This window comes from Styela clava, chromosome 10, assembly GCF_964204865.1.
Source record: "Styela clava chromosome 10, kaStyClav1.hap1.2, whole genome shotgun sequence".
In the NCBI taxonomy this organism is placed as follows: domain Eukaryota; kingdom Metazoa; phylum Chordata; class Ascidiacea; order Stolidobranchia; family Styelidae; genus Styela; species Styela clava.
In genome coordinates this window covers 8,451,437-8,523,525 of record NC_135259.1, presented here as the reverse complement: position 1 = coordinate 8,523,525, position 72,089 = coordinate 8,451,437, and the positions used below count along the sequence as shown (strand labels likewise).

At 35.9% G+C, this 72,089-nt stretch overlaps 6 protein-coding genes across 6 annotated transcripts in view; 1 reads left to right on the top strand and 5 right to left on the bottom strand.

The window, feature by feature from the left end:
* The window catches only part of LOC120337529 (uncharacterized), a 5,871-nt gene extending 5,282 nt beyond the window's left edge, over nucleotides 1-589 (bottom strand). Inside the window, exon 1 of the mRNA XM_039405341.2 lies at nucleotides 351-589. Within this exon, the coding sequence (XP_039261275.2) occupies nucleotides 351-547 (197 nt within the window). The 5' untranslated portion in view covers nucleotides 548-589. The remainder of the gene's footprint in view (nucleotides 1-350) is intronic.
* Nucleotides 590-29,450: 28,861 nt separating this feature from the next.
* On the top strand, nucleotides 29,451-32,120 carry LOC120338396 (kynurenine 3-monooxygenase-like). The gene is made up of 3 exons (XM_039406381.2): nucleotides 29,451-30,134; nucleotides 30,610-30,712; nucleotides 30,940-32,120. Exons 1-3 carry the CDS (start codon nucleotides 29,993-29,995, stop codon nucleotides 32,036-32,038), a joined length of 1,344 nt encoding a protein of 447 aa, XP_039262315.2. The 5' UTR covers nucleotides 29,451-29,992; the 3' UTR covers nucleotides 32,039-32,120.
* Nucleotides 32,121-34,903: 2,783 nt separating this feature from the next.
* LOC120337918 (transcription factor BTF3 homolog 4-like) lies at nucleotides 34,904-38,958 on the bottom strand. Its single transcript, XM_039405824.2, has 6 exons — nucleotides 38,799-38,958; nucleotides 38,054-38,167; nucleotides 37,270-37,378; nucleotides 36,569-36,606; nucleotides 36,147-36,249; nucleotides 34,904-35,948 (listed from the first exon to the last, which is right to left on the bottom strand). The coding sequence occupies exons 1-6, from the start codon at nucleotides 38,850-38,852 to the stop codon at nucleotides 35,902-35,904; spliced, it is 465 nt and encodes a 154-aa protein (XP_039261758.1). The 5' UTR covers nucleotides 38,853-38,958; the 3' UTR covers nucleotides 34,904-35,901.
* A 1,393-nt stretch (nucleotides 38,959-40,351) lies between these two features.
* On the bottom strand, nucleotides 40,352-47,069 carry LOC120337794 (uncharacterized). The gene is made up of 5 exons (XM_039405682.2): nucleotides 46,409-47,069; nucleotides 42,734-42,941; nucleotides 42,198-42,327; nucleotides 41,964-42,100; nucleotides 40,352-41,283 (listed from the first exon to the last, which is right to left on the bottom strand). The coding sequence occupies exons 1-5, from the start codon at nucleotides 46,951-46,953 to the stop codon at nucleotides 41,248-41,250; spliced, it is 1,056 nt and encodes a 351-aa protein (XP_039261616.2). The 5' UTR covers nucleotides 46,954-47,069; the 3' UTR covers nucleotides 40,352-41,247.
* A 5,820-nt stretch (nucleotides 47,070-52,889) lies between these two features.
* Nucleotides 52,890-56,555, bottom strand: LOC144428240 (bone morphogenetic protein 1-like). The gene is made up of 4 exons (XM_078117189.1): nucleotides 56,537-56,555; nucleotides 55,488-55,637; nucleotides 55,206-55,333; nucleotides 52,890-53,141 (listed from the first exon to the last, which is right to left on the bottom strand). Exons 1-4 carry the CDS (start codon nucleotides 56,553-56,555, stop codon nucleotides 52,890-52,892), a joined length of 549 nt encoding a protein of 182 aa, XP_077973315.1.
* Nucleotides 56,556-57,850: 1,295 nt separating this feature from the next.
* LOC144428150 (uncharacterized) lies at nucleotides 57,851-66,741 on the bottom strand. Its single transcript, XM_078116933.1, is given in 32 exon segments — nucleotides 57,851-57,992; nucleotides 58,076-58,411; nucleotides 58,505-58,675; nucleotides 58,757-59,086; nucleotides 59,162-59,354; nucleotides 59,434-59,570; nucleotides 59,652-59,921; nucleotides 60,012-60,195; nucleotides 60,275-60,590; nucleotides 60,758-60,884; nucleotides 60,966-61,211; nucleotides 61,287-61,667; nucleotides 61,759-61,935; nucleotides 62,030-62,272; nucleotides 62,345-62,600; nucleotides 62,893-63,029; nucleotides 63,110-63,410; nucleotides 63,496-63,734; nucleotides 63,808-63,981; nucleotides 64,065-64,235; nucleotides 64,313-64,581; nucleotides 64,663-64,801; nucleotides 64,888-64,991; nucleotides 65,124-65,222; nucleotides 65,302-65,365; nucleotides 65,441-65,533; nucleotides 65,618-65,717; nucleotides 65,797-65,824; nucleotides 65,911-66,067; nucleotides 66,161-66,304; nucleotides 66,391-66,497; nucleotides 66,580-66,741. Coding segments are annotated over 31 exon segments (5,784 nt in total). The 5' UTR covers nucleotides 66,677-66,741; the 3' UTR covers nucleotides 57,851-57,992; nucleotides 58,076-58,081.
* Nucleotides 66,742-72,089: the final 5,348 nt, after the last annotated feature.

Here is a 72,089-nt window from a genome sequence, read left to right as displayed (position 1 = left end):
AATAAACAATTGTGCTGATATAGGGTTAAAAATATACAAAAAAGCAATGTTTCCTTTTCAATCCATCAAATTTTTCATCCATATCCCCAGCCGAGAGTGTAATACACCACACAATGTTGTTCATGAGTTGCTTATCATTTACAATTCAGTATACACAGCACCAATGAACACCAATCTAGAATACAGATGTATGTTCTCCATTCATGCTTTAATTGGTATTGCCTTTGACATACAGTATTCATAATGCTCGCAGCAGACATTTGTGTTGAGAAGGATTTACCGATACACACATTTTATAAGCAGACTCATAGAAATATCAGAATAAAAATATTTGACTCAGTTTCACATACTTTCCTTCGTTTAAATGACATTCACCGCCTTTACATATATCCCATTGAGTCCAAGTTGCCCAATTATCGTCTTTGCATTCACCCTTACAATCCGGTAATTCATTTTGGGCTTGATTGATCGTGACGGGTACCACACTGTTTGCATTACAATACACGACATTTGCACACAACCACATTATAATTGACTTCTTATCCATTTTGAGTCTATTTCTAAGTAATATTAACAATTGTAAAGATTTAAATTGACTAACATACATTTAACAATGGTATACATTAGACACGATGAAGCTACATTACCTGCTAAGGCGACAAAGGGAATGTCAATCAATAGGAAATAAATAAAATGGTGATGCGAGGGACGTATATTCTACCAGGAATCTCACTCCAACTACTTACTCTAGGTTTCAAAGATGTAAATATTTTCTAAGCTGGGACATCGTACTGAAACCCATAAACCTCAGATCATGATGCTTCGAACCGGACGTTTGAGAGCAAAGTTTATTTTTAAAAAACACTGCTAGCGATGTAGAAAAATACATGGGTCATATGACTTTACCAGAATGTAAAACATACACACAGAATTAAATAATGCAGGCAGCCGCCAATAATCCAGAACAAGCGTATACACCAAACCGATTTGCCACATTATTTGCTATACACGTCGTGTTCAATTTAAAGGGGTGTACGATCCAAATGAGCATTGTCGACATGAGCAGATCAATTAGTTTAATACTACAAAGGTTGCAAAAATTATAATTTTTTTTCCATTTTCACGTCATATTCGACTTGAGTAATACTGCTGGTACTGTTTTCCAGGAAATGGTAGCACAGGAAAAGATAGTGCCAATAAATGCTTAAAACGTAACTACAGGATATCATAAAAAATCCTTTTCAAAGTTCGTAAGTTAGTAGATCCCACTCACACTATAATGCCCTCATATACAGGTCTCCATACTTGACAAAGTTGGAGTCAGTAGTAGCGAGACAGCGATTGCCGTCATCACAGCAGAGTGAAATGACTTGTGTTTCCACCATGAATCGAATTTACGTAATACATTTGGTCACGAACGATTATTCATGCAAAAATAAACAAGCTGTCTACAAATGACATGGTTATTATGCTACTGCTGCGATGTAAGTTTATCTGTCTATGTTTTGAGTTCCTTATTTTTGGAAATAATTAGCGAAAAAATACCCTTTCATTCAAAAAGTTCATTCCGCCGATTATTTAATAAATCTCGCATCGTACTGTTTCGACAGTGCATATGTGCGTAGCCCAATATTAACATCATATATCGTAGATAAAAAAAATCAATATCACTAATTGAATTTTACTTTAACAATCCTTCAACCGATTCATTGCTTCTTAAGAAATAACAATGATCACTGCATGGCATGCAATTTGCATTCACTTACATTGCGAAACTACATTCGCGTATTTTCAGTAACAAAAGTATTTCAACAAAAAATTTTTTTTTCTTTTGGTTTGGCAACTGATCGACGAAAATCTTACAATATGATTATATATATAAATCGTACTTATTGCTAATGATCGACCATCTATGCATTATATAAACGCCGATGGAGAAATTTATGCTCCGCGCAATTAACACGTATGTAAACTATCAGAAATACAAGCTACCCAATCTTTTACGCAAATTGTTACAAAAAAATGGAGGTTCCTAGTGGCTACCATTACCTCCTGTGTTTGATAGAAAGTATACGAATAGCGTACGGGTAACATGCTAAATTGACATATGTTTGATGGAATACACAAGAAAAAGAGGTTTACAACATGCACGTTTTCTTGAAGTTGTAGGAGGTTGATTTTCATACCTGTTTGTCCTGACTTTACATTAATATCAATACGATGCCTGACTACGAAAAGAACCTAATTGAATAAATTTTTCGAAATAAATTGCCTCATCTCTATAATCCACTAAACGACTTATACTATGCTTTCATACACGATCCTTATTTCCCAAAGCTTGCACTTTGTACCGGTACATAAAGTCACTGTTCAATAAAGCTACAGAGGCGTAATAAAAAGCCGGCGGTTAAATCACAAGGCAGTCGGTTACACCGGAAGACCGCATCCAATTACAGTGCTATAAGAATACAAAGAGGTTTCCCTGTAATATAGCGTCATCTCAGTTCTTTAAACCGAGGGTCAGAATAAGCGTAATTTCTTACAGATATAATATGGTTTGAAAGGAGCAAGTGTCAATATTCACAGCAGGATATTTTTGCGACTTACCATCTGCTTTGTATTATATCATTTGTATTAGGCAGTTTCCTTCGGTAAGTGATTTTGTCTCAGGGCTACTCGATAGCGCTACCTACCAACATTAGACAAAATTCTCTGTCTTTCCGAGTAAGTAAAGTGTATGTTTGCTCGCTGAATAATTTCAGAGCATATTCTGTTTTGGTAATCAGATCGACTGAAAATACAGCATAATAGAATATGAAAATGTTTGATATTAAAAAGAAGAGACAAAAATATTTTTTTTGGTCATTTTGCTACTGTAAAATATAAATGTAGAATCTGCATTTTTAAAGTATTTAGATGTGTCTGAGGTATAACAGAATAGTATGTATTCAATAGTCCAACCTCATAAGGCCACGTGAATGTATCTTACACTGATATTAACGCTTTAGTCTAGGGGTGGGCAGGGTTTTTGGACCAGGGGCCAAAAATTTGGCCCACCTTGACTGGCGGGCCATGTAAGTGTGACGTAAAAGTTACATTTTATGAACAATATTACAGTTTCACAAAAGCAAAAGTGGAAAACAATAAGCCTCGTGCCAAAACTAAATTTAATCGCAATCTCAACAAATTCCTTGAGCTATTTTTAGCTAAATCATCAAAATTTGGTTTCAGTTTGGTTGAAGCAGCACTAGACGGGCCAGATTGCGTACCCAGCCACGCTCTAATCACATACTTCGCGCCGCCTTTCTTCTGTTCACTTTGTGTTTTGTTTATAGTACTTTCTGCATCTGTAACAAAAGAAAATTGGCGCCATGTCTAAACATTGTTTTATCCCCGGATGCAACACTATCGCAAGCACCTCAAGCTTGTGTGCGGTTCCAGCGAAACGGTTTACACAGGTGAAAAGAATCATTTTGGGCATCAGAGATGATTCTTTCATCAAAGATCTTTACAAACGCGATAGCGTTAAAATTTGTTTGGAAAATTTTACAGATGGCGACAAAGTTAGTATTTTGAGTGTTTGCACTTTAACATCGAAATTTCTCCTTAAAAGAAGGCGTGATACAGAACAACAAAATGCTTTTGTAATGCTATTGAAAATATTAAATATCCAGTTTGTCATATGTAACATTGCAAGTATATAGTACTTCATAGCAAGGTTTGTACTTAAATTTATGAAATTGATTTAGTAGCCTACTTATCGTATTAGTAATATTTAAAAAATTATTTCAAAAATTTAAAATTATTTTTATTCTGGTATTGTTTTAAATTAGGAGATTGTAGGACTGAATTAAAATTAGGAATGCCAATTAAACTTGGAAACTCGTGCAATTAGACATCCGCAAAAACGGAAATTCAAAAGCACAATATATATACCATGAAGGCATTGAAGATTTGAAGAAAAGCGCGATGCAATATTTACTTTGCCACCAGGATTCTGAAACTCAGAATAATAGATTTTGTTTTTTTTTCTAAAACTGAATCCAGGACTGATACTCCTACACTCTTCTCTCTCAATGTTTGCAACATATTATGCCTGGACCACATTATCTGGGAAACATTTGAGAAAGTTGATGTGGCAACAATGACTCATTCCAACATTTTAAACGTTTTTACAAATAGTAAAATCTGCCAAGACATATTAACCAACTACGATGATTTAACATGCACCAAAAGGTTATTTGTTCACAACCTGATGAAGAAAATCCTATATGTGGTTCGCCAGTGATGCAAAAATTAGCTCTTCGGTAAGTAGTTATTCAATTGTTTCTTAAGACTTTTTAATTCAGATTTATCGTATATTGCGTTTGAAATTATCTTCAAATTCATTTCCATTTGCAGATCGACAACGTGTGATATATTCATTTCATCGGGAAGCAAGTGTGAACAATGTTTACAGGAAGAAAGGCGAATTCGAAGTGTGAATATAAGACAAAAAATTCTACACAGAAAAGTTCGCGAATTACCATCAAAATATGTGAAATCTGATACCTTGGTTTGTTGTAACAAAGTCACAATAAAACTTTATTTCATTTGAAGCACATGCCATCTACTTTTATCGTTTTATTTTTAAGTTTTTTTTTTTTTATAACTGGCTGAACCCTCATTTTGACAGAGTGATAAACATTTTCTTCTTGTTTTTTTTCTCAGAGTTTTTGTATCAGACTGACATTGAAATTCAGTCATGGAAAACATTGTGTACAATTCTTTATTGGATAAGATACTGGGATTCGTTGATAGGGGTGATTCTAGAAATGCAAAAGAAAAAATACCAGCTGATCATGCATTGCAAATATACGCAAAAGGTCTTGTCAGTCCTTTCTCAAAACCTCTGGCTTTTTTGACGCCAAAGCTGTTCACTCATTTCAGCTGACTAGTATTTTTTTGGAATGGGTTGGTGAATTACAGGATTGTCGAGTTCGGGTAGCTGCATTCGTGTGTGATGAATTAAGCGCAAATCGGAAAATGTTGTATGAACTTAACAAATTGGACCTTAAATTTTTATACAAATGCATTAACATTTTCGACCCTTATACTTCATTTATTTAAAATTCGATCCATCACACCTGCTCAAAACTGTCAAGAATAATTTGCTGAGCAGTCAAAACGTAGGGATAAAACTATTGAAAATGGAGATAAGATGGGAGCATTTCAAGCCCAGCGAACTGAGATGCCGTAAACTCACAAACGCTCATTTCGTTTTGCGAAGCTATTCCAAAATGCGGGTCAGTCAGCACAAGTGCTTTCGAACAATTTATCAAATTTATTAGGCAGAAAGGGTGGTTCTGATATGGAGAAAATTGCATAATTTTCTGGATTTTTTAACAAGTGGTTCGAACTGATGAACACCCGATTCGATTACGGGTACAACCTAAACTAGGATCAGTACCGATCACCTGATGATGCTCGTTAAGTTTGGCTCGAGCAAGTTTTTTTATGAGACTTGCATGATTGGAAACAATCTGTTTCGCCTTCTTCCGATTTTAGAAGAAACAAACAGTTTTTGAGCTGCGGAACGTTTGAGGGATTTGAAATAACGACCTCAGCGATAGTGGATTTGGTCGGGACAACACCAACTCATCTCCCGGCGAATTGTTTTATCGTCACAAAACGTGTTAATCAGGTTCTTTTAGAACAGGGGTCGGCAAACTTTTGCCCCTTGCGGGCCAAAATTAAAAGTTACAAGTCATTGGCGGGTCGCACATATTTTTAGAAAGTTCAAAACCGAGAGAACGACCAATGAATCGCATTTTTTCACACAGATTTCAGTTAAATTTCGAGCAGCGCGCGAAGACTGATCATTTGAATATTTTCTGCGCCATTAAACCATTTGCATTCAGCGTCACCTTATTTACGTTCTGTTGCCATTTGTCTAATTAGGTGACAGCACATTTGAACCTACGTACATTTGAACCCGTACATCTGAACCCGTAATTTGAACCCAGGACAATTGCACCTGTATACTATTGCACCTATGGACATTTGCACCTACGGACATTTGAACCCATACATTTTCACCCGTGGATTTTAGCACCCGCATATAGATTGAACCCGCGGACATTTGAACCCGTGTACGTTTGCACCCGCGTACATTTGAACCCATGTACATTTGCACCCGCGGACATTTGAACCCGTCTACGTTTGCACCCGCTTACATTTGAACCCATGTACATTTGCACCCGCGAACATTTGATCCCATGTACATTTGAACCCACGAACATTTGCACCCGCGGACATTTGAACCCATGTACATTTGCACCCGCGGACATTTGAACCTACATACATTTACACCCGCGTACTTTTACACCCGCGTACAATTGTACCCACAGACATTTGCACCCATGAACATCTACACCCATGGGCATTTGCATTTACGGATATTAGCGTCTTCACATATACACCCTTATCCTTCCATGCTATATACTATAGTATATAGCAGGGGTGGCCAACTTGCTTTCGTTCGCGATCGACTAAAAATCTTCAAAATACTTCGCGATCGACTAATCGGTAATAAGGTCATAAACAAAAATGAATGAATACTAAATACGCAGATAACCGCACACACGCATACAAAAATTCCACCGCTGCTCGGTAATAATAAGCTTGGTTCTGCGGGCGCATTCTCAATGAAATTGCCACAAAAATTTGCATTTTATATATTCCATTCAATTTGTTAATTTGAATATATAATTGTACCCGGAGTAAATGTTTCATTATTTATTTTAGATTTATTCAAATCATACAATTCAGATATAGGGCCTGTCTAATTTTTAGTCGTAAGAGTTTTCAATTCCTCAAAAAACCTTGAAAAATATCCATGTATTATTATCACATGACTGCTAAAACTTCAGTATCTAATTTACAATTTTCTACAAATCCACTTTTTTGCTTGCTTAGAATTAGAAAAAAATTTGGCATTTTGATGCCACTGCTACCGTTGCAAATAAAATTTATCACACATACTCTTTGGAGTGAGACAATAACTTTCGCATAGTGCAGAAATTATTGTAGGATTGTTTGCCAGTCGAGACACACGATATTCTGCAAGTTCATTTCTAAAACTTGGCAGCAGTGAAACTTGCATTTATTACATAATGATTTGCTCTATCGGGCTTGTCCATACCAAATTACTGCATGTGTATATCGTATTTTGCGCATGTACAGTACTATATTCTTCCTGTTTAAAACACACAACAGGCGCTGTATTAAACCGGTTCAAGGCCATTTTTTTGGGTATGTTATTAAATTCACTCAACATCAGACGCGATCGACTACTCGAAACGTGGCGATCGCGATCGACTTGTTAGCCACCCCTGGTATATAGGATTGGAAGGTACACTTAGGATTCTTTCTCCAAATCATACGTTGCAAAAACAATCAATATTACCACGGAATTCTCGATTATATACTCGAAGGCTTTATTACAACTATTTTCTATATATTTAAATTATATTATATATTTATATTATACTCCATCTGTCATTGTCATCGCAATTGTCGATATCATAAGACTTAATGGACAAAATGTTCCGCTGTAGAATGCGAGCCAAAATTGGGGAGTATGATTTGTGCTTTGAACGGTCGACGACTCTTGAAGAGCGCGAGCAAGGATTTAAATTGATGTGTTAGTTCGATCCCGCGCAAAGTTTTTCCTCGCATCAATGCCCTTTTCCCCTCGCAGACAATTCCAAACTGTTTCTTCATGACGTTGCAGCTGCGAAGATGACAAGTCCCTTTGCGAAAATAAGTTGGAAACATGGCGCCTACATTTTCCAAGACCACAAGAGGAAACGACTTACTGATTTACAAAACCCACGAATATTGTAAGCGAAATGATCGGGTTTCAGATGCTACTCATTGGCGCTGCCGTCAGTTCAGGAAATTACGATGTAAATCGACTGTTGTTACGATCGGTGAAAATGTAATAAAAGAACTAGGATATCACAGTCATTCTGGCGACAGCATTAAGACTGAAGTTGGGATCATCCGTGCAACATTAAAAGAAGCAGCATCAACACCATCAAATACATCGACAAAATATATTTTAGATGAAGTATTGAATAATAGATCAACAAATGTATTAATGCGCTTGTCAGATAAGTCGACTCTGGAGGCCAATATACGCAGAGTAAGGCGACAGAAAAATTGTTCACGTACGAATCCTACAAGTGCAAGCTTCGATATTCCGAGCGAATATTTAGATATCATTTTGCATGACACTGGCCCGGAGTATCGTCATCGGATAATGGCCATTGGAGATCGATCACTACTGGCACATCTAGATAGTGACACATATCTTGGCGACGGTACATTTGATGTGGTGCCCGATATTTTCTTCCAGTTGTATACAATTCACTGTAAAGTGGGCGCATCCTATCCACCATGCGTATATTTCCTATTACGAGACAAGCGACAAGAAGCATACGTTCAGATGTTGGAAGTGTTGAAAATCATTTTCCCAAATGCTAACCCCCCCCAAAATCATTGTTGATTTTGAAATAGCAGCTATCAATACATTCCATGCACAATTTCCTCTGGCCGATATTAAAGGATGTTATTTTCACCTGTCACAAGCTATAATTCGAAAAGTTGGTTCTATCGGATTAAAAGAGAAGTTTGAATGTTTACCCTCTTTCAATCTGAAAATTAGAAGTTTGGCAGCTCTGGCTTTTGTTCCCATTAACGAGGTTGCCGAAGTCTTCACCTTGCCTTGCGACACCTTCGAAGATTCGCCCGAATGGAATCAACTTTTGCAATATTTTGAATCTACCCAAATTCGTGGACCTCAAGTGGGTTCACGTCCAGGAGAAGCAAGATTTCTCCTCGATTGTGGAACTATGCCAAAAAGATTGAAATGATGCCTTCGGCCCCAAGAACAACAAACGCTGTAGAAGGATTTCACAACGCCTTACAAGGAATGTTCCGATGCAAGCATCCGAGTATATGGGGTTTGCTGAATGGCCTACGAAAAGACATTGCGGTCCACAAACTGACTGCGGCAAATGCTCATGTAGGAGTTACGGCCCACCAAAGATCAAAGTATGTACAACTTGCTGTTAGGTTGTCAGTTAAAGTTTTTTCATATGGAACTGAAACCGACAAGCTGAGGTATCTCCACTCAATAGCTCAAATGCAGTCTATTTGATTTTGACTTTGATCGTGATATCGTAAAACTTCGTTTATCTTCATTATTTTGATTTGTTGTTTAACTATTGTATCATAATTGATAAATTCCTATTTTGTAAAACGTCCATAGCTACTCTATCTCAAAATTGATCGCCCATTCGACACAAATTTGTGAGTGATAACTTTATTGAGATATTAAAATAAATGTAATCCGTAACCTATGACGTCGTTTGTAAATTGCAATATCATATTTAACAGACCTTATATGCTGAATATGTTCGATTTACTCTAAATAGTGTGAACAGCAAAAAACATTTTTGGCCACGATAATGGTTTTAAAACTTCTTCACTTTTGAATATACAACATATTTACATGACTTACGATTTCTATGTATAGTTTTGTTCTGACATTCTAATGAAACAATACTTCAATAAAACTGGCATTTGGCTATGAACATGTTGTTACAAAAATGGCATAGTTTCATTATCTTAATATCATATTTTCTTAGAAACGAAGAATCTGTGCGTTTATTTATTTATATACAGACAATAGTATTCAATTTATAGATTGATTTTAAGAAAAATGGCAAAACCTGATTTGAGACAACACTTATTTTTAACAGTAAAGCGTGGTCGTGTGTATGCATACATATAACAGTTTTGTAAACATGCTAGCAAGAAAACATGAAGTGGCCACAGAGCTCCCAAATCTCATGCTGGGCGGGATATCATAGTAGGCGTTTTCGGTGCAATAATTTCAGAACAAACTTATAGGAGTTGACCACTAAAAATATTACTGTAAAGCTAGTTTTAGTAAGCCCTCATTTAAGACTTCATTGGTCTGTGAGATATTTGTTCCGTATTAGCCCTGGTTTCAGGTATTTCAACGAAATACCGCTTTCTAGGTCATCGTCTGTTTTGGAGATCGCGACTAACGAATGAGATAAGGATTTACAAATGTCAATGTAAAAAAAACAGCAAAAGAAAAAAGACCTTGGCAGAACAATGTTGTTTATATCGTTAAGAGACGTTTATCCCTCGGACTACAATGACACTCAAAAATGCTTGCTTCGTAGAAGCGGGTAAATGCATATACACCAAAACTAACTACAAGTGAAACAGTGTTGAAATTTAGAATATTGAGCTTGCGCCTGTAACATGAAAATTATTTGCGACTGGAAATTGCCGTTGGGGCAAACATTTTTTGTGAAAATGTACGTGGGTTCAAATGTACGCGAGTTCAAATATAATAATATACGTTGGTTCAAATATACGCGAGTTCAAATGTCCGTGGGTTCAAATGTACGCGGGTTCAAATATACGTGGGTTCAAATGTCTGTGGGTGGAAATATACATGGATTCAAATGTCCGCGGGTGCAAATGTTCGTGGGTTCAAATGTACATGGGTTCAAATGTCCGCAGGTGCAAATGTTCGTGGGTTCAAATATACATGGGTTCAAATGTCCGCAGGTGCAAATGTACATGGGTTCAAATGTACGCGGGTGCAAACGTACACGGGTTTAAATGTCCGCGGGTGCAAATGTACATGGGTTCAAATGTACGCGGGTGCAAACGTACACGGGTTTAAATGTCCGCGGGTGCAAATGTACATGGGTTCAAATGTCCGCGGGTGCAAACGTACACGATTTCAAATGTCCGCGGGTTCAATCTATATGCGGGTGCTTAAATTCATGGGTGGAAATGTATGGGTTCAAATGTCCGTAGGTGCAAATGTCCATAGGTGCAATAGTATACAGGTGCAATTGTTCTGGGTTCAAATTACGGGTTCAGATGTACGGGTTCAAATGTACGCGGGTTCAAAGATAATGGAACCGTCTAATTATAATCAATTTCTAGGCTCATTAAACGAGTGATTGTGAATTATATACTTGTTAGGTTATATTGTAATTTAGTGTCTCAAAACAAATCCTGTTACGTAAAGAATATAATCGTCAATACAGTTGTTTTGTTAATATAATTCAGTGAAGCGTCGTGGGCCGGATTATAATGTTCCGCGGGCCGTAGTTTGCCGACCCCTGCTTTAAAAGCACTTTTTGGTCATGTAAGAAAAATCAAAAACCATACTCTATGGTCAGTTCCATCAGATAATTTCGGCTAGAAGGGGGTTGAGGGCGATGAAGGGATGCCAATGTCGATTGGAAAACGACTATACTGTCTGGTGAGAAACTTCGCAAACGTCCCGCTAAGTCTGACTCGCAGTCGCTTCTGGCCTCCAGCAAATCTGTGTAATATATAGACTGAACCTTGCTCAATGTTATCTCAATATTATTAAATTTGTTATCAATACTTTAAAATTTAGATCATATTACAATAAATGAGTTTGAACTTTGTTTTTGACAAATTCTTCCGGTACTTTTTTCTTTTCAATACTACGAGCTGAGATAACAAACAAGTCATTAGTCATTGGTCTACCGTGCCGGTACCCCAACAAAAAACTTCCGCATAACACGAGATCTACTGACATACAATCTTGAAACCGCTACAATTATTTCTAGTTTTGATGACGCAAAACTTAGGGAGTGAAAAAAAAACGAATCTCAAAGAACCCACAGAAATATTTGGAATAAATAAAGTTAGGCCAATAGCCTTTGTTACTGCAGCGGTTTGCAGCAGTGTATTTGAGTTGATTGACCATGACTGACAAACCTATGATGTCACAGTTATCGTGATTTCGTAGAGAAAGTTCCAGAGTGTAAGGTAGGTGTAACGTACGGAAGGAGTCTCAAACTGCGCTACGTTTACACCCAACCACTGTCAAGTACAACGTCCCGGTTCTCCTACAATTTGCAATGCAAACTCGTAACATTCAGTCCCCACTCACAGTCTTGAACCACTGAACTTTTGAACCCCAACACCTCAGAAGATCACACCAACTGAAAGAACTTTGTTGTAATATTTCACTTGAAACTCGACAGAACAGTACGGCAATAGCACTCACAGATGCACACAGAGTTTGTAGACAATACTGCGTTTGTGGCTCAACTAAATATTATTTTGCCATCACAGCTCGTCTCGCTCACGCAAGCAGAGAGCAATACAAGAGTCGTCGTTGGTCGATTGCCGCAGCCAATAGCGTGCAAGGTAAACACATACTGTATTGCGATATAGCTAATCTCACTATCTCGAATACGATAAAGAAGAACTCCCAAAATGCGACAGGTTCCTGTTTCTAGTTTGCGATAGCTTATGGGTTTTGTCCGGTGATGCTGTCCCCCAACGACCAACATACCTCTGTGCATGGATAGGTTTGCCTTTATTCAGTATCGTATTCGTTATTTTGAATTAGTCTAATGTAGAAATAATTATGAGTTTGGGATATGTAAAGAGAGTTGTATAATCTCATGATGAAAATGTAGTCAATTGTGATGTTCGCGTTTAAACAGTTTATTTTACTGAATTGATGTAATAATCTGCCAATGAAGCACCGCATTCAATATCGATTATCACTTTAATAGTACCCCCCCCCCCCCCCCCCGAGTCTAGATTGTGATATATTAACTAACAGTTTGCTGCAACGACGGCCAAGTCGTGCATTTCACATTGTTGCGTCACAATCGCAACAACCTAAGATCAAGGGAAATGTACGCTGAGTTTCGATTGGTACTTATTTTCCTCCTGTAGTTACTTTCTTTGTTAAAGGACATTAAAAAAAAGAAACACACGAAAACTCGACTGTCATCCAAGTACCCCTGAAAATCTTCTCGTGAATCTCTGGGGGTTCGCGAACCCAAGGTTGAGAACCCCTGGGCCTAACGGCATTCAAATAAAAAATGGAGTTGCATGCTCCTCAAGCGATTATTTCACAGCAATTTAACGAAACGATCCACTTCGTGTCTGATAACAAATGATTGCAGTGGTGGAAAAATTGCAACAATGCACACACCCACCGTATGTTGATGCAAATTTCTAAATTTAAACTGACTTGGCCAAAAGCCTATTTATTACAATGATTCATGTCATAGTGTTTGTAGTTGAATATGGCCTTTTAACATAGACACCATGAAAATGGCTCTACTATGGACTACTTTCACATAGACGAGTCGCGAAACACCGCTACTTGCGTTACGGAAAAGGGACACTGTTTTTTTTTAGCAAAACTTTGAGATGCTCCCTGTCTCAAAATATTAACGCCAACTAACTACTTTTTCTCATTTCACTAGACTACTAGAGAATAATATATTCCAGTTGTAAAACTACCTAAAATTTGGTTAAAAACTTCCATCCGAATAATAAAACTTTTAGTAGATTACGTTACAATCATGGTCCAATTTTTGTTTTAATGGCAAGTTTGACATTTATTCAATATTTAACATTTTTAAATTATCAATCCATAACTACAAAATAAATTCTGAAAATAAAATACCAAGAACAATACCATGAAAAATAAAACAAAAAATGAATGAAACTGACAAACGGTCAAATGTGATTCATTAGATTTTTTTACTGTATGCTTTGTTTTTATTTATATTACCAAAAAGAGGTATAGACTTAACATTTCACAGTTCTTTTATGTGTAGTGACATTAAAACAAAATCTATTTTATGAAATTGCAAAGTCGAAATACTGTAAAATAGCGTTTACCCTACTCTCAAGTTCATCGAAGTTGACAATAACATAGTGCCCATATATTTTACACTGGAGACTCGTGTTTGTTTTTTAGCTTCGTCCACATTTATATCTCTTGTTAAAAACGATGTGAGAAGTCGAACATTTTTTACCTCAGTGTGTGAATCTTACTTATACCATGTACAAATGAGGCTTCAGCAAAAAAATTTTCTAGATCCAGTTTATAGCTTATATCTTTAATTTGCTCGAGCGTAATTTCCATATATATATTTTCATTGTCATGGAAGCTTCTGTTAAAGATTTTACATTGATAACATGTTTTCTGCATCGGACTTGATTCCATACATATCTTTCAATAACCGAACCACCGATACCGACTGAACCTTTACCGTGTGCTGTAGCAAAAAAAATCCAGGGTATTAATGTATTATGCAATTTTTCCAAGGCCGGCAAAGACGTTAAAATATATTTGTTTTTAATTTGGCAGCTGGGGCCATTTGACCACATTTTGACAGATGTGATATATATAACTAGTATAATAGTGACAAAATTTGGCTTAAAAGTGGAATCGCTGCTTCTTTTGAATGACTAAGATAATCTGATACCACAACAGCTGGATGAAATCATTTCCCCATACCACACTGCAGCTATAAAAACACTAATTTGCTGTTGCTGCCAATGTATACTCTATATCTCATACTGGTTGACACAAGTATAATTTCCAGCAAAATCAATGCTTCGTTATCATTGTAGAAGTTGATAAAGTATTATATCGATCAAACTTGTATCACATAGACTGCTGGCTTATAATATAGGAGTGTTCCAAAAACTGTGGTAAAATTTGATATACCGTACATGCTCCAGAAGATCATTCACATCCCCCTCCTCCTAGACCTTTCTTAATCTAGAATTACTGACACTATTCTACCACACACACCAGCTCACCAACTTGTTTTCTACCAGCTCACCTACATTGTTTTCTTGCCGTACTGCTCCCCAACTCATTTTATATCCTATACCATCCATGCATTGCATACATTCATTTTTTTAGCATTCTAAATTTGGACTAGCACAGACAAATGTGTTTACAATATTTGTGGTATACAATGGGAATTCCGGTATAACTTTATGCAAAGAATTAATTACATAAATAAAATTATAGTGATATTTGCAAAGTCAAACATTATGAGGCAATCTGGAACTCAAAAACACATTTTTTGGTCTAAGTTCTACTTACTACGTCCTCTTATATTATATCACGAACAATTTGATATATTTCTGCGATACTAGATGTTAAATGGCGTATTTGTAGCTTTTAACTAAACCGATTTTTTTCTCTCGATATAACATTTATTTTACCAGGCGCAATACATATTCTTTCTGTTTTACCAAAATATCAATATAAGTAAATTGCCAAGTATGAGTATTATACAAAATTGATTGTTTCCTGGGAATGATGATAGAACTCTAGCATAACAAATAATTCATGTTCATTCGTGTTTGAATTATTTATGTTAAAACTTGAGTTTTGTGTTAATGGTTCATGATGCGAGAAAATGAGGTCAGTGTCCCACCTAATTTCCACGGGCTTCATTTTTTTATATTAGTGTCTATAGTTGTGAAAAGTTAACAGCACTCCAAGATATATTCCATGATATTACGGGTTGTTTATTCAGGATTGAGTACTTTATTTTGTCCATTGTTCCATGGATTTGCCCAACTTCAAAGTGGAAAATTATTGAAATAAAGAAAAGCAATAGCTTCCTAGCAACAACAACAATCTTTAGCCACCGAAAATTTTCAAGCAATTGTTCCAGAAGTAAGTAGCCAAGAAGAATACTAACAACAACAATTTAACAAAACGATCCATAGGTTCACTTCGTTTCCAAAATAATCGATATGACCGTTTTTTTCATCTGTCATGTTAAGCGGAAGTGGTTTAAGTCCTGTATTACTCGGTATCTATTCAATATATCAATATGGCCCATAAACGATTGCGACTTTCTATCTATCGGTAATATATATAGTTTTAACAGATTTATTGTTATTTTTACCTACGCAAATAGGTGGCAACTGCCACTTTAGAAAACGACATCATATAAAAACATATTTTAAAATCATGCATACACAACACACCTAACTATTACGTTCACATCATATTTTTAAATATGTTTTCATTCGTATGTTCACAGTTGCCCATTTGGCGTTTACGGTAACCTTTCATTCCTTGGCAACCCTTTCGTTTGGTCACAACGGTAATACAAAATTACATCACAATAAATTAGCTGGGTTGCCAAGAATACTTATGACCAATCAGTCATCAGTATTTGATGATTGCTTTGACAAATAAGTAAGCAGTTAGGGAACTCGAATTCGATTACATTTTTGTAATTTACGTCTGTATTTATATATTTTAATCTACTGGTACATTGGTGCCGGATTTGGCTTTTCAGTTGAATAGTAGAACTATTTTTTGTTGATACACAATTCTGAAATTTCAGTTATATTACCGTTTTGTGGCCAATATATTTAATATATGATCGACTAACATATGAATATGGGTTCCAATTGCTGTAAATTTTGAAGAGGAACTATTCTAGAGGAAAACTCTGATAGCAATGAATCACTTCATAGAAATAAAAGAAAGTTGAGATTGCGAAAGAGAAAGAAAGCGTCAGAGAAACAGAACAGCACAGAAAACAACAAAACTTTAGAAATATATTTGCACATAGATTCCGCAACGCAAAATAGATAGTGGAATAATAATGTAACAACAAACCATCTCGCCCTTTTGTGAGTAATTTGAGTGTTTTAGTAACACAGGTATATTAATATGGTATCGACACTGTTGATTGGGTAAGGAGGCAATAATATATCCTTTCTTTGAATAAATATTAAATTATCTGTTTCCGCACTGGTATCTTTGATATCCGTTTATGTTTGAGGTAGGATGTTCTTCGGTTCAGAATATTTTGAATATGGTACTTAGTCTGCTATTCGATTTTTTGTAGTTGTTAGAATAGTATGGTGTGTACAATTTATATCAAACTAATAGCTTACAGAAAATTGTAGATAACTTATGTTTGCAAAAGTCGAAATTATAATTGTGATAACATCTCTTACTGCTGTTTACATGACATATTCAATATTTTTCTAATTTATCATAAATTTTACCCGAAATCATGCCAACTCATGAAACATCTCCTTTGTACATATATATATATACGTCCATGCGCCCTGTGCAGATTTTTTGTTCGGATATCGAGTCTAATGCAATTGACTCGGAATATCCAAGCTTAGGGACATCAAAGTGCAACAGCGATGTCACTTTCGGTACTAACGTGACTGAAAGTCACACGGTCAACTAATTATATATATACATGATGTGAGGTTCCTGCCACATTGACTGCTGGACCTGTCGCGTAGGTCGTCCAAGAATTATATCAAACCATTTTATGCTGGACTTTTGTAGTCATGTAACTGACATCCTTTCAATATTGAGATAATGCTATCTCCAATTTGTATTATCAACATATTTGTTACTTTTATTGGCCGCAATTCCATTCACAGAGATAGAGCAAGAAGATTGGTTTTGCAGCTTCAAGTTTTCAACCTGGTATTTTTCTTGGCATTCATGTTGGCTCATAACTTTAAAATAGGGCGTTAAACTCCTGTATACTACGATGATCTGTAGTCTAATAACGATTTTTGCATACAGACAAAACATTTCATCATTGCTCTTGAACCACTCTAATTAAGTTATCTGTTTTAGAACCGGAGCTTTTGCTGGAGCAAATTGGGTTTCTGAATCCAAATTTGAAAAGCACCTTGGAAGGCGTAGAGAGTAAGTGTGCAATCATATATGTGATAAAATGATGTGAGGCATAAATTAAACATGAATATCGTTTGTCCCATCATCTAGGTCCTAGGATGCGAACTGTGCAAGCCGCTAGATTACAAATGTGCATGCTGGCCACGAGTGTGACGAATTCGGCGAGAAAGCATCTTCCGTCTTCTTTTTCGACAATATTACGATAACTTGTTGCTGACAGGCTTCACGGAAATGCGAGTTTCTGAATTATTTTCCAATCAGAGAATGGGCAGCATATAGTATAACATGACGTTCCCTATTATTAGGCTAGGTCCAGGAAATAGCGATATAAGTAAAATCGGTATTTACCCCGCAGTATATTTTGTTTAAATTTCATTTATAGCCAAATGTAGTGATTGAAAGAGAAGATTTCCTACAAACTTCTCGCGAGGAATAAGGACTCGCCCTAACAAATCAGAACATCCAATCAAATTAATCTGAGGTAATTTGAATTGTTTCACATTTCGAATTTCGTGCGCATTTTTATTTTCCTTCCGAAAGCGCCAGATTTTCAACGCATGTCTTTCTTACCTAATATATATTTGATGTTTGGGAAACACCGAAAGCCATTTAATGCCGACGAGAAGTTCGACAGAAAATCGAACCGAAACAATTAAATTTGTACCTAGCAAGGTTGTATCATATTTTTAATTTTATGTAAACGTTTTTTTTTTTCAGAAATCTGAAGATGGCAAAGCATAGACGTAAGTGAATGCCTAATTAGCGATTAATGGAGCACTGTCTATAAGTTCACCCACCTGATATTCTTACTTACGATCAGGATGGAAATTATTGGACACGTAGTGGACATAACGATCGTTTCAATATTATGTTGTTGTTGTTGTTCTTTTTCTTTGACACGTTTTTAAAAAGTCGCTTTTCTCTTTGATTACTGGACTAATTGCTTTGAAATTTTCAGTGGTTGAAGATGAAATTTTTCTCCAGAAGGCTATTACTTTTATTTATTTCAAATATTTCTGTTAGCTCTGTAAGATTTGTTTTTGTTTGCTATGACGTCACTAAACGTTCTAGGGATATCGGACGCCATTTTGTGTCCAACGGACCATCTTGCAATTTCAATTCACGCTGTCACAAGACAGGACCTTCTAAAGATAGGGAAGTTCTGGTACCGTAACACAGCGCGGTGACACTGAACTAACTCGTAGCTGACAAAAGCTTGAAAATCCATACAAATATGAGAAATAAAAAGATGAAACTTGGCAGGTGGGTAGAGTTGTGTTTCTTTTAACCATATTTGAAAGTTTCGCGTTTCTACATTTGAAGGAGGGGGAATAGGGGGTGTGCATTTCCGATACGTCGATAATATCTTTGTCAACCAATTTGCGGCCACCGTGTTTTCGTCTGTTTGATTGCTGTGATGTGGTGCTTTGTTTATAATTTAACGAGTTTTGTTCGAAATAACCGTGTTCTTGAAATATATGACGGTCAGAAATGCAATTAGAAGCCCAATGTTTTCACGCTGTCACAAGACCAACAATTGTCAACCAATTTGCGACCACCGTGTTTTGTCTGTTTGATTGCTGTATGGCTGCGTATGCGATTGTCTCGACGCAGCAGAAAGGATGATCAAGGCTTGAAATTCGTGGTCGCACACCGGTCGTTCGGTCGCAAATACGTCTTTCGAGTGCCGTACTTTGGGGATTTGTATAGCTTTAACCCTTTGTCGTAGAAAGTTAATACGAGGTTTAGCGTGTAGAATAAATGCCGCCAATGCACCCACGGTGAAAAAATTAACGGGTTAGATATATTGGTTTTTGTTTTATAGCGGTTTGAATGAAATTGTCCGCAGACTGGCTACACCACCCTAGGCCTGGTGAGTTGTCCGTGTAGTCGAATTGTCCATCAGCCCTAAACGGCTATGACAGTCACTGTACCAAAAATTGTACCCCGATTCGGCTGGTGTTAAGTTGACGCATGTTATTTAGTAACGTTTTTATGTGAAATGTTTGACTGTGGTTCGGTACCTGATCCGATAATACGGTACATAATTGACTCATATCACGAGATATTTCAACTGATGTTTCAATTGTCACAGGACCTAAAATATCTATGACAGTCCCTGTACCGTCACGGTACCCCGATACAGGTACTGGTAAGTCACCGCCGGTATGTTAGTCGTTGGTCACCGCATATGATTTTTGGGGAATTGTTCTGCGTGTCCATATATTTGAGCATTGCTCTCTTGTATTATAAAGGAGCTATGTTGAAATATTTTTCTGCTATTGATCTGTATGTTCGATTAAATTTCTCACCTTTATTTAAACTGAATTATTAGGCGTCAGAAACAAATGCCTACTGAGATAAGGATCCACATATTAACTATACGAGGAAAGGAAATCGTCTCAGATCTCAGTTAGCCTAGTTTATTTTGTCTTCCCCATTACGTTCACTTTTTGTAATTATTAGGTAATGGGAATATTCAATGTGAAATAAATTTTTAAGTTTGACCAATGACATTAAACAACATGATGCGCAACTCCGGCATTTTTGTCCGAAGATCGTATTCGATAGCACGCTCCAATGCACATACTTGACGAGACGAAAACGAGCGGATGTGTGCTGCTTTCAAGGCGTAGCACGAATGGTGTTCGTGTCTGCTTTGACAGTTGTTGTCGATTTTAATGATATTTTTGAAAGTTGGGGTAAAAAGAAATCGGTAAAAGGTAAGGTGAATACTATTGTTGTATATCACACCCGGGCATCGCACTGTTAAGTACATGTGGGAAAGCCAGCCTTTGTCAAATACTACGAAGTTATTAATTCAGTACGGTACGTAGTTGCCCATTTGCCGAAATTACATATTTACTTACCCCTTATGGTTTCAAATAGTTCATGTAACATACTATTACGCATTCACTTTTATTTGCGTATTGAATCAAAGTGTTAACAAGTTCACCTAACATTTCACTCATACCGGTCTATATTGTATAGTCTGATTTCTCAAGTATTTGGAGCCACGAATGCTTGTAATTTTCTGACTAAACCCTTTTATTAGTTGGTTTATATACCAAATTCAGTAAAATATTTTTTAAATAAAACATGAGATATTGGATTTATTAGCTTTTCCATTCTGAATCATATAGACTGCTTTATTTATTCTTAACGAAAATTAATAAATCTCCTCTCTTTTTTCAGATGTGAAAGTTGTGGACAAACCTGTCTAAGCATTGTGAGACTCTTGCAGCACAAGAGGCAATAGCAGAAATAGTAAGTATATCAATCAAGAAATTAAGCCGACATAAAGCAAAACTTTCAACTATTCGTCTAATCTCAATTTCCTATTATTTATTCACAGGACAACTATAGCAGACGGTGAGATATCAGAAGTCTGGCGACATATCAGTGACAGTGTGATTCCAAGAAATATAATGCAATTGAAAATTGCAATAGAAAAACAACCTATGGAGGCATGCAAAGACATTTGACCCTCCGGTAGAGTTGTGTATGGCCCCCACATCCTGCAGGGCTTGAGGAAAATAACTAAAAATTCCAAAGCGTAAGATTGCATAAGCGGTCTTATTTGTAAAAAGGCACAAAACACGCCAGACATACTTAAAACAGCTTTGGAAATGAGGATTACGGGTACCTCACTGCACCTGTGTTATATTTGGTTCATCAACTTTTGGTAGTACTATAGAAGAAATTCCGGAAGGGGTATAATCATCATTCATGATAAAATACTATCATATATTTTTTGAACAACTTCAATCTAGACCAGGGATCTCAAACTCGCGGCCCCAGAGAACTTCCAGTGCGGCCCTCGAACGCTTAACAATAATTGTAATGGTATTTTTGAAGTTTTTTTTTTTTTATCTAAATGTAATAGATTTTCAAACTTTCTAAAGTGAAATTGATTATTCACACAGAAAACAATTTACTGAAAGTAGTTTTGGAATATTAATTTTTTTGTCCACATTTTGACCCAATTAAGAATACACATCAAGCTAGCAAAAGAATACTTGAATAAAACACTTGAGTAATTAAATTAAACGCAAAGTACATGAAGAAGGTGGCATTTTCGAAGAAAATGGGAGTTGTAACATTTCTGCTCTTCACAAAATTCTGAAGCACATTGTTTAAGTTGTCATATTTCCGTCAATACAATCAAAAAACACAATAAGCTCAGCAGTCAATATGACAAATTCGAAGACCAACTTCGAACAGAAAATTTCCATGTGTTTGTATATTAATATAATTATACAACGACTTAGTTACTAAAAATCAATATCAATAATAATTCAAGCAATCATATGCCACGCAATGTAGTGCGAAATGTCTTGTCGAAAAAATCTGTCATTTGTTTTTTTACTGATCTATACATGAAATGATAAAAGTAACTTTTTTGCATTACTGGAATTAATTAAACATTCGTAAAGATCCAGATAAACCCATGATCATGTGGCCTCGTTAGTTAGAGTTGGTACTATAAAATCATTTCAGACTGGCCTTAGTATGCTGGTGACACAAAGAAGATGCCAAACGTCAGGACAAATGTAATTAAAAAACATTGAGTTTATACTGTAGTATTTTTGTTAATTTTAGGTTCATATATTTAGATTAAGTTATTTTTAGTGTATGTATTATTCTTTCCTTATTCAAAGCTTGTTCAAAAATGATTTTGATGGTTGTACATAGAATTTTACGATTTTCTATAATAAATACTGTAACTTGCAAATGTTGCAATAATAGTGGAATACAAATATTAATATGTAATTGCATTTGAAATTGAAGAAAATAATAAAACTTAATCCAACTGTTTAGTTGCATCACAATATATGTCACAAACTAAAACTATCTTAAAAATATCTTTTAAGTATACATTATCAAAAACTGTTTGCGGCTCTTTTTACAATTTTCAAAATGCAATGCGGCTCTCGAAAACCCATGAGTTTGACACCACTGATCTATTCTAGACGATTCAAGCATTGCTTTGGGAAATTATATCACTTCAATTAAATTGAAATAATCTCGCTATATTAAATACAAAATCGTTGCTATCATAAAGGTAAACCAATTCAGCCACTCGAAATATATTGGCCTTCACAAAGCAATGGAGGCAAAATTGAGAGTTCATGAGCTATGAACATTTGTTCTTTTCTTTGTCTTGAACTTTCCATACTCCACAGCCCCTATTAATTTTTTTTAATTTTAATTACCATGTGATGGTCATACATATCTTTAACTTGTATTTTCTGTCATGATGTATTATCTCAATGTGCCAAACTAATAATTAGTGTGCATATTTTGCTTCCAGATGACATAAATGTATTGTCATGTTTATTACCTCAGCTTGGAGTATTGACAAGAAAAAGGTGCCAGTAAATTAGGTAAAAAAATTTTCAACTCATTGTTATAATCAGAATTCACAATCAATAGGAATTATAAACAGCCAACAATCAGTGAGAATTATATGCGAAATCCCTCAGAATAAATTTATCTAAAATCGGAGGAAGGCAAAAAATATGGGTAGTTTCCATCCACACAAGCATTTCAAGAAGACTTGCTCGAGCGAAACTAAATGAGCATCGTCAGGTGATCGGTAAGGCTGCAAGTTGAATTCAGCCCTGCAACCTCCTGCATAGAAGATAATATTAATTAGTGGGCTATGAGCTAAATTCCTAAATTTAAACAAACCTATCTACGATGCATTATGTACCAGCAATGTTACCTACGATTAACTGAATATGTAATATGTCTAATAAATTCACCTACAAAAGCAAGTTCGATAGGTGCAAACTTTGTGTTATGGAATTGTATCGCAGCACAGTTTTGTATGACACCCTCTTTAAATGAAATTTCAATGATTAAGCGCAAACATAAAAATTACTAACTTTGAACTTTGTCATTATCTGCAAAATGTTCCACACAAATCTTTCCGCTATCGCGTTTGTAATCTTCTCTGATAAAAAAAAACGTCTATGATGTCCAGAATTGCTCTTTACAGCTTGCCTGTTATTCCAGCTTTCCAAGTAAGCAAAACTTTTTAGATATAGAGATTATTTTGTTTCGTTACAGGCGCAAAAAGGCAGGTACTACACGTAAAAAAGACGCCGAGTAGCAAAAGCGAGCGGAAAACGGACGCGAAAGGCGACGAGAAATATGTGCATTGGAGCGTATCATGAAATACAATGTTTTGCCTGTAGTCTTATGGAGTGACGTCAGAGTTGCCTATCATGTTGTTTAATGTCATTGGTTTGACCAACTCTGAGCAGAAAACACAGCATTGAGGAGAAAGAATGAAGTAGGCCATTAAATATTCGACTTCACAGTTGAAATATTAAAAAAGTATATTTTTCTGAACGCGTAAGCGCTTCAGCGCATACTTGGGCTAGTGGGATCGAACGCAGAAGCGGTATACCCCCTCGACTTTTTGACGTCACTGTTCCGCTTCAACACGTCCGTGTGACGGTGGGAACACGCCGGTTGTTTACAAAGACGGCGTTGCAGAAAGCCGACCGCATATATATTGTTGACTGTGTTGTGTTAGTTATAACTTTATTGGCGCTGCAGCATTCTGTTTGGAAATTTTAACATGGAATTATCTTCGGGAAGTGAGGTGGAAAGTGATTTTGATGAGAGGTAAGTGATTCAGGTATGCTTTCCGGGGTCTTGTGTAGCTTCGTACCTAACGTACTTCTAGTAGGCGTAGCATAACAATTTTTGACATGACAATCCTAACCCTCACCTGACTACGCCATCCAAAAATTACGTCACTACGACGTCACAAATACGTCATAGAGCTTGCCAAATTCTCGTATGATCGCTCGAAATGCCATCGGCGCCGACGATCTGACGATAAAGAATTGACTAACGTCAGCGATCTCTCTCCTATCGGGGTCGTTGCGACGAGAAAACGAGAAAAATGGCTGTTCGGTTTCGGGTTCTCGTCTGGGCGTCTTGGATGACAGTTCGCATAGTTTGAAGGGCTCTATTACGTCACTCTGACGTCGTAGTGACGTAATTTTTGGATGTTGTGGTCAGGTGGGGGTTAGGATTGACACGTGAAAAAATTGTTATGCTACGCCCACTAGAAGTATGTTAGGTACGAAACTATATGAGACCCTACTTTCCGTTGTTTTTTTTCAACAGTCTCGATATAAGCTAAGTTTATGTTCATCACAGCATTATGTTTTTGCCAGGGTGACTTGCAATATTGAAAATACTTACTTTTTATGTTAAGTTTGCCCAAAGCGAGGCCACAAGTTCCGAACGAAGCTTGAATGAAATGACTGATTGAGTTACAAGCCGCCACTGACAGACAGATATCTGAATATATTGGCCCTATATACTGATATATCTTATAAATCTGTTCTTGATATTTATTCAAATATTACTCAGCAGATGTACATTATAATTGATTAAAATTGTTCATTTACAGTTCTGGAGATGAGTGGGAGTCGGAAGACGTTTCGACCTCCTTTTCCGATGAACCCACAACTCCACCATCAAAAAGGAAATTTTCCAGTTTGGATGTACCAAGTAACTCATCTGCCTCCATAAGCACGACTCCTACAGGAAGAACAAAATCAAGAGGCAGACCATTGAAAAGAACATGGTCGAGAGGACGGCGTAGGAGTCTGGAAGTATCTCCTCCACAACCGGAGCCTGTTATAACTCCTAGGGCGATTGTGCCAGTGAACTTTGAACCCCCACCTTCCTCTTGGCCAGGAGACCCAAGTCAACCCCCTAACATTCCACCTTTCACTGGTGTCCCGAGAATTAATATATCATGTGGTGATTTGACACCAATCAATGTAGTCAGCAAATTTCTTACTAATGAATTGTTTGAAAATATCAAAGACCAGACAAATTTATATGCCGCACAAAAAATTAGTGCTTCTCAGTCATCCGCTTCCCCCCGTTCAATATTGAGAACCTGGAAACCAGTTACAATCCCCGAATTGAAGATTTTTTTTGCAATAATGCTCCACACCGGCATAGTCAGAAAACCGCAGTTGCGACTGTACTGGTCAACAAGTCCCACTTATGCAGAAACCTTTTGTCCGTCTCTCATGTCCCGAAACAGATTTACATCAATATTATGGATGCTAAAGTTCAATGACAGCAGCACATATGCACCATATGGGACAGTTGGTCATGACCCATTGCACAAGATTCGTCCTGTCATAGATCTGTTACATGAAAAATTTGAAAATATTCTGTATCCTAAGCAAAAAATATCTTTGGATGAAGGGACGTGTCCTTTCAAAGGACAAGTGAGATTTCGGGCATATAATCCAGCCAAACCACATAAGTGGGGAATTAAATTATTTGAAGTATGTGAAGCTGAGTCTGGCTACTGCTTCGGTTTCAAAATCGCAACAAGTGTAGGAGATTCTTCCCCTTTCAATCTTGTGATGAATCTTTGCGAGAAGATCATGGACAAAGGGCATATAATATATATGGACAGGTACTATTCGTCCCCCAAACTTTATGATGCTCTGTCTCAAAGGAATACATATGCCGTTGGCACATGTATGATAAACAGAAAAGAAATGCCAAAAGAATATCTAGGTCAAAATTTGAGGCGGGGTTCAATTCTCTCCTGTCGTCGGGGCAAACTCTTAGCCCTCAAATGGAAAGATAAGAAAGATGTCATCATGCTGTCCACTGTGCACAATGATGCAATGACTACAGTGTCAGTAAGAGCTCCTGGTGGAAGGAAAGATAAATTAAAGCCTGTCATTGTAGATGACTACAATCGTCACATGGGAGGTGTGGACAAAAGTGATCAAATGCTGAGTTACTACGGAACAAACCGAAAAACTGTAAAATGGTACATCAAAATGTTTTTCCACTTGATCAATTTAGCAATCGTGAATTCTCAAAAAGTATACAATCTTCTACAGACAGATTCAAAGAAAAAATTATCGCTACTACAATTCATTGAGAATATTTCCCACCAATTTGCTGAAACTGGTGCTGTTGAAGGATCAGGATTTGGCCTTTCTTCAGATACAACTTGGACATCACGATTTTCTGGTAGACATTTTCCTTCTTACATGCCAGCAACTCCAAGTGCTGAACATCCGACAAGAACCTGCAGAGTATGCAGTGCGATAGCTTCAAGATACAGTGCTGCAACAGGATCTCGAAAGAAAAAATACAACAAAAGAACTTCTTACATGTGTGAGTTGTGCAAAGTGCCACTATGCATTACTCCATGTTTTAAAAAATTTCACACACAGAAGCATTATTGGAAAGAATAATTTTTATATTGTATTGCAATGTAACAGTGCCTCTACCTTCCACTCATTCCATATGCACACTTTTTTCACTCATTGTATATATATCATACATTGTTTAGTTAATTTCTTCCATTTGAGACGACAAAAAAATCATTGGTATTGTATTTTCATATGCTCTTTATGAATAGTAACTAGGGTTAGTTAGACAGAAAGAGATATTTTCCCAGATTGCAATTGCCTGTAGTTTCTGGTCTCCAAATTTGGTCGCCGTGGCTTATATAGTTTTATTGTGAGTATTTCAAGGTTACTTGCAATTTTCGCTAAAATTCATTAACAGTGAAAACTTCCATTAGTTTCGCGCTGAAATTCGGCAAATCGGGTAGAATATTTTCAGAATGAAAGACAGTGCAATGTAGGGCTTGTTCATCTCTTTCAAACGCAGTCGAGTAAAGCTGTAGTTGGCAAAATATTCCACGGTTAGCAATATATATGTTTTGTTGATGTTTATTTCATTGCAGTAAAATGATTAGTAGTATGTTCTGGTTCTCTGAACAGAAAATCATACCTACGAAAAACGAACGGCAATCAACCTAACATGATTGTGAGATTTTATGAAACCTAATATTAGACTGGTAATCGGAGGCAAAGGCAAAAATGTTACCAGGAAATCCCGCATTGACAAATCAAAACAACACAATACTGAGGAAGGAAATTTTACGCATACAGCAAACACGTAAGTTACCCTGGAAGAAGGGCACGCGACTTGGTAGTGTGCATGATATCTAAAGTAATTATTGGTTTCAAATTATGTTATTCGTTTTTGAAGGTTGTTTGAAGGAACGTTGTTAACAATTATATTGCAAATTCAATTTTTGTTATTTTTAGATTTCCTAGTCAATATCCGAAGAGCTATTTATTCCGTTCAATCTCACAATTTTAGAATTAATATATATGTTTAACAACTTGACTGCTTTGATAGAAAAGGGATCGATTTTGTACTGTTAGGAGCTTTTGGTCATAATGAAAGGAATTCTTCATACAGAAAGAAATGTTTGGAAACTAAATATTTTTTATTTAGAATAGTGTAAAAAACGTACGAATGGGAGAAACAAAAGAAAATATTCAGGACCTGTGTCGGAGTACCGTGGAGTATTTCGAACGAAATTTGTAAGTGGAGTATATTGTAAAAGGAAATTGTATTTAATTCCACGAACCATTTTAACACTATAGTCCCAACATTGAATTTGACGTTTTTACGAATGATATATAATAGGTAAGTAGCCTATGTAAATTTGTATTTTGCGTATAAAACGAAAATGATTTTCATAACCTGATATTTAGGTTTATTCGAATTTCGAATAGTTAGGAAAACATTACAGATGGAGAGGTTTATTTTTTATCTTTTTTTTATAGGTCAGTGCCATTGCGGAGGGAGGACTTGATAAAATACCGTTTGAATAAATCAAATTCTGTAATATATATATATTTATTTCAAATTTGGAAAGTCTAGATTCTATCCTTTTTTTTTAAAACTTTTTTAAGTTGTCCCAATTAAATCATTTCCTTGCACTGAAGCTAAATTTAACTTCAATTGTGTATTGCTACACAATTGAATAGATTCATTTACTCGAGTCGTAGCGCGTTTCGTTAATAAATTGATTGTGGGTGGGAATGAAATTGTTTGCTGCTTTCGTACAGTTTTCATCGAGTTAAATTAAATGTAGTAGTATATATTTACGATTAAATCTCAGTATGCACGGCGTTTACTGATCATATTGAACGTTATATTTGCACGGAAATTCTTTCTATTATATTAAATTACTCGTTAACCTATTTTTTTTTTAATTATTTCCTTTCACATTTCTGGATATCACAACGTTAAATGATCCGCAATTGCTTATTAGCTATCTTCCCCTATAGGCCTATACTGTATCTTATTCCGCTCAGATATACTATGCCTTCATATTAAATGTATTTCGTATATTTATTTAATATAGTATTGTCCTTTCCTCGTGCATAAATATATATATTCTTTTTTTCTTCCATTACTTGTTGGAAATCCATCAGGCTCTTTAACACAGCTATCATTGCCGGTTCCTTTCATATGGCAACGCGGCGTCGTTGTCACAACATCGATTCAAAGCGTCCTTTCGTTTAGTTTGTGAGGTTGTTATATTTCATATATATGGGTCACAGTTTTGGAGGAACTAAATTTTTTGATAGATAGATAGATTGGTTATTTGAAGCATCCATTGAATGTATTTTTCCGAAGAGTTTCATCCTTAGTTTCTTAAATCCTATTTAATCACAATTTATCATGAAGTTATTCCAAATTTGCAGAAAGTTAACTATAATATATGATGATGTACTAAATAAATAAAATCAGATTTAGAAATATTCCAATCAAGACATTCTGATTTGATTAGAGAAAAAATATCCAAAACTTACATTCCTACCGGGTACGCACGTTTTTAGTGGAGTAATCGCATTATTGGCTATCTCGATGTTCCACATCAGTGATTGTAAGAATAATAAATTACTATGCCTGGACTTAGGAGAGGACACGGATAGCTGCGTTCAAGTCGCCCGTAGCAATTGTCGGATTGCATATATGCCAGATGCTTTTAAGTATACAATATTTGGTTTTCGCAGTTCTCGTTTATACCACTCGATCAGTTGCCCCTATTCAGAACATACGCAATGACATCTGTATGAAGGATAATCAATAATCTTGTCAAGACAAGCTGCATTGTTGGCCATCAGTTCTAAATATACACATGACCCAACCAAAGGTTATCTAGTTTTACATTTTAGATCGATTTTGGTAGTGAGGTTGGAAGGGTTGTTTCGTAGGTTATTTATGAAATGTCGATAATCCCTGTTATTGAAAACACTGGTCACAACGCATAATTCACATTTTCTGAGCCTAATTAGCAGGACAGTGTTACAATATTAGCTGTAGGTGGATTTGTATATACTCTAAAATGAAGGAACCTTAATAAGTATTTTCTTTTACTGTGAATATCATAATATCAACAGAATGTTCGGATGCTGATATTTAGTCAGATTTCCTGAATAAAATTGGTGACTTCTAAGTTGTGATCGATAACTATTACACAAAGATACTACAAAGCGAAAAATGGACGAAAGTCGGAAACAAATTATTATCGTCGGGGGCGGACCAGTCGGAACATTGACAGCTCTATTTCTCGGCCGCAAAGGATTTAAAGTTGATCTTTACGAAGCCAGACCTGATATTAGGTTGGATGATAATACGGCAGGTGAGACGTTTTCTATAATTGATTACAAATTTGATGATTACAGACATCGCATCCCCAATACCAAATGTTGACATATCATAACCTCAATTTAAAAAAGGGATGAGCTATTGGTTATTGTAATATCTAAAGAATCGAAGTACAATTTTTATCATTGAATTTTAAAGTGAATCTGAGTCGCTTTTTACCTTAACCTAAACATCATCAGCGTAGTCTATAATTCAACATTTTATCGTTGCCACTTGCTGAGCTTGCAATCCTACGTGAAATGCTTCGAATTTCGCCTACAAAGCGTGCAACTTTTCGAAGGATACTATCTTTTTATTCGAGGAAGTGGAGAAGAAAATAGATTCATCATTGATAGTCAATTATTCAAAATTTAGTTACTGCTATGTTGATTGGCAGTTGGAAGAAGGTTCTGAAATATGAGTATAGTTACCGTGTATTTAGGTGTATTGTTCATGCCTTTTCATAACAGGTAGAAGCATAAGTTTGACGCTAAGTTTAAGGGGGATGACGGCACTAAAATACGCTGGAATCGACAAAAAAATCGAGAATCTTGGGGTTCCAATGTACTCGGGGTAAGTGTTATTAAAAATATTCACCGCCATTTGCAAATATTGCCATTGCTGATTATAAAATTGTCATATTACTCATTAACTATGCTATTCAAAATATTGAAGTGTTCGCATTTGAAATATAGTTAAATAAATATAACTTGAACACTTTTTTTTACATTGCAAGTTCAGGAAAGCCTGTCAGCCTGGTTGAGTTTCTTGAATTTTTAATTCTAAATATATATCTACAGATATTTCCATTCCAAGAACGGAATGTGCTACGAAATACCATATGAAACAGGAGGAGAGCACTGTTTGCTTTCCATAAGTAGACTTGAACTAAATCGACAGCTTCTAACAGAAGCCGAGAAAAGTGAAAATGTTAAAATACATTTTGGACACAAATTGATAAAATGTGATACATTGCACCCTTCTGTTATATTTAAAACAAGCGAAGCTGAGGAATACAAAACTGCTGACATTCTAATTGGATGCGACGGTGCTCACTCAGCTGTTAGACGACAAATGCTTAAGGGAAGAATTGATTACAGTCAAACATACATCGATCTGGGATATAAAGAATTCCGCATACCACCAACAAAAAAACAAGATTTTGCTTTGGCACCTCATCACGTACACTTTTGGCCGAGAAATAAAGTTATGCTCGCTGCTTTTCCAAATATAGATAAAAGCTTTACGTGTACTTTGACTATGCCGTTCGCAATGTATGCTAGCGTCGTTACTGGTGACGACGTCATTCACTTTTTTCAGGATAATTTCGCCGAGTTAATACCCATGATAGGTGAATTAACTCTAAGATCTTCCTTTTTCAATACACCACCCCTGTCATTGATATCAATAAAGTGTTCTTCGTTTCATTGTGGAAAAACTTTAATAATCGGTGACGCAGCGCACGCCATGGCAATATTTTCTGGACAAGGTTTGAATAGCGGACTAGAAGATGCTTTGATTCTGGATCGACTGTTGGACAATTTTGCATTCGATATTTCACAAATTCTTCCCAAATTTTCTGAGGTCCGCGTCAGTCCCGCTCATGCTGCCGTTGATCTGTCTCTTTACAATTACAAAGTCTTGGGATCTCAAGCCAGAAAACCGTGGTTTATATTACGACGGAAGATCGAAAATTTTTTACATTCCCGTTTTCCATCAGTATTTGCTGGAAGAATTTCACTAATTCATTTTACTACGGTCCCTTACGATAAAGCACAAAAAATGATGGAAAAGCAAGAGAAATTAATTGAAAGCAGTATGGGCATCGTCGGAGGATTCATGTTTGCATCTATTGTTTATATTTTGTACAGGACCACCAAAAGGCTTTCTGCTGTCTAAATGCGTTGTGTAGATTATTTTGTAATTATAATTCTCATGAACATCGGGAGTGTCAGAATTAAATTCAAAACCCAACGTGGAACACTTGTGCTGAAACTTTTTGACAGAAATTTCGATGCCATGGGTGGGCAAGGTTTTTGGACCAGAGGCCGAAAAAATTACCTACTTAGACCGGCGTACCTTGTAAGTGTGACGTAAAAAATTACATTTTTGAACAATATTAACAGTGTTATAAAAGCAAAACTGGAAAACAATAAGCCTCGTGCCAAAACTAAATTTATTCGCAATCTCAAATAATTCCTTGAGCCTATTTTTAGCTACAACATCAAAATTTGGTTTTAGTTTGGTTGTGGCAGCATCAGGCAGGTCATATTAAAAAACTCAGCGGGCCGTAATTGGTCCACTAGCCCTAGTTTGTCTATGCCAGCTGTAGGCCCATCCACCGAGAGCAGAATGTTCGGTAATTGAGCTGTATGGAAACTTGTTAGACCGCATACTACTATCACATCAGTAGCAAGGCAGCCTGTTACACTGACCTTTAGTTATGGCCCTATGGGTACTAATCTTTGCTAACACTAAACACACGTTTCTGGAAGAAATTGACACAGAATGGAGGTTTTCTCCAAAATGTCGTGTCCCACTTGTTCCAAGGTGGCTGCTGTATATAATGTTATCATCCATTCTGCAATTGCTGAGCATATCTTAATTTTATGTCATCAGGAGGTCAAGGTTTACGAAACATGTCTTATCCACAAATTTCAAGTCACTCCTAATTGAATGAATCATACAGATGTAATCGTTGCGGTACAAGTGGGACAAGACATTTTGACACGTGGGACACGACATTTTGGAGGAACCGCAGAAGGGGTATATATTCTGGTTCACACGTCCCACGTCACCGGCATACCAGACAATAGCTACTTTCGGTACTGATTTTTGCCAAAACACAAATCTGTATTTGAATAGAAACTTCGTTGCCGCTTCAATGAACTGTTGTAACACTGAGAAAAAAAAAACACTGGCTGCTCATTTATCCATACCAGTGGATTAGTAGATTGCAATATCGATCCAGTAGTTCCCAGTCTTTCGGGAACGGCTGACCATAGCATTAACAAATTATTTACAAACAAAATTAACGTTAGTGATTGTTTTGTTGCCTCCAGTGCCGGTATACGAGACAAACGAGGGGCCAAAGAAGGTTCTGCAAACATTTTGTAGCAGTCAGCACCAGCAGTCAAGTCATTTGCTTTGTTTTGATCAACAGAGCAATAGTTTTTCCATAGAAGTAGCTTGTTTTTGTAAGTTTGAAACTATAACTCTGTAATGTTTTAACATTTCATTTTCCTTATATTCAATAATTGTTGTTTTGCATATGAAGAGTAACATAAGCAACATAATATGCTAACTGCTTGTGATAAAACACAATCGATATTAGCTCCGCAATATGTGTATAAAGTGCTATACATTATTGCAACTTACAGTGAGATATGCCACGATCAAGGATGAGATATCTCTAGCTAGCCTCGATAGTCATGGATTTTTGTTGTGACAGAGTTCAGATGTCGGTCCGCATATCGACGGTTGCGACCCACTGGGGTAGCAGCGGTTACTCAATCAGTGTGTAGCATACAGGCTCGTACGTGCGTAGTTGGTTACCAACAAGACCGTAAGTGAAATATGTGGAAAAGAAAGCTGTACTTCTTGCCACCATGGCAGCAACAAAGATCAAATCTCCTCATACTTTACCCGTCGTCACTCATATTTTCTATGTATAAAACCTCCAAGCATTTTCTGCTTTATCAAGGTAACCGGACTCCCCACTATTTTTCTACAATTGGTTCATTGTTGCAGCTAAATTAATGTATGACATGAAACGTGTGCTCTGAGCTGTAGATGTATTCTTCATTCGATTTAGCAAATCGCTTTATAGGCCTGAACATCGGGAATGGGATCTAGTCCTGCGATAGGCCACGGAATCTAGCGTCTTATCTTCCGAACCGATGACATCATAATAAAAACTTAGTGCACACGTTTTCTATTGTGTTGCAACAATACGCGCCCATCAACGTAAGTCATATCTACTTGTAAGGACCGAAGTGCACAAGGTAGAGAACGTTGAGTATTTTTAAAGCCGCGTTTCGTTTCCTTATCCCTCAGACAAGTCAGGCGATAGCCGCCCAAGTGATAAGCTGGTTATTTCGTTCACCGGCTAAACCGTAAGCGTATCAGTCAGAAAGTTTACATTGTCATAATTTTGTGATATTTTTGTAGCTCAGTTGGGCCCATCTTACGATCTTTCAGCACATGAACTAGTCGCAGTTTCGTAATACAAAGCACGTAAGACCCCACAAAAATTCGATCAATAAGTGTTCCGCCCAATGGCATAATGAAACGTAAAATAATATGTATTACAACAGAAATATGGACATTAAAGAAGGTCCGTGAGGAACCGTGATACATGCTTCCCGAATTTAGACGAAGCTGATCTTCCAATGACAGCATTGGCCTGTATTTTGTAGATCTATCGAAATCAACCTTCTCTGTCCTGGACGAGCGTAACTCTAGGAGACCTCTAAAATAACGTCACCTCCTCTAATGGATAATGTACAAATTGACGACTACCTTTGCATTTGACCGAGAGATTTACCGTACTACCCCTGCTTGTATCCCACTACCCCTGCCTGGAAGGAATCACAATTAGCAACTTGTACATGCTGATAATGTAATTTGATGAAATGGGGCCTTGATTACCGTGACATTCTGGTCCTATACATTCATATAAGCCACAGACAAGTAGATATTTGTAAATGACTTGGAACTTAATATTCATTCCAGAATCCTCAGCAAATGAATTGATACTTGCAATCTTTATACACAACCAGTTTATTTCAAAATTATGAGGACATTGATATCAGAGTGTATTCTTCACACCAGTAGAAATGATATCACGATTCTAGAAAACATTGAAAAATACTTTCAACAAGATCCTCCAAGGTGGCACTTGAAACGAAACTCCTTGTTAAGCACACACATAGCAGCATACTTTATAACAAAAAACCATCCAGGAGTTCCACTTATATGTATAACACATTCATAATGCAATGTAACAATAATTGAAATATTCAAAGTGTGGCCTTTATTTACAAATTTACTCTTAATAACTTAGTATTATTCAACCTTCTTTATGTCAAACGATGGTTTGTTGGGTATATTCATCCAATGTTTTATTATAATATTCAATCAGTGAAATGACTTTTTGGTGAGTCATGATTGCGTTATATTCACACTAACTAGTAAATCTTTAAGAATAATATTTTAACAATGCCACCTACAATCCAGAAATCAAAAAGAAATTCGAAAGTTAGGGACTACTGCAACCTAGACTTCACTAAGTGAATAGAATGTGACATGCGAATATGATAGCATGAGCACAAGTGTTTGCATCAAACTGACAGAGGAAGAGAGAAACTATTAGAGGACATGAATAAAAAACGTCCAAATCATATTGAAAAGTACAAAGTTGTGCTCTTAAAGAGCGCAAAACTACTGTCTGGAAAACAACTCAACAGAAATTTAGTTTAGATTCACTGAAATCACAGGGCAAAGTCTGAACATTTGCGGAATAAAATTAGGAAATACACATTATTTGTCATGAAGTAAGAAAATCCATTAATTCACAAATAATATCATACTTTGGCTCGCATTTCACAGTCCTCGTTCTTTTACAAATAGGAGAAAAACAAAAGAAAAATGTGTTATTTGAACGATACCAGCTGTATGATATGCAGGCCTGCTGACTAGACTTAATTGCCAAGGACCGAAAGTTTGTTTCGTTGTTGCCGTGTTTCAAGTAATATAAAAATTTAAACTCCTTCATCCTTTGACGCTTCGTCAAAATTTTCGGTAAGATCTGAAAAAAGATGAAATTTTGAATGAGCAATGGAAACTTCAACTTGAAGGTTTGAAGGACCTATAAGGAAAGAGTCTGATGGATTAAATAAATATACAAAAAAAGATTCAAAACTGTATACAAACGGAAATGGATGATATCACATTGAAGGGTTGCTTATGACTGCTTAGTCATATTTTTTAATGGAATAATTCATACCTGGAACGTCTTCCTCATCAATCTCTTCCGGGACAGCAGGCATACCCGTACCGTCCTGTTTTATAGGAGCGTTCTTTTTCAATGCATTCATACTTTCAGATCCCTGTGAGATAATTGGCAGCATTAAAGTTTGTATCATATTATATTTCATACTTAATAAAAAGCATTAATCTTAGAACAGACAAAAGATCTGTATTTTTTGAGGCATAATAAAAAATTACCACAGCAAAGGTATGAAAAAATAAATTATTAGAAAATTTACACACAACACAGTATCGTTAATGAAAAGCTAAATCTCTATACCTTAAATGAATGAAATTTGGTATTCAACATTTTCAGGAAAAAATGATTCTGAAATTTCAAATTGCTAATGTACTATTTGTGAGCACTTATTATATATAAAAATGAATAAAACAACATACCAGTTGGTTTAAAATTGTTGGTATCATCTCAGATAGTTCTATAATAAGAAAACGAAAAATTTATTAATTATACTTATAATTATCTGCATGGGAATCTAAAGAGCAATATCAGCAAGGCCACCTCATGCACATAATATTTATAGCATATATAAAATTAATTTTTATATAAAAATAGTTGATCAGTAGAAAGATCTAGATAGAAAACCGCTTATCTGTGATAAGAAAAGTAATCCCCTAGGCATCTCGTGCAATGTATGCCTCATACAATAATTAGGTAATGTACTTTCGCGTTACTTGCTAATGTTCAATTATAAAGTTCACTGAAGAGTTTGAGGGTCAGTTCAATATGCTTTTGACAGACAACAGGGTGAGGGATTTACAGTTACTTCTCGCTAACTCGATTGGGAAGCATTGCACAATTTTAATATGCCTGCATTGAACACTATTTGGTTACTAAGAGTTATAATTTAAATACAAAACGCCATTTTCTAGATGCACTGGCTGATAACTTTATTTTTATTATTATGACATTATCGATATGCAGTATACAGAGTCACAAAGTAGCCTATAACTTTTTCATGAAAAAAAATTCACATAACAAATGGAACGCCACATCCCTCTTTAAAATATCTAGGAATTGTAGTGTAATTTGAAACACTGCTTCCAAAGACAACATTATAAAGCAAACAAACATGTCTCACTTTTGTTCTCTCCATGTCCAGTGATGGCAAACATATTTGATGATGGTGCTGCTTGTACTTTTGGATTGTTGAAATGCAAAACCGTCCCATCATCCTTAATCATGTTGACCTGTTAATTAATGAAACACACATGAATATTATCTTGTGTTTTTCTATTTTCAATTCATGATAAACAATCAATAACCTAAATAATATTCCGGTTTTACAACTTATCAAACAGAAGAAAACAACAAAACAGAATTTACATATTTCATCCCGTGGGTAGGAAAGTCGATGAGACTGCTTAATCATATGGCAAACCATGCACCTCGTCCGGCTACCAGTCAATGTCTGTTATGGGATTAGTTAGCCAGTTATTTGTTTTTGTAAGCATGGACTTGATGGTGGAGGTAGCCGTAACCAACCAGTGATTCTGTCACCTTACGTGAACCACCCTACGGCGGCGATGAGTCCAGCAATCCTCTCACACATAACTATTCCCGCATGATATTCAAACCTGGGAACCCACGCAGGATAATCAGAGGTGCGGTGGCGAGCGTATTTCTTACACTTAGCATGATGTGCCAGACCGCCGAGCCAAAATCGTGTAACTATTTTGCTTTGCTGTGTTTGAAGCTAGTTGTGTATTTTGCACTATTCTCAGTAAGTAGTAAGTCTGGTTTTACACTTGTTTTCCGTGTTTTGCACAGTTTAGTACTGAGACTGAAATTTTCCAAACATCATATTACACATTTTCTAATTACAAATCTCGAGAAATTTTGGAGCCATATAGTGATGAACATACTTCTTCAATGCCTGGGATACTGTTTACTGACAATTTTTTCAGTGTTGCTTGTAATTTTTTATCATCTGCTGTTGCAGTTTTATGAATAACTTTTCGTTTCCTCCTTGCCGAACCCTGAAAAAGAATGTGATAAAATAAATTGAGGTAACAACGAATTATCGTCAATAGGCCACTATAAAGGATAGTACGAGTATATTTTGAAAAGGGGGGAATAATTAATTCTATTTAGAATAACAATTTATTAGAGGCTGTTGTTTAGTCAACAGATTTTGAGATTCCATAGATTATTAAAAAACGATGGATGTAGAATTCTGGTTTCAAGAATCATACGCCTCAAAACAATCTCATAAGTCTATACATGCCAGTGCCTGAGTCTGTGAGTGCAGCAATATATCTCACTTTCTTATTTTCCGTATAATACTCACGAATATGAGTAGGATATACAGATATACCTTGTGGGAAAACAAAAATGAGCCAAATGGAAAACCTGAAAAATGTATTTTCGAGACATGTAATACTGTAATAGGGCAGCAAAAACTGAGAAAGTAGGCCTAAAGAAGTAGCAGCAGCTGGAACTGAGAAACTGTTTGCTGTTGCAGTCCACTACTGTCCGACTATATGCTATAGTCTACCAGTATACTGTTACCACCCAATCCTGTAATTGTTTGATTAGTGTGATTAAATCACATTAATATAATCTAGCTCATTTCAGGTTAGAACAGCTGAGCGGACAGCTGAAACTCACCTTTCCGCCAATTCTGACGTCTTTTTGAAGTTGGGCCAGTCGTTCAGGATTCATTTTAATTTATATTTATTTAAATTGATGGATAAAAATTACTAAACAAAGAAGGATTTATTTTAAAAAGCAACTCGGACACCTGATCGAAGAACAAAGTTGGCAAATACAAAAATATAACTACACAAGAAAAGCATAAAAACTGCGAAAGGGGCCATGCTGCTAACTGAAAATCACGTTGAGTTTTTTGACCACTGGGAGCATACTTGAGTCGAAATTTTGTGATGCCTTACCAAACAAAATTAGCCCTCGATGAAATTAATGCTATAACAATTATAATAAAATTATTCAAGCATTAAAAATAAAATATGTTTTTTTGTTTGTTTGTGAGAGATTGTTCCCGTATATAGAGTGACATTCTACCAACCAAAGCTGCAGCTGTTTTCGTTATAGCCATTACTTGGAAACAGCATATAAGCGTTGCCAGAAGAGGGAGATCATAACATCTAAATTTGAAAATAAACCAAAATGCAAGTGAAATATATAAAATTAAGTATTAAAACATGTCAATAGAAACAGAGAGTAGTGAATGGATGTACAAAATATACGATTTTTTATTACATTTTACATGCTGTATATGATGTCGATTTATGTTGAATGAACAAATCTTTCTGGTCTGCCATATAAATAGCACAGATTCAGATTCAAAATTTATTTTCATCATGTAAGAGTCATAATAATATCAATAAAGATATTCCTATTTTTTTCTCCCTATTTTTTATTCTACGCATTCCGTGATATAACACGTAGAGAAGACTCGAGCTTTCATAATTTGTACAACATTCGAACATCCTGGCAATCCGATGAATTCCATAATATTATAACCATGCTTCGATATAGTAGAATTCATATTTTGCTGCAGTATCCTATATACTAGGATCAATCAACTGTACTAGATTCTGTGATTATGCAATGTAGTTTTATTTCAGCTGGATTTACCTTTTCAAAATCGTTGGCAATTACTAATACAGTAGTCAATAATCCGATTCCTGGGCCTCAGTTAACTCTTTTATCACTAACCATAGCTTTTGTCCCTTCATATTAAAAACCCAGAAGACCTTTGTATTTTCCTTCATACATAACCCAGCCGTATTGGGAATTCCTGCCGCTCGTTAATCGTTATATTACCGATGAGTGTTTGAATGAGTAGAGTATTATATACTGCAAAGATGATTATCCCATGCTGAGATTGCACCTTTGTGGAACAAAAGAAAAACTTCTCTGAAAATACTCATATTGTGATGTGTAAAAGCGGGTGCGATTTTAACAACCATGCCATTTGCTCGCAGAAATCAAAGGTCATCGAGATGCTTAGAATTAACAAACTATTTAATGAGAAAACATGAATAGCACGCCCTGTGAATATCCGGTGCGATTTGTAATCCCATAGTATGTTGCATAAATAAAAATGTAATAATCTCGAATGTTTTACAAAATTGTCACATTTTAAATGATTTTCATTATGCAAAATCATGGACACCAACTGCAAAAGGTTGAAAATTTATTACATTCACTTAATCACGGGTGGGATAGGTAGGCTGTATCTAAAATAAATGATATATACTCTAACACGAAATAATTCAAATCAATTTCTGCTCATGAATGGACTCATTCACAGCTTATATATCAAGTTTATAAAGAAATCCAGCTTACTAAGTGTAATTATTTCAAATATTTTGGAAATGAGTCCAGAGGTAAATTTTTGCAAAATTTAACTAACTTTAAACATAAATGGCTGCGAACCAAGCGATGTTAACCCCCATTGTAGAAGAAAGTTATCAGCCCAACAGAGCGGATCTCCATTCTATTTGAACAATTTCTATTTTTGCACTGAAATATTGAAATTCACGCAATAATGCCTAGTTAATCATGTTTGAACCTCTTTAAAATCAACTCTTTACGTTTATTTGCAATTTTCCAGTATGTTGTATAATTGGTAGCATATCTTCAAAAAAATTCAATAAAGAATGTAGTCATAATACAAAAAGTGAAGCGCATATTTTCATAAATACGATTATAATGACACGGAACAGCACTTTGTTTAAAATATTGAATATATAACAAAAAATAAAAAGCCAATTTAACATAATGTTTCCGTAGTATGCAAATGTTTTAATTTTAACCAGATGAATTTTTTAGCAAGAACAACGGCTGTTTTATTGTAGCAAGCGCTCACGGCGTCTTACGAAACGCTCGTTTGTTTAATGCAGCGTTTTTGTGGTATGAAGTATATATGATTCAGCTTCTTTCACTTCTTTTAGTCGGGTCCTGCCCGATTTCGTTCTTTTTCCGCACATTGCAGTCTTCGACCAAGGACCATTAGTCTACATTCATCGGCTTTTCTTCAATGCTATATTCTCTTCCGATAAGCTGTTTATAATTTACTTGCTGCTCAGTATTATTTGTCGCACCGAGGATCTCGCTTGCATTCAGCCTGTGAATAGGAACAGTAAGAAATCGAATATTATAATAAACGTAAATACGTAAAACCCCAAATATGTTTATTAAAGAGTATTCAACATATTTCACACGATTAAGTATAAAGCAAAATAAATCAATAATTGTGCTAAAAATGCTCATACATAAAATATCAATTCCAAGCAATTTTATCGATACAATCAAAAATCAAGCAAATAATGCGAGTGCGCAATTAGAAGTTGTTCTTGTAACAATCGTAATGCGAACCTCTTAGAGAGAGAGAGAAAATAAGGGGGAGATGGCCTGAAAATAAATTAATTTGCTGTTGCATGTAAGACAATTATCAAGTTGAACTTTTCACATTTACCTAAATTCATATAATATAAAATATCTATAATGATTTAGCAACAAGTAAATAACAAAACATTAGTGACATTTCCAACATGTTAAATGATTAACGACGAAAGTTTAAGCGCCAAGCTTTGATGTTGGTTACGACGAGATCGTGCCCTCAGGATACCAAACGCGGATTTTGGAAACATTCAAAAGACAAACAAACACGTTGTATTAATTTTAAAGTTATAGCTACAAAATTCGAGCAAGGCTTTTCCAAAAACATGTTAGCTAAACTTTAGGTATACTCGGGATACATTGTATACTTATTTTATTTATGTCAACAAGCTTGCCAATACGTACCATTCTATTTCCCATCCACAATTGGTCACTTCCTGGCTTATGCCAGCATCGGCATATGATGCAGCTTCTGGAATGATCAGGAACCCATTCTTGTCTCATTGGAATAATATCGAGAATGGTTGTATAGCAGTTGGGCCCTGTAATGCAATTACATTTAAATAATAATCCTTGCTACAATGTATAATACGATCAACATTGAACGAGGTAACAATTTAATATTACAATGTTAATTACCGTTTGGGCAAACGTGGCAACATTGACCTTCTACGATTGAAGCATCCACGCATGGAGGTGGTGTGCAATCCGCCACACTACAGTACATTCGACCATCATCTCCACATTGACAAGTTTCACAAGCTGTCAACTGTTTTCAGAAATTGAAAATAGGATTAAATTTGCTATACTTTTCATTGCAGCGCAAAAACGCATTGGCAGATCATTTGTTATCGAGATGTAAAGAAGTAACTTGGATTTCAGCGCTAAGTTTCTCTACGATCGAAAAATTTTGGTGGTACCCATAGAATGTAATAAAGTGGGTAGAAAGCGTGCACATATCTACTTCGTACTTGAAAATGTTTTTTCTTGGCGCCAAAGCTTTGAAGATTCAGGTTGTTTAAAGTTTCTACGACAAATACAATTGTTTGTTGTTTGATGCTCGACTAATGCGCATCACACGGTCAACAACAGGTCCTTTCAACACTTTTAAGACTTCGAATATTTTGTGACTATCATTAAGCTAATTAATGAATAATACTATATACATACACCACCTGTATCGACTCGCCAGATGAAAAAGTCCTGTTACGAAATGTGCAGCCTTCTCTGAGACAAATGGGACAACATTCATCCGGTCTTTGTATCAATTCAAAACATCCGCTCGGAAGTGGTTGACACTCAGTTCTATTACATTGCGGACCGAATCTGCTACATCTACATGTTGTGCATGGATCAGCCGAAAGCTTGAACAATTCTCCTGATCTGCAATTTAAAAATGCTTATATTTAACGTAATAAAATTTTGAAAATAGGGTGGGAGTTTTTGTCAATTTATTTAGACTTTCCACGTGTATTGTTTGAGCTAACTTGTTACCCTTCAAGTCCTGAATTTCACACGGACTGAACAATATCATATATGCCACTCCATCGAGGCTGTATTGTGAAATGGATGTGTTCAATAAATTATTTGCATTGTTGTAATGATTTTGTTGAGTAAATTCCTTCTCTGCTTTCTCACACCTTTATGTTTACATATACTATATGATAAAATACTCCATTGCTGTAGTTTATAGTGTGCAGTGTATGTTTCTATCTTGCTTCCGTTTTTAGATAACTTTATATTTTACTTTATTGTATCAACAAACAAAATTTTTGTTATAGTATGTGAATAATTATATGCGTGAAATAGGATGAAAATTTCAACTTATGAACCATTCAAAGCATTCCATGAAATATATGTCAATCATCAATTTTCATTCCGCAGACATGACACGTTGATGCCCCAAGGCTGAGGTCGTGTCCAAACGTTAATAGAGTGTGAAAACACTTCCGAACGTTCTCTGATAATCTTCACTTCTATCAATAACTATGGTCTTCGATGATGTAATGAATCTGCTGTACCAAAGTTCAGATGAAATCGTTCGTTTTTTTTTTATTAAAATTATTTGATTTTTTAGTCAGTTGCAGTGAAGACCTACAGCTTATTCGCTTTATATAATTCGATTGGCCGTTATGGGGATACTTTATAGCAGTGATTCCTATATGTTTGATGTTTCGCACTCTACCTTCTCTCCAACATATCAAAATTTGGAAATGCAAAAATTGAAATAACCACAGTTCTCGATTTCATGTCACATCCACATTCCACAGTTCTCAATTTCATCCTAATGGTTCGGGATTCCAATGTAACTAAGAAATGTGTTTAGTGACCGTACAAAATAGTACAGTGCAGGACTTACAGTGCAGCAAGTTCCGAAATACAAAAAAAGATATCAATAGATTCGCAATAAACTTACATTAAACGTCTAACACATGTCGATATTAAAAAATTTAGTCGGCAATTATTAATTTTGTTCCGACTGTAAACTTAATACAAAAATAATTTATGAAGCACAAATCACATGGTGACGCACAGAGTCAGGGTCATGGAAGCAGGGCGTTTGCGAATGTACATAATTAAAATCATGTCAGATAATAATGATTTACTTATTTCGGAATTTGTTTGAAATGTCGGGCTATAGAAGAGGTTAAAACAATAATATTTTTTGTATTAACGGTTAAAACAATGATTTATGAAATAGATATGGACATTATCAAGCAAAAATTTGATCGTAACGGGCGCACCACACCGTTCCCAAACTAGGCCATTCAGTCACTTGTCATACTCCACTAATTACATTAGTTCAATTCATAATTTTTTAAAAATTTTTTCGTATGGCGTTGCACCAAGTACCCAGCGCTCTAACGCCCAATGTAAAATATTTAAAGATATGAACCGTGACAATTTATCAGCTAAAATGATCTGTGTATCTGTAAATCATTCAGCATTAATAACGTAGCCTAAATCATACCGCCATTTTGTCTCATTACCTGAAATTAAAATATTTCGTTGTTGTTATATATATATATTATTTGCATCCTGCGCAGCCATTGAACATTAATATTCAGTTATGGAATAGCACAAAATGTTAACGTTCACATCAATAATGTTAACATTTTCCTAATGGATTTTTTTATTTCAGTCTTAAATATCAAAGACAAGTTTAATTTTATCGTCTGCCACTTTTGGCTTGTGTCCAGTCAGTTCATGTTTTGAGACAAAGTTAAATATATACAGTTGGCATAATAAAACGGGATAATTTATATATAATATTACACGCCTTACGTTAAAAACAGGTCAATTTTTAAGCAGCCGCTGCAAGAAAGAAGCTAGTATATTTTGGAAAAATCTTTTCGGTCCGGCGTCGCTTAGCCAATGTATTACATTACACCTTGGGTGAGCATAATATTCTAATTCTGGAATAATGTCTGACTTGGCTATTTGATACAATTGTTCCCAACCTTCCAGCGCTCGTGCACCTTCCCGGAGGCTTGTAGCCCTCGTGCCTCCCTTTTTATCATTCCAGTGGTATTTATAGTTTTATTTTATTTGTTAGGTTCCAAATCCCATTATGTTCAAACAATTCATGCTCAACAAAGGGAAAACATCCTGTGAAATCCTTATCAAGCAATTAAACTAGGAAGAACGGGGAAGTTTTCTGGTGAAACGAAAAGTAAAATCAGTTCTGCGCCTAGCATTGTGTTCCCCTTCAACTGATCCGCGTATGTGTTTGGGAACCGCTGTATAATTAAAATAAATTCTGTAAATATCGCATAAACAATTACGCAGTTAAATATTATGTTTGTTGATATATCACCGAAATATGTGATATGTGTACATAACACAGGATTTGCATGACGTGAAAACTAGACATACGAAAGGTAAACGATTCCTAGGATATGGCTTCCACGAATCAATGTTTTTCGTATATTATTATTCATGCATTGCCTATATCAAAACAAAGAATTTTTGTAAATAGAGTGTCGTTACAATGGTTAAACGACAAAACTTGCATTGCATGATATAAAATTACATGGGGGGTTTTACAATTTGATTTGAACTCGACTGAGAGTAACGGTGAAAGAACACAATGTACGTCAATTATATAATTTTATATTTTTGGACGGCGTTGACATTTTCCGTTCCACCAACTCAGACCTGTTTATTTTACTTCAGAACAGAAATACACAGACTTAAATCTGTCCGTTTATTTCATTTGGGTTATAGAGCATGATTATATTTTGAATATTTTTAGGGGAAATATGCTTTTATGTTTTTTAATAGTTCTGCTCGCGAAACTTCTGGTCATAATTTATATTGGTTTTTATAAAATTTGTTTTCAATGTTGCCATCATAAATTAGAACTCTGTATTAAAACCTCATATATATATAACATGCGGAGAAATATACTTGTTTTTAACATGGAACTTGTTTTCTTATATATTATGTAATCGCCTTATTTTGTCCTAAACAACATTGGCCGCATCTACATGTTGTAAAAGATATAGGTGTTGATTTGAAACCAAGATTTGATATTATTATTTGACGTTCCAGGCGACGCAACGGATGCGTGCATGATTTAAAACACGAGCTAAAAGAATAGTGAGTTAGGGTTACGAAGGCAATCCAAAGAATAACGTTTAATCAACAGGTACACCAAACATCGTTTTATGAGAGTAAAATCAAAAAAGAAGCGTCATCATACAATATATCGGGGTGCTAATGGGCTCGACACTTTCACTCATAGACTTGGGACGATAATCGATAATAACACTCCAAAAACAATACATAATACGTAACTCATGATTACACATGTGCGGAATAAAAGTTTGTTCCATATCTGTACCCACCTGTATCCTCGACCGCCATCTCTACAATGGATTTTTCCGCTTACTGTCGTCGAATTATTGATTCCATTTTCATGAGTTTCAACTTCTCCAGTTGAGTAGTATTCGTGAATATTGTACGTCACAGTGGTTGCCTTTGAACTAGGTTCTTTTTCTATTTCAACATCTTCTTGGATGCTTGTAGATTCTTCATGATATTCTATTGGAATTGTTATTTCTGGGACAACAACATCCTCAGAAATATCGTCATAGTTTTCGTAATACTCCTCGCTGTATTCCGTAATATAATCATACTCCAGGGGCCCTGGACGAACTCCTATGTATTTTTCCAAGTGGTGGCGAGGCGTTAATGATATTCCTGGACCAGGTATTCTGGGGTTCACAAGATTGGGTATCACGACGCCCGCTCCATAGTTTAAATATCGAGGATCTGCTCCTCCAGCGGGATGATATCCGTTGGTATAATTTCTCATTGGCCCACAAGACACAGAAACGATTTGTACGAAACAAAGTGCTGAGAGAATTTTCCTCCAGTAACATATCGTCATTTTCAAATTGAATTTATAATAAAAATGACAAAAACATCCAGTTCAGTTGATAACTCGTAAGTACCATTACATTGGCTTTACTTATATTTGTACAGATGTATACCCCTACGATCTATATGTACGAATATATTATATAAATCTGTGACTAGTATATAGGATTGGAAGGAAGTGAATTTTTTTTTTTTTTCAAAAAAAAAAAAAAAAACACGCATCTGCAACAAAGGATTTTCTGATCTTTTCAATGTTGTCTGCTTGATAAAAATCACATCTTATTGTTTGTTATTTTTGCAAAACTCTCGACACCTCAAACTTCCGCGATGATAATCGCCACTACGTTAACGTATACATTTAAATACCACCCCCGTCGACTGATCTTCCATTAGCTTGTGCTATTTTTGAAGGTGAACTATTTGTGGGTTTCAGCAAATGCTTTCATATGCAAATTCCCATTCTATTACCTAATATAGTATGTCAGCTAAGCTGCAACAAATAATTTTTTCAACAAATCCGTTTAGCTGTTTGGTTCTTGCAGTCTTTGCATACGGATCCACTAATACAGAGGTAGAGAAAAGGAACAGTAGTTATGCACATGCTTCTTCAGTCAACCATATATATCTAATTTTTTTTAAAAGTTGAAAATTCATTGCATTTTATAGCCGAATTCGTTGTTTTACATTTCACACAACGCTTATTCATGCCTCTCGCTTTGAACATATATATCAAATTTATTAATAAACAACCTTTAGACTAAACCTGAAAACTTTTGCGATACGACTAATAAATTGTCTATCCTGAAACAAATTATCTTTTTTGTGAAAATATGTCATTTTAGATTTTCGAAATTTAAGAGAATACACCAGTTTGCGTCTAATACGAGATACATCAATTCAAAATTTATCATCGATCGCAGGAGCAGAAATTTTGACCCGGGGCAAACTGACTCTATCGGTTTATTCAGCGAAAAACAGACAAGATTATGGTAAATATAAACATCCTTTTTGCGATTAAGCTTATGAAGTCGAAACAATGAAAATCTTTTCTCTTACAGGATTACGTTATGCTCTAAGCCAGTCTTGCATAATGCGATACTACCTGATATAGGTTAGATAATTTCATTGCTGCAAACATAGCTTACCAATGAAAGATTCAAGGCGAGATATTGGTTTTATAAATGTATCGTGTCTTTTGAAATAATAAACTTTGGGTTGTGACTTTTTAACTGCAAAATATCATCAATTTTCGGTATCTGAAACCATGATAGAAATCTTGTTCTAAAGGGCATGGAATTAAAAGAGAAAACTAACATCAAAGTATGTGATCATGTACGTAAATCGGCTTCGTTATTGATGACGTAATGCGGACGTTGACCCAAAGAATCATTTAGAAGTAAAATTGTAGATCTTAGTAAAATCATAAAGAGTTATAAAGTTTGATTTTAACTAACTGCTGGAAAATAGGTATTCGTACAGTTTTGTTGAGGGAAAATTTGTGTTTTGTCTGTTTTGTAGTCTCAAAATTTTAGACTTTTAACCCAGTCGTATAGGGCTAGGCTATATATTTAGGATTTTTGGACGCGAAATGGGCACATGGATTGTTGGGAAAAACGCTATGCTCCGCAGCTAATTTACCAATCGATTGTAAATTTTTTGGCACTTGAAGGTGGAAGAAGTCGTTAAAAAAATATTCTCCAAGTCTTATGCCAATCGAAACCAAAAATTCCAATCATTCACCAAACATTTTGCTGTGTTATTACAGTGTCATAATTTTTCATTCCGTATAATACTAGACTACCTCCGAATTGCTTGTCTGTCGAAGTTTTCATCAAACTCGAGGCAGTCAAAATTTACCGTATACCAATGCGCGACCTACATTTGCCCATATTTGAGTATTGCTTTATTGTAATAGTTTTTATAAATACAGTGCTGTTTTTGTCCTCCGGCGTGAGGGGGACATGGTTACTGGTAAATGTAATGTGATAATAAAAGTATTCAAATTCGTAAAATATGGTGTTAATGAAATATCATATGATTATAGCATCGCGACAATCTTTGTAAAACATACAATATTTCAATCCGTAATTTTTAATATCGGTATTTTCAATTCTGGACATGGGTTCTGCAAATTTTTCCCACATTCCAAATGGAAATGGGTGGGTACACCCGATAATATTAACAGATGTCCTCGAATTATGTATGTGTATTGAGCGTAAAGAAATGAATCAATACTGAAATATACCAAATAATCCTACAAATAATCTTTAATGTTAATAAATTTAATATATATATTCTATTTCCGGTATTTTTATATCCGATAAAATGTTATGCTACTTATCTTTTTTCTCAGTTTTCCAACATTAAAAGCATATCTACCACATTTAAAACACACATTGCGGTCGCACAAGTTTGATGCCCTTATAATAAACGAGTGGTTGACAATCCGCCTGTTTTGTTAACTACGTCAATGACACCAGTTACGGTAGCAATGAGATAAGAGGTCAGTAAAAGATCGCGTCCCAGGTCCCACGAAGCCAAACGATACATTTGTCACTTTCGTTGTTGGACATTCTTACCTCTATCTTACTGATAGGCTGTCATTGTCGGGGGGTCAATGCCTGACGTACAAGACCAAGAGACCCAAGAAGGATTCAATTGGCTCAAGAAATTATATGAAAAAAAAAAACAATATTGAAAGAGTATTGAATAAAGTAATTGCAACTTAACATTTGACACACAATGGTAAATGGTTATTGCCTTTCATTGCCTGAACAACAAAACGCCGGGGGGAAACATGCGGTCCCGCAGCCCGAAGTGATTTATGTAAATGATGAGAAAATCTGATTTGGCAAATTATTGTCATCAAATTAGAAGTTTAGTAAATTTCTGTATAAACGGCGCTGAATATATCATAGCTGAATCATGTTTATTTCCACACTGAACAAACTGGCGTTTGTATATATAATAATTTTATGAAAGCTTTTGTTTAACTTCTCGAGTCCGACGGCTGAGATCTAGTGAGGGTGCTACAGCTACTGTCCATAATTGTTTCTGCCTTTCGCTTTTGGTCGTGTAATGTTCACTCTGAACACTTGGTTGAGAAAGAGTTATTTCATATACAACTGCACCACCGATTTCTATACGGCCGTAATGATTTCGACTAAACTTTGCACGACCGTTGTCATCTCGGTCGTATTCGACACCAGTCGTTGCTAAACTATACATAAACTGGTGTGCCATTAAAAAAAAGACTCAAGTGCGCTGCGAGAGTTTTTTTCTCATATATAATTTAGGTTATTTTACCTAATTTCAACATTTGGTTCGTCAATAAGTCACAAAAATCCCCGAGGTTTAAATAATGATAATATTGTTCACTTCATGTCAGAAAGCGTCTTATATATACAAGCAGAGACAAATTGGTCAGTGAGCAGACAAAATTACAACTGTTTTCTAGTTTTTAATTTGGTTTCTGATCACTCTTATCTAGGGTTGCCAACTTCGTGTTAAGCTATTCCGGGACACCTTAATGCGGGATCGTTCAACCCGTGCGCCACATGTGGCCCGCCTAAGGTTTCCGAGTGGCCCGCGCGGTAATATTTGAATCCCGATGTATTTCACAAATCTGAGTCACTGATGAAACCTCTACAAAAAATAATTACTTGTCGTTCAAACTCGCGAGAAGCACCACCCAGCTATCGAAAGCTTTTTTAAGTCACTTTGCGGGCGTTATTGCTGAAGAGAGATATTTCAATTAATTTTTATCGTCTGTCATAAATGCAGTGCCATACTTCACATTGAAAAACTAAGCGCGATAAAAACACAAAAGTGCGAGTGATGATCGCGCAGCGTTATTTTCACAAACTCCAAGCCTCTAAATAATTTTATCATAATAAAAGACACTTGCGAAATGTTGAATCTTTGAAGCATTAATTCAAAAAAACACGAAAACAGGAAAATTGTACAAGCTGTGCTAATCAGTTCAATTATTTAACCAGAAAAAAACACAAAAAATCAGTCTTTCTGGTTTTTAAATTTGTATTTTTCTTGCGATTTAGCCGCTTTGAGAAAATCTTTAGCTTTGCTGATAAACTCGTAAAACTTATTGCATGACATGTGAAAGTTCATTTTCATCAGCAGTTCAGCTTTAACGAGATTAAAGTTTAGTTTGTTTCTACTGTTGGTCCAAAGCGCATTCATAATACTGAACACTCTTTCACAATTGGCGTTTGACACTGGAATTGACAGGACAAATGACACAAGACGTAACAGTTGTGTACCGTCTGGCTGCTCAGTGGCAAAGAACTTCACCCACCTGTTTGAAACGTCACAAGTTGAGCGTAAAAGTTCACTGCGAACCTTTCTCAGCGCACACATTTCTTCATACAATTTATCGAAGTCGAGACTTATGCCCAAGCGTTCAACAAGTGACAGTGGGGCTATGTCCTTGAAAAACGAATCATACCATCTATGTAAGTATGACAAACTACGTTGAAAAAAATGGTCAACTGCCTGCATAAATTTTTGTCTGTCTGAGAAATTGACTTCGACAGACTTAAGAAGTTTTGTAGCATTACTTCCATAAAACTTGTCTGCGCATCGCTGCTGTAGCTTTTCCTCAACACTCGCCATTATTCCATGCAGTTCTGTGACAGTAGTAGCATTTGATTCGAACCGTTTAATGGCTTCTTCAAAAATATTCAGTACATTATGTACAAAATTCAAAATACAATGTGGCAGAATGATAAGGCTTACCTCACAAGAAAACCCTGTCCAAATAATGTCAGCTACATTGTCTTCCCCTTGCGATATAAAATATGATTTCAGCGCTGGCCGACACAATAACAGTCTATCAATAGCAGGTAGTAGACTTAGCCACCTTGTAGGTACATGTCTTAATAACTCTTTATATTCAATATCGACGAAACTACAAAAGTCTCTGAGAGCTTCAGATTTCTTTGCCGATGATGCAAACGAATTATAAGTCTTAATAACGAATGACTCCACATCGAAGGCAAAAGCCTTCAAAGCGTATTTCACACAGTTGTTGAGGACATGGCAATTGCAATTCGCCTGTACAATATAAGAATTAGTTAATTTCAGTTTCTGGTAAACTGAAAAATGTTTACCGTAATTAACTGAGGCATTATCGGCACTGTTGCATATGTGATGGTATAGAGTAGACTTAGAGTGCTTCAAATGACAGGGCCTCTGCTTATACTAATTTTGATTTAGAGTGTAGTCCAAATGTTGGACACGACTTATATTTACCGACTGGAAAACGAGATTTATGTATTTATTTTTATGTTAGGATAAAAACGTTTTTAAACGACAGTGCTGTCAATTTGTTCGCACTTTTAACGCCATAAAGTTTATTTTAGATTAAGATGTGCATGCAGGCGCAACGCACTAGTTTTAAAGTCGTTTTCCCAGCATCGATCATTTTGCCCGTCGCCAGGAAGTACCAGTTTTTTTTTTTTAAGTAGCAAAAACAAATATGACAATTTGTAAACATTATCTTTTTAAAATTTTCAGCATACCACTGTTAAGTGCCAGAATTTTTACTCAAGTCAAGCGTGGAGGATCAAATATTCAGATAGGGTCAATATCAGATAAGGTCATGCGTGATTTCAATGGCATGACAACAAGGAAAAGCAGTGCAGCTTAAAAATTAATCGTGAATATACGTCCATGGAAATTTGTTACAGACTACCGGTAATTTTAATATCGCTCTTATGACACTTAGTTGTATAGACCTTGAGTCCCCAAAGATCCGATTTCGAAACATTATTCATCTCCACGACAATTTACTACATTTTATTTTTGCTTCGAAATAAGCCATTCATAATTTATAAATTTGTTGTTCAAACTAATGCTCACCATGCTAACCAGGAAAGAATAAAACTATAAGACTGGGGCAGGTATTTCTCCCTGTTTTATAACCAATTAATATTTAGGAAAATGTTTATATAAATCAAATTTACCAGTTTGATGTGTTGCAGAAAATACTCTTTTTTGTACAGAAGCATCAGAGAAAAATTTGATAAACATAATACTAGTAGTGGCGACAATAGTTCCGGGTTTTTTACTTCCGCAATATCGACCTAAGACTGTCTGATCGCTGTCAGAACCATCATATAGTTCTAAATGATCGTACGCGCATTCTGGCTGAGTTTCGAGTTCAAATTCATGTAATACCTAAAAAACAAGTTCACAGATGAGTATATCATGATAATGTTAGTAGTAACTACGAGGTGTGGCTAAAAAGAAACGAGACTGACGTCACAGATTGCGCAACACGATTAACCATTGGTAATCAACACTTTTACAGTGTGGTGTAATATGTGTTCTTTGTTCAACAGCTTTTTTGACACAATATCGCAATTATTTTTGCTCTTTAGGAGCCATAGGTGAATGTGATTAATTGCTTGTTGAAAAAAAAATTGCCGTGCGAGATCTGATTGAGTTTTTTGGCGATAGGGGGTTCAATTGCAGAATGACGATTGAGCAATGAATTAACATTAAATTTTGTGTCAAACTTGGAAAAATGCATGTCAACTGGGCAACATTTAATCGTTGAGCTTTCTGCTCCTCAGTCAACAGCCTTGGCACCATTTTGGCACTCACCTTTCACAAGCCAAAAGTGTCAACCAAACTGGTGCGAACCGTTTTTTTTTGTCTTTTCCAACTTCGCAATGACGCGAATTGTTGAGCGACGGTCGCTGCGAATCAACTGCCTTTCACAACTGAACTCACAACTGATACCTTTTCGATGTTGGTATCAGTTGTGGAAGTGCAAGGCCTTCCTGACTTCGAATCATCCTCCACATCCCACAAATCGCTTGTGCCATTCAAAAACTCTTGTTCTGGACATGGAAGAATCTCCATAAACATCACACAATTTCTTAAAAGTCGCAGTCGCCGTTTTTCCAAGTTTGACACAAAATTTAATGTTAATTCATTGCTCAATCGTCATTCTGCAATTGAACCCCCTATCGCCAAAAAACTCAATCAGATCTCGCACGGCAATTTTTTTTTCAACAAGCAATTAATCACATTCACCTATGGCTCCTAAAGAGCAAAAATAATTGCGATATTGTGTCAAAAAAGCTGTTGAACAAAGAACACATATTACACCACACTGTAAAAGTGTTGATTACCAATGGTTAATCGTGTTGCGCAATCAGTGACGTCAGTCTCGTTTCTTTTTAGCCACACCTCGTATGGTTGATTCATATAGTATAATTTTACATAGTTTTTTTCAACAATTCTAGGGTTTCGAAACAAATGGTAAAGGCTGAAATTGCGAAAAATATTTATTTGAAAATATTACAAAGCTAAAGGTTTCTTGAAGCTGGTATGCAATAATAGCTCTAAGCAGATTATCATGGTATTTCAATAAAAAGCTACAGAAATTTAAAAATCAAAACTATATTTTTTCTTATTTTTCTAAAGCAAGCTTTTTGAAGATTCGCTTTTTTGGACTGAATAGTCATTTGCAATGATACTAAATTTTGAAGAATCCAAATTGGACAATTTTGCAATATACAATATAACAATATATATAAATGCACTTGGTGATTGTTGTAAACTGATTGTCTGAGGAAGTCTGACTCTGGTCAGACGAAATGTTACAGAAATACATTTGTGCTAGTGTGCAGCTGGACTCTTCAATTGGATAGAATAGTCATGTTTATTCCAGCTACAGTATCCTTGCAGTATACGCATACGGATCCACTAGCATAGAGGCATAGAGAAAAGATAGGAAGTTAGTCTCGCGCAACCCAACTCAAATTTACAATATAACATGTACGAATTTGTCTCGTAATTTCATTTGAAAAAGCAAATTAAAAAAAAAAATCTTATTTCATCACAATACTTTCGTGTTTCGCCTAACTGTATTGCTGAAACCCTAACCCAACATTTCTCAACCGGGGAAAAATCCCCGGGGAAAAAACCTCAAGGGTATATATCCCCCCCCTCCCTATGAAGAAATTTGGCTTTGTATTTGCTGTAGTATTACTAATATTCCTTAATTCTTTATCATTTCTATAATATTTATGCACGCATTATAAAGGCAGGAGTTCGACTAGGTAAGAATCCATTGAGAATTGGATTAATTAGGAACTTTTTATGCATAGTCAGGGAGGAACAATTAGTTCCAAAACAGGAGGAGAGAGGAACTTAACGACACGGGTTGGAAACCACTGAACTAACTCAAAACAAGTTGACAAGTTGACTGTTCTTAGTATTTATACTTACCACTTTGACTCTGTGCCCTGGTGTAGTTCTTATTAACCAAGTGCATTCCTTTCGACTTGGGCATTTATTTGGCCAGTTTGGACTTGTTATCTCTCCGACTGCAGTTTTAATATCATGTTTGCATCCGGCTTAAATAAATGTATATAAATTAGGCGTTATTTTCACTGATTCTCTCAAATACTAGTTTTAAATGTCAAGCGAAAGATACCGACTCATAACTGAGTCAAGAAGATTGTCTATTGATCGCTTCCAATTTAAAAGTTCAACAAGCTCTTCACTTACCTTCTTTGCATCCTCGTTTGTTCGTGTGCAATACGTAACCGTTTCTACATGTACAACTGTAACTTCCGATCGTATTCACACATTCATGTTCGCATCCGCCATTGCTTATAGCACATTCATCTTTATCCGAAAAGAATTTTATTTTGAAACCTAAAAACCGAGGATATATTTATTATTAGAACTATTAGCAATATGGCGGAAAATATACCTTATATCGGTGTGTATCTTTTTAATGTCGAATGGGTGGTTCTTTGGGAAAATTTTGCACTTTTCCCTATTTTTTATAGTGATTTTTAGCTTTTATTGAGATGAGTTTAAAAAATAATTTATATTGTTATGACAGCTTTCAAGATACTAAAATTTTTTAAAAATCGAAATATTGTTATAGAATCATAATTCGATTTTCCGATATTGAAAGGGAGTATCGCTTGCCATTTCTTATCTGGGCATAAGCGGTTTTCACCATCCTTACAATAATGTGACACGTCATTTTCAAATCGATGCCAATTATATAACTCACACTCTACGCCATGGCTGAAATATTTTTTTCACTACGGCGCAATAAAAAGACAATAAAAAATGAAAGCGTTATTAACACTTTCAGTACCAGATTTTGAAAGCCAAAAGTACAGAAATCCAAGTAGTGTCGATATACAGTAAAACTATGAAGATTGATGATGCAAAGCGACATTTTTGGCGTCACCTGTTTTCGTCCTACTTTATCGCAAAATTATCTACAAGCAATCCTTAAAGCATTTATCAATTCATACGACTTGAACTGGGTCTGGGGAAAATCTTAGAATAGGGAATCGAATATTGAAATATTCCAAAGGTAATCAACTATTCGGGTATTTAACAACACACGACCTACGCCACTGTATCTCGGAATGCCAATCTCTCGTGGTTGGATAAAACGCATGCCACACGTGGACGTTTGGCGAACCCGCAGGAATATACAAAACGCTCTTACAAACAGCCAGAAAATCGATCACTTTTCATGTGATTGAGGGGACCGTAGGCTATGTCATTTGTGAGGCCCGCCGCTTTACCAATTGCTCCTTGATTCATTATGACGCCTTAATATATTTTCGGGCTTGTGAAAAAAAATTATTATAAGGTCATAAATAAATTTAAAATTGCGTGAATACAAAAGCTAATCACTCAAGAGGATTTGATAGTATGTTGGACTCATTCAAAAGTTTAATAGTTCGAAAGTGCATGACAAGGCGCATGAGTATTTCCAATATATAGATAATGGAAATAGGTGGAAACATAGCTTCTCATCATTACGATGCCGATCGCAGTGATAATCAAGCACGCGGATAAAAGGATTCAGAGATTAATTAACGGAGTAAACGAGAAGGCGATCAGAGACCGCTGACTTATCGATCTTCCGCATGTTCAGTTAGGAGATCCCAAAAACGCTCTGACTCAATAGCGACACCTCGTGTCTCATCACTAATTAATTAATAACTCGCTGATTATACGACATAAATCATACAAAAACACCGGGCTTCTGGTCCGAGTTATGATGAATGCACATGTAAATCTATCAACATACTCATCGATCGAGATCGATGAGTAAAAATACGTCGTTACTAACGTTTTGTCCGGTCTCGTTGTAATTTCCATGAGAAGGAAGTAACGACTCCCTGGCCTTAACTAACTTCCAGCTTAAAACTATTCGCCATTCGAATATTTGGTATTCATTGTACAATTTCGAATTGTTCGATTCGATAAAAATATTCGAACCTCCTCAGTAGTAAATTTCGGTAATTTCGCTCAAGTTTTAACATTTTATAAAAATTTAAACCCCTGCTTTGGACAATATGCCATTATTTTGTAGTATACAAGGCAAATACCTAGAACATATGTTAGACTATTTTTAATGAAGCGAAGAATAAAATACGTTCAATCGCACAAAAATAAATGAATACCACGTAAGTTACATTCTCAACAATCCACAAATACTGTAGTGCGGTAGAAGAATGATAATTGTGGGCTAACCATGTTCGATACTCGTTTTAACCAAAGGGTCTGAAGGATTCAGACAGTCATGGGAGCACCGAGCTAAAGGTGACTGCAATATTTCGCACGCAAGGACGGATCAGGGGTCCCTACAAGTGAAGTGTTTTTGCGGGGAAGAGGTGGAAAGACACGGACACGCTTCTTGAGCTGTAACACTGCTATAGCCAGAACATGTATATCTATGATGGTGTGCATTCACGCACATTTTCTATCACTTTTTAACAGACAACGCATTATAGACGTCACATAACTAAGCCCATGCGAGAAAAGCCCAAAAATCTACATAAATCTAAAAATAACTTCTACACCATTGATGAGAAAAAAATCAAAAAATATTTCATTTAGCATTATGCTTTGTATAATTTATTTCATTCAGCTTTGTAAGTTGACTTTAAAGTCACTATTTAAAATTGAAAAACATTTTATCACACTGAGAGTTCCCAATTTGAACCATTCATCAGTTCTTTCTTTCATTCTCTGAAAAACATAAGCATAAGTTGTGATTATTGAAGATTCAACGAATTTGAAATTAAAAAATCGTTATTTAAATTTCAACTTACGTTGCTTCACATATCACGAGCTTTGGATCTGAGTTTGTTGAGAGCAGATTCTGCCATGTCAGCCCTTTCTTCAGCATCATCCAATTCGTGTTGCAGTTTACGATATTTCGATAAGTTTTGGTTGGCTTGTTCCTCAGCTTCTTCAGCTTGTCTCTTGTATGTTTTGACCTTGATTTGAAGTTTGTCAACAAGATCTTGGATGCGGGTCAGATTCTTTTTGTCTTCTTCTGCCTGGTATGTCACTTCCTTCAACTTGCGTTCGTATTTACGTTGGTTCTTCACAGATTCACCATTGCGACGTTGTTCGGCGTCAAGTTCATTTTCAAGTTCGCGTACCTAAAAAGACCAAGAGTTCAATTAATTATATAGCACCAAATATAACTACAACCTATAGTAGTACCAAATATATATAAGTAACAATATACGCACCCTAGTTTCAAGTTTTTGAACTTGTTTCTTTCCTCCTTTGAGTGCAACTTGTTCGGCTTCGTCGAGTCTTTGCTGAAGATCTTTCACTGTTTGTTCCATGTTCTTCTTCATTCTTTCCAAGTGAGATGAAAGATCTTGTTCCTTCTTAAGTTCTTCAGACATAGTAGCAGCCTGAAATGATGTTCAAGTGAAAATTTTAAATCAGCAAATAAATGATGAGGATGGATCAGAAATATATTTTCACGAACTTACATCAGTGATTGCTTTCTTTGCCTTTTCTTCTGCATTTCTTTGTTCTTGAACAGATTCTTCAACTTCTCCCTGCATGTTTTGCAGTTCACCTTCCAATTTACGTTTCTGGTTAATAAGTGCGGTGTTTTGCGTATGAAGCAGATTGGATCGTTCGCTGCTTTCGAGGAGTTCAGTTTCTGCAAGTTTGCGACCACGTTCTGCTTGTTCAAGTGCTGATCTCAACTCATCGATTTCAGCCTTGAGTAAGTTTTCTCTACGATCGATGACGGCGAATTGTTCTTGCAGATCTTCAGAGTGACGTTGAGCTTCATCAACTTGCAATTCCAAATCCTAAACACCAATGAAGTTTAATAAAAGTGGGAATACTAAGAATGAAAAAATGTCAATTTCCGAATATGTACTTACCTTAACATGAGCTTGCGCAGCTTTAACTGCTTTCTGGGAATCAGTAGCTTGTCGAGTAGAATGTCCAAGTTGAATTTCAAGATCGTTGAGATCTCCTTCCATCTTCTTCTTCATACGAACTGCTTCTTGTCTTGCTTTACTCTCAGAATCAAGAGTAGTTTGCATTGATTCAAGTGATCTCTGTTGGTTACGCCTGTAATATAGGTATGAATTAACATGATTGCTTTACTTATTATTTTTGTTTTATTTGAAGTATGGTCAAGAACGCTAACCTTTGACTATCAATTTCTTCTTCCTTTTCGCTTAGTCTTCTTTCAAAATCTTGTTTTATCTGAGCCAATTCTACTTGGAGACGAAGTACTTTTGATTCTTCACCTTCGATTGCACCTTCTGCTTCTTCGAGAGCAGCCTGTTCAACAAAAATAATAATCAATATTGTCCCCATAATTTAAATTGGTCAATATAGTTTTTTACATGGTAGGCGGTATACCTGAATTTCGTTGCGTTCGTGTTCAAGAGTTCTCTTTGCCTTTTCAAGTTCGTGAATGCTTTTTCCTCCTTCTCCTAGTTGATCAGTAAGATCAGCAATTTCTTCCTGAAGATTCTTGTTTTCTCTCTTGACAGTTTCTAGAGCATCAAGAGATTCCTCATAAGCATTCTTCATCTTGAATAATTCAGTTGATAAACCACGGGCTTCCTTTTGTGCTTGTTCTAAATCAACTTGCAATTCTTCTTCTTTTTGTTTATGCTCAGCAAGAATCTAAATACAAAATCAACAATCGTAATGCACTATTCGTGGTATAAATGAGACCAGTGTTTTTTTTTTATTAGGACTTGTCTTAATATCTACCTTATCAAAGTTTCTTTGTTTCTTATCCAAAGCTGCTGCAGCCGAGTTTGATCTCTCAAGATCAATTGTGAGATCTTCCAATTCTCCTTGGAGACGATTCTTAGTTTTTTCAAGACTTGCACACTTTGCTTGTGTTGCCTCAACTTGCTCTTCAGCTTCTTGTAAACGAGTCGCCAACTTCTTTCTGGAAAGGTTTAACATAATATTTACCCATATTTATACAAGAAAAATTGTCTTTGTGTCTATCCATGGTGATTACTTACTTCGCCTCTTCCAATTCTTCAGTTCTCTGAATAGCGTCGGTTTCATATTTGTTTCGCCATTGTGCAACTTCGGCGTTTGCTTTTGATAAAGCTCGTTGAAGTTCAGCCTTTGCTTCTTGTTCTTCTTCATATTGTTCACGAAGAAGATCGTTGTCGTGCCTTGAAGCTTGTACAGAATGTGCAAGAGCAGCTTTGGCTTTGGCTTCTTCTTCAACAACACGCTTGAGTTCTTCAATTTGTTGTGATGAACTGTTCTTGGTTCTTGTAAGTTGAGCCATCAAATGCTCACGCTCTTCGAGTTGTCGTGAAAGTTCGCCTGTTCATAAAAAAACATTAAGATAAGCAAAATTTATTGCACTTATGAAAGCAATTCAATTGCCGAACCAATGAGTCGTAAAACCCAATTACTACACAATATGTTCGTTTTAAAAAACATGACGATACAGCATTTCAGTACGTTTTGATGGTTGTCTATAAACCTACCATTTTCAGAAGCAAATCTAGCTTTAGCAGCGTTCAGCTCATTTACTTCCTTCGTCAAGTTGTCGCATTTTGCCTTGGATTCACCAAATTGTTCTTCCAGATTGCGAGCCATTTTCTCGTAGTTGAGCTGTAAACCACATATGAAACATGAATTACAGTTATTTTTGGTCTATAAATAGATTGTAGGTTGTACTCAAGTTAGACTCACTTTAGCCTTTGTAACACTTTCAACGTTGGCAGCAAGATCATCAATTTCCATTTTCATTTCGCTCTTTTCTTTTTCCAATTTCTGTTTGACTCTTTGTAAGTTATCGACCTGTTCGCTCATTTCAGAACTTGAATCAGCATGTTTCTTACGTAATGTTGAAACTGTTGCTTCGTGAGAAAGGTTAGATTCTTCAAATTCGCGGCGAAGTTTGGAGAATTCTGCCTCGCGACGCTTGTTAAGCTCAACCTGGAAAATTAATATTATCATTAGTTCAAGTTTGTATTGGTACTCTTCTTGAATTCAGCCAATATTACCACTTACCTGAGCAGCAGTAGCACCACCTGCTTCTTCAAGTCGTTCACTTAGTTCTTCTAACTCTCTTGAAAGATCAGCTCTTTGCTTCTCAACTTTTGCTCTTGCTGCACGTTCAGCTTCAAGTTCTTCTTCAAGTTCCTCAATACGAGCTTGCAGTTCTTTAATTTTCTTTTGAAGTTGCATAACAAGAGCTTGTTCATCTTAAAGTTTGGTAGCAAGTTGACTGTATTCAAATTCTTGCTTCTTCAATTTCTCTTCCAGTCTCTGCTTATCATTTTCAAGATCCATGACTGTTTCTTGAGTAAGTCTCAAATCTCCTTCCAACTTTCTCTTAGTTCGCTCAAGATCCATTCGGAGTTTCTTTTCTTGCTCGAGAGATGCTTCAAGCTGAAAGCAAAATGTAATTAGCATCATACAATGAAATAAAATATGTATTTATATATATATAACATAAGAAGTGTTAGTATGTTATGCTCACGTCATCAACTTGTTGTTCAAGTTTTGCTTTTTGCTTGGTAAGACTGTTGACTTTGTCTTCTTCTCCCTGCAAATCATCCAATGTTTGTTGATGTGCTTCTTGAAGAGCTTTCTTTTCTTTTTGAAGTTTAGCGATCTGTTCATCTTGTGAGGCTAGTTCTTCTTGTAAATTTTTCAACTGCAAATAAGAAACATTACAAAAAAATAAATCAACCGAGTTAATTTTGTATTAAGGCAACTAGGACAGAACTAGGATGATATTTTGCACATACCTTATTTTCAGTAGCGTGTTTTTCTTTTTCTACTTTAGCAAGAGTGATTTCAAGATCATCAATATCTTTCTTTAATTCGGAGCATTCATCTTCTAGCTTGCGTTTCTTAGAAACCAATTCATTGTTCAATTCTTCTTCGTCTTCTAATCTTTCTTGTGTTTCCTTGATTTTTCCGTCCAATTCAACTTTGGTTCTAATAAGTTGATCGCAACGATCCTCAGCATCGTCTATTCTATCTTGTTCCTGTCAGGTAAAGTTAAAACGTGAATTGGATAATTCCGAATTTATTGCACGCATCACCACATTTATACTCACAGACTGCAGCTGCAAAACCAAATCGTTCTTTTCTTGGATGAGAGAAACTTGAGATTCTTCAAGTTCCTTTCGTCTCTTGGATTCTTTTTCCAAGTTGGTCTTGAGTTCTTCATTCTCAGCTTCCAATTGTTCAAGTTCTTTTGCGGCTTCAGCAGTTTGGAGGAGGGGCTTGATCTTGAACATAAGTTTCATCCATTCCCAGTCACGAACACCAAAGAAAGCGCGAAGATTGGATTGAAGAACGCGGACTGCCACTCTGAAATACGTTTTATTGAATGAATTATGAAAAGGATAAATTTAGTTGCTGACCGAACTACGAGATAATTAATTGACTACTAAGACAGAAAGAATATCAAGTTTGCAGACATAAATACAATTAGAATTAAAGGTCTTTCAAACCGTGATTCGTTAAATGTACCAAAATGCAAGAAATCACATAACATATATTGTACCGATTTTTGTATTTGTGTTCATTTAAATAAGATGACCCATTTATAAACTAATTTCAGAATGTGATTAAGCTTGAATCGTTGAATGTTTCTATTTACCTTCTTTCGATAAGTTTGTTGTATTCAATTCTCATCAATTTACCGCGCATACGAGCTTGAATAAGTTTGAAAATTGATGACAATTTGTTGTCACGAAGTTCTTCCAAAACACCCAACATACCAGCACGGAAGAAAACCTATGAAAATTTTAAGATGTTGTAAAAACTTTCAAAATACGAAATGACAACGTATTGCAACAATTTTCAACTTATTTTACCTTAGTGTGCCCGAGCTTGTATTTTTCGTGATCAATGCCTTCAAGAGATGTAAGAATCTTTTCGGAAGCTTTCTTGCTGTCCAGGAATTGACCATCAGGAACGGCATTTGGGTTAAGAATACGATATCTTTGTTTGAAATCCCCATAAGGAAGTCTGTTGGGGAAACCTTTGCGGCAAATACGAATACCTTCCAACACACCATTACAACGAAGCTGGTGTAAAACAACATGAGGATCCATAACTCCTGGAGTTTTTGTTTCATTGGGAACAATACAACGGACGAAATGTGGAGCAGTTGATCTGGAAAATACATCATGATAGTTCAAATATTGACCAGTCAAAGTGATATTGTATAAGTGAATAATCCATATTTTATAGTATATACCTCAGGTTAGTCATGAGTTTGTTCAAGCTCTCTCTGTGCATGGAAGATACAGTGTTGAAAGAACCTCCCTTCTTTCTCTTTCCTCCAGATTTTGCAGCTGCAGCTGCTTCCTCTGGGCTCAAATAACCTTCCCAGATAGTTTGCATAAGTTTCAATGAGGACTTTTTGTACAATTCTACAACGCTATTGTTCAATGGTTCCTTGTTTTTCTCGAGCCAATCGGTGATGCTGTATCCAACCTTGATTAAATATAAAATGTAAATATTAAATCTTTGTAACCAGAGAGGAAATCGAAACAACTCGAATACTTACAGTTCCAGCGTAATGGTGGAGCTCAAAGTGAGATTCGAATTTTGTCTTCTTGATTGGCTTACCAAACGCCTTAGTTTTGCCTAAATGATTTTGGTACAGTTTGTCCATAAAAGATTTATCTGTAGCTTTCGGGAACATGCATTCTTCTTCAAGAATAGACATGATTCCAAGAGGCTGTAAAAATGTATAAGTATTATTACATTGAACTGTGGTATATAAATACATTCTATTTGAATTAAATATAGTTGAATACTTACTTTTTCGATAAGTTCGATGCAAGCAGCCAAGTCCATACCGAAATCAATGAAAACCCAATCAATTCCCTCCTTCTTGTATTCTTCTTGTTCAAGAACGAACATGTGATGGTTGAAAAATTGTTGCAATTTTTCATTGGTGAAGTTAATGCAAAGTTGTTCAAAGCTGTTGAACTGGAAAATTAATGTTCGAATATTAGTATGCCAAGTTGCACTTTGTAGGCTGCTATTAGGAAAATTTGAAAACTTACGTCAAAAATTTCAAAACCAGCAATATCGAGTACACCAATGAAGTAACTTCTTGGCAGTTTAGTGCTGAGACTGTTGTTGATGATTTTGACCAACCAGTTGAAATGTTTTTCAAAAACACCTTTACTCAATCCGCCAATACCATAGGTAACTTGTGGGACAGTTTGTCCCTTTGTTACGTACTCGTTTCCAACTTTTACGCGTGGATGACACAAGTACTTGAGAAAATCAGCAGAGTTCATACCGAACAAATATGCAACTTTATCGGCATCTGAATACGATGAATGACGTTAAGTACACTTAATCACCAAATCGAAACTTTGTTCAACAAAAAAAAAAAATTTATATTGACCCTCAGTGCCATCAGGTTCAGCTTGTTCTTCACGTTGCTTGTTTTTGAACTTCATGTTTTGTTGGTGCATAATACCAGCCATTATGCGATAAATTCCACTAATTTCTTCTGGTGTAAACCCAAGAACTTTGAATGCATCCTATAACAAGTGATAATCTCTATATTTCTGCAATTTAATGATAAATTTTTACTATCAATATTGAATATTTAACTAAAATTCCTTACATCAGTTAAAAGCAATTCTTCTCCGTCATCTAAGTTGTTGACAGAAACAACTCCCTGACTAATGGATTTGTAGTCGTAAGGATCCTTTGTCAATAGAAGTTGGTCTAAAAATAAGATAAATGCATTAATATTTATGTATAACACATAATATTTAGTTTTATATATATATATATTTGGTTGAAGAAAAATATTATAAATATAGTCCATATTACATAGATTAGATATATTCAACATACCGATAAGTTCTGGTTTTGATCCAGAGATTAGCTGATAAAAGATATGGTAGTTTCTTTCTCCGCCTTGTTGCCAAATTACACGAGATTTTTCGAGAAGATCTGAAAAAAAATTAGTTTGTATTGTCACGGATGTTTCATTTGTGAAAGTCGTTGTTTCTACCATTTTCCTTGTACTTACAATGCTCAATATCTCCTGATGCAAGACTGCCGGTGCTTCCAAAGTGAATACGGATGAATTTACCCTAAATTGAAAAACGAAATTTTTGTTATAAATCATTTCATTGATGTCGTCTGTTTAAAAATGTATGTCAACTTACGAAACGAGATGAGTTGTCGTTTCTGACAGTTTTAGCGTTTCCGAAAGCTTCCATAGCAGGGTTACACTGGACAATTTGATCTTCCAAAGTTCCCTGAAAAAAGCAACAATTACATCTATGTAAAAACGCAAGTATAAGGTTGTGAGCAATATTTGCTCAGTATATATATATATTTACCTTATCATCATTTCCAGCTGCATTTCCATCAGCAGCCACCAAAGCGAAATACTGAATAACTTTCTTTGTGTTCACAGTTTTTCCGGCTCCGGATTCTCCACTAAGAAAAAATAAATAAATATTATATCCTTTGTCAGTGCAAGCGCGTGAGTTTTATGTTGAAATAAAAAAATACTCACGTAATCAACATAGACTGATTTTCACGATCTGAAATGAAAAAAAAAACATTGTATATATATCAAAAATTGATTCTTCAAAAATTGTGATTGTCTAACTTAATACATTCTACATACTCATCAACATCTCAGTGTATGCATTGTCAGCAATAGAATACAAGTGAGGGGGCATCTCAGTTCGTCTCTTTCCCTTGTAAGCGTTGATGACGTATGGGGCGTAGGCAGGCAACATCTTGTACGGGTTCACGGTGACACAGAACAGGCCTGAGTATGTCTAGATATTGCAATAGAACACAATTACACGATTAGTTATATACTGAAATACAAAACAAACATGCTGTGTAAGGACAATGTCGTAGATGCTCACGTAAATCATGAAAGCTTCGTATCTTTCTTTGAGATTGTTGAGTACGCTGGCTTCGTTCAAGTGGGTCATGTTCACCATGTCTTCGCATTTTTTGTATCGGGGTGGATTCATCAGTTGAAGATCATCTTCTTTTACAGTTACTTCCTAAAGTTGTAAAAAAGATATATATTAGGTAATAATAACTATGAATAACAGACCTAGTTAGCTTTTCTTCAAAAATCTGTAGTTACCTTTCCGTCATCACATGTCTTCAATTTTGCCTTTCCTCCGTCGATAGAAATCACTTCTCCCCTCAAATAACATTTTTCCTTGTCTGGTACCCATGCGTATTTCTTTCCTATATTTAAAATATTCATTAAGTTTGGTTTCAGTGATACGTTAATAATGCATAGGCCTACACTTATTTCAAAACACCTTACCGTCAGGCTTCTGAGTTTGTAAAACAAGCATTTCCTCTTGAGACATACGCAGATATTGAGCTGCATCTTGGAAGATGGAGAGATCAAGTGTTGCCATTTTCAACAATGTTTGTTAAAGTTACTTTATGAAAAGCTTCAGATTCCTAAAATAAAGTATATTATCATCAATGTTGAGTATTTGAAATCTCGAATCCGAAATCGTGTTTTTGTTGTCGTTATCATTGATTCAAACTTTAAATCAAATCTTCACTGCTGGCTAAGAAGTTCATTACCTGGTTAAAGATATGCAACATATACTTACCTATACACAGAGCGAAGGAAACTGTTATACAAAATACTTCCAGCGGAGGCTTTATAGTCCCTTTTCGCTGTGAAGTACAAAGGTGTGAATGTATCAGCTGCCGTCTCACGATGCAGCATACCGCTTCCATTGGCCGCCCGTTCTTCTTCGCGAAGCATTAGCATCCTGCTTCAACTTCAAGAGATAATTTTACCATTCGTTTGCGCGCATGACTATTTATCGATTATCTTCGTCCTGTTTTGAAAGTGGGTATTTTCGAATACACGGAAACCTCGTTGATATTCACATAATTATATCGATGCCTACTTCTGTTAGACCGAAGTCATTAAAGTGTAAGCTCTATATTTCAAATTAACCAGCATTATGATTTTGCCTGTGTGGGTTCAGGCTTCACGTCCCTATTTCGCTATACAAACATCATCACCAACATACTATTACAACACAATCACATTTTGATTTGGTCTATCTCTTGTGGACCGACCAAGTGCTTCGGTTAACTTTTCATGGTTTTGTGGTGCAGGCTACACATTGTGACTATCAATATCCGCAAAAAAAAGTTTGAGTCAGAAACATACTCCAAGGTAATATATGTTTATCGCTACAAATGTCGACGTGGCTTATATTTTCGTGCAATTCCATCTAAAATTCATTCCGACAAAGCACTACTCTGGTTGATTGGAAATCATAAATTGTTGTTAGATAGGCGAACTGTAGCTTCATATATTTACAACATTAACTTTAGCCAAACTCTAAATTTTTTAATTGAAAAAATGACTACGGATTACTGCTAGGATGTGGATACCTGGTAACGATTATTGAATTGCAGCATCTGTATGAGGATAAACCCAAGAAATATTACTGAGTCAGGAATATGCGGTTCGGTGGCGATCGCTTATATTTCGATGATTATGGCCTTCATAGTTTTGTGTGGTAATTTGTGTATGATTACGCCTGGTATCCTTAATATTGTCTGTTTTCGGCCAAGGTTGAATAAAAGCTATACTGACTTTCAGATGTTGGAACCACTGATTACCAGCCATAGTTAAAATATTGAACCGTTCAGATCTCTTCAATCTTTTACAAACATTACTCCACAGATACGAATGAGTAGGTTAAAAGTTTGAAGGGGAATTAGGCATTTATTACTAGTCTTGGAATGTCCGTGCGGATGAAAACGTTCAAACATTATTCGGGGCATGTAGTCAACCCCTTCTTTCTACAGTACCTCACCGACTGCATTCATTAGAACAAATGGGCAATAATTCGTTTTCGCAATTATATATATATTGTTTTCTACTGATGTATTTGTCAATTGTGCGATTTAATTTTCAAAAATTTAATTACCAACCCTGTGCAATACTTTTGAATTCCTCTTAATTTGAAATCGTGTTTTAAACATTGCTAATCCAAATGTACTCTCTTCTTCGTTGTTATATTTATTTTATGAATATAGTTAGAGCGATCCGGGTCTAAAATGCAAATAACAAATTCGTGAGTGGTGATTGGTATTAGTTACTCCAATTAGAGATCCAATTGTGCGATCAAGGGAAAATTTGTTGATTGCTCCTTTTGCCAGGTTATCCGCTATTTCGTTTCGGTAATTCCTACGTGAGCTGGTGACCATAGGAATGTAATTTGAATTCCTTATTTTGTTAACACCGAGTTTATTATAGCTATTTTCGCAATTAATAATTTTTCGAATGCTGAATAATTAAGAAGAGCTGAAAAGGCATTGAGACAATCTGTTATCAATACACGTACCGGTCTTGTTGTTACGATCCATCTGAGACAACCCAGAATTGCGTATGGCTCCGATGTATGTGAAGAGACAAAACGATGTAATTTCAGTTTTTTCTCTACCTTCTATGAGGCACATAATATGCAGCACCCACGCCAAATAGGTTTTTCGAACCGTCAGTGAATACTTGTACATAGTCTCGATAGTTTTCGTGTATATGGTCAAGGAATGACGTTTGAAGTACTGTTGGTGAACATGTTGTACCATAAATCGTTAACGATGTATTAATTTGCGGTGGCTTCATTATCCAGGGAGTACAGTACAGGAGGACAGTATAATTTTCCAGTAAGATATGAACTTGTTGCAACCCTGCAGGTGATCACGAGACGCGCAAAAAAAAAACAGTTACCGGTTTCAACCAGTTACTGCGTTATGCGAAAAAAACATTTTTACTAGCTTTACTTAAAAGGAAGCAAAAAATCGGCTGCACGCTGCTGCAGAGCTACGTGTTACAGAAACTTTCTTTGAGGCCTCGTTTGCAATCCTGTGTTGGAAACGAAACAGCAACAAAATTCTCATTAGAGTTAATTGTGTTTGAGCATGATTTGGCATGTACATATTTTTAATGTGAGATGTTTTATGCGCGCCTCTCTTACGCATAATGGGTGCGCAGTACTGCATTTCATTACACAAATATATGGTTTATTATTTTATGTTTCACCCATTTCAATTTTTGTCTAGAAGTGTCTAGAGAGCTCGACATTTCATTATATTACGCAAATATATGTTATTATTTTCTGTTCTGGTCATTTCAATTTTTGCCGGTCCGCGAGTACATTTAATTTTACCGGTCCGACAGAGTAGAAAGGTTGGGAACCACTAGTATAGAGATTATTTTGAAGCAAAATATTAAGTGAGAACAATCCTGTGAATTGAATAATGATTGAAGTAAGTGAACCTCATGATATCTAAAATCAATACATTGATTAACAACGAGCAATTACAAATAAAAGAAATTACTGACACTACAAAAAAATGTTATATTTGGTTATAACTTTTTTTTCAATTTTTTTATAGTAAGGTTTGTCAATGTGATTCAATTGGATAATAATGAGACGAAAAAATAAAATAAAAGACGATTAATAAGACAAGAGAGCTGTGCTCAAATATATGGACTCGTAGCGTCACATAATTTTGATGACGTCATAGCAAAAAATAGTAATAGCCTTCTGGAGAAAATTCCATCTTTAACCACTGAAAATTTCAAAGCAATTGTACCAGTAATCAAAGAGAAAAGCGATTTCTTCAAAACGTGTCAATGAACAAAAACAACAAAACGATCGTTATGTCCACTAAACGTGTCCAACAAGGCGATACATTGCGAGATACACTACACTACAACGAGCGTGTGGTAAACCGAGCTGCCTAAAAATGGTTAGGTATACGTTGAAGAGTTTGTTACAAGTCAAACATCTGCGTCTAACTGAGCTTGGGTGCTGGCTTCTAAAAAATTGCTTGCCACCTCGATGGTCTCGTCATCAATTTCGATATCATGCAATTCGTGGACTTCGGGTTGGTCACTGAGATGTGCTATAGGTGGTATTGGCAAGTTAGAACTTGTTGTATAGGTTGGAAAAAACATTCGGGAATGTAAGGCGAACGCACATTGGGCAACTATAGGCCATCCTCTGTAACAAAAACACAACAGGTACATTAAAAAAATAGAGGTACGACAAACAAGACCAGAATGAGCAAAAACCTATGATGAAATTCCAAGTTAGATTCTTAATTCGCACGAGCCAAACAATTAAATTCGAGCCGACGACATTTTGAATATCGTCTTCAATTGTGCTGATATCGATCGTTTCTGCAGTTTTCCTTCCACTTTTATACTTGTAATTTAGTTCGTTAAGCTCCGAAATTGTAACTAACATATCATTCAGGTTGGTTGTTAAAGTATATTCTGGGTTTGCTAAAATTTCCTCGAGAAATGAGTTGTAGTTTTTATAGTAACTGCCATTAATTCTGAAAATTCTCGTCTGTCCACGTGGTGATTTGGTCAGTAAAATTTTATTGAAAATAACGTTACTGTAATAAATTTGACCAAGCTGTGTAGATCGGTTTGGTAATTTATATGCCACAATCGGTGGCGTAGAATAGAAATTATTGAAGAAAAGCGTTGGTAGAATTGTAAAATTTGCGGAAATACAATGTAACTCCATGGGTATGTCACCGTGGGAGATCCCGTGGACTTCACGCCTTAAAATTGCAGATAATATTTGTGAGGGATATAGTTGTGCAAGTGGCATCATCAGGTGCGCGACTAATGATTCCACACGACATTCCAATTCATGAATTCTGTCATATAGTTGAGCGAATAATTCTGCATCATGATCGCTCGACTGTTGTACAATGGAGACGACTTTGGGAAAACAAAAGTTATCGACGTGATGCCAATTGGCGGCCACTCCTTTATGACGTAATCTGGCAATGTCGTTGCATTTGCCAACTACGCGTAAAACCAAGTCATCGTACGTACAATAGACTTCGTTGGTTTTAAAGCATGATTTCGTTCGTTGAGCACAATCCCTAAACGTGTGAAAGCTTTGTCTGACTCTCGGTATTTCTAATCTGTATACTATAGATTGCCCGATGAGTTGTAATGTAACAAAAGTTCGGTAGCATTGAATTTCGGAGACTCGCGAGCTCTACATAGAGCATTCCATGCACTACTTACTGCATGGATATGAGTACTACAATGATAATTAAATCCATTAATGTTTTCACAATCGTTGTAAGGGACTGATAGGCTTTTATAGGCTGATGTCAAATCTTACACCGGCATCTTTTCCCGCTTATGATCCATATTATTGGTCTCTGTTCAAGTACAAATTTATAGCCATCTTGTAAGATGCTAGCATATTTCTAATTTCACTGGTATTGTACTTTGTTTTTGATATTTCTCTAATACCATTGTTGATATTCAATGTATATTAATCTGTCATTGATGTACTGAATCGATTCATAATACTCTTGATTTCAATGCGGTACATATGATGGCCAACTCACAATGCTCCTTATTGCCACGTTACTCCCATTTATTTTATTAAGGGAACTTGTTCTCCTCAGATTATAATTTTTTTTTATATGTTATGTATCCTAATAACTTATGACGATTCCAGCACCTTACCTAAACACTCGCAAACACCTCCGACTGGTATTACGCTTTCTTAAAGGCATTCTTACTCTCCTGAGATATATATATGAAATTTTCTATCCAACAAACACCGGCGTCACGATCCATTATGAGCAACGCAGTAACAACAATGAGTAATACTTTGTCCGCCTTGCACTCTTGCTGCTGTTTCCATGGTAACTTGAACATCGGTGCTAGGAGTCGTTATTCGTTTCTGTGTATCGGGCGCCTCCTGGAAAATCAGGTCGCCTCGATTCTAATTTCTTCCTATATTC

Coding starts and splice junctions, on each gene's coding strand:
- LOC120338396 (XM_039406381.2), top strand. CDS start 29,993: ATGGACGAAAGTCGGAAACAAATTATTATCGTCGGGGGCGGACCAGTC. Junction 30,135..30,609: donor GTTGGATGATAATACGGCAG/GTGAGACGTTTT, acceptor TTTTCATAACAG/GTAGAAGCATAAGTTTGACG. Junction 30,713..30,939: donor GGGGTTCCAATGTACTCGGG/GTAAGTGTTATT, acceptor ATATATCTACAG/ATATTTCCATTCCAAGAACG.
- LOC120337794 (XM_039405682.2), bottom strand. CDS start 46,953: ATGACGATATGTTACTGGAGGAAAATTCTCTCAGCACTTTGTTTCGTA. Junction 42,942..46,408: donor GATGGCGGTCGAGGATACAG/GTGGGTACAGAT, acceptor TTTAAATTGCAG/ATCAGGAGAATTGTTCAAGC. Junction 41,284..41,963: donor TGTGGATGGGAAATAGAATG/GTACGTATTGGC, acceptor TCCTATTCACAG/GCTGAATGCAAGCGAGATCC.
- LOC144428240 (XM_078117189.1), bottom strand. Junction 55,334..55,487: donor CAAACGAGGATGCAAAGAAG/GTAAGTGAAGAG, acceptor CATTTATTTAAG/CCGGATGCAAACATGATATT. Junction 53,142..55,205: donor CAGGGCACAGAGTCAAAGTG/GTAAGTATAAAT, acceptor CTTGTTTTTTAG/GTATTACATGAATTTGAACT.
- LOC120337918 (XM_039405824.2), bottom strand. CDS start 38,852: ATGAATCCTGAACGACTGGCCCAACTTCAAAAAGACGTCAGAATTGGC. Junction 37,379..38,053: donor GTATCCCAGGCATTGAAGAA/GTATGTTCATCA, acceptor ATTAATTAACAG/GTCAACATGATTAAGGATGA. Junction 36,607..37,269: donor TGGACATGGAGAGAACAAAA/GTGAGACATGTT, acceptor TTCTTATTATAG/AACTATCTGAGATGATACCA.